The 72,089-nt window shown below is 40.1% G+C and overlaps 1 pseudogene; it reads right to left on the bottom strand.

The window, feature by feature from the left end:
- Positions 1-35,716: 35,716 nt before the first annotated feature.
- On the bottom strand, positions 35,717-60,656 carry LOC127527549 (uncharacterized; annotated as a pseudogene).
- Positions 60,657-72,089: the final 11,433 nt, after the last annotated feature.

Here is a 72,089-nt window from a genome sequence, read left to right as displayed (position 1 = left end):
ACTGGGGCAGAGCGTTGGTCCCCGCGAGGGACGTTCTCCTCCAAGAGGACGTGTCGTCCGGACCCTGGCGACGATGTCGAGACCCCCCCAGCGAACCTTGGAGGAACAGTGTAATGGTTAACCCACCGCTCCCCTGTCCTCCGGGGACAACTTCGCCATAGGTGGCCCGGTTGACGGCAGTTGTAACACTGCCGCCGTCCTCCTGGTCGCCTCTCTTCTTGGGACCTAAAACACTTTGGAAATTCCGTCAGGGTTAGCTCCGCCCTGTCCTCCGCCAAAGAGGGAATTATAGCCGCCTTGCTGCTCTCTGCCCTTTTCTTTATTTTGTTAGGAGACCCTCGTTTTAATTCGGGGATCTCCTGCTTTGTCTGGGGCTTGTGCACAGCGTGAGGCTCTCTATGGAAAAGAGAGAGCCTCTTTGCTGTTTGCACGCCCGTTGTCCTATGCAAACTCGGAGGCGGCGTCATTAGTACCGTATCGCTCCGGGTAACAGCATCTATTCAGCTGCCCCGGGACGATCGGTACTTCCCCCGCCCCTTCAGTAACCAACGGTAACCCCTTCATCAGACCGATCGGGGTCTGGAGTGGCGTCTCGTTCCGGGGACCTGCGTCAAACGCAAGCCCCGGATGGATCGCTTCCACCCCTGTCCAGTCAGTCATTACACCACATTCGACTGTCGGATTCACAGTGCTTTGGCAGCCGCTACTTTTTAAACACGGTGCCGGTTCACACTGCGTCCCCTTATGATATACGGCGCAGATTTCACTCACCTGCACCGCCGAATCAATCGAGACCGGGGCTTCACGGCCTAACCGCCGAAGGTATTCCTGCAGTCCCCTCAACGGCGTTTCGGCTGCAGCTCCCAGCTCCTCCACTCGCTTCCTTATCTCATTTAGTCCCTGGAAGACAATATTTAGGGGCTCGAGATATTCGTCGAGCTCCCCTAAGTTTATAAAGTTATTTGTCTCGGCCGGCAGTAAGGCTACTTCCTTATTATGATCACCTGCCGACCGGGAACCAATGAGCACGTCCGCTCCTGGCACGTGCTCTGCTGGGGTTCGCAAGGGCTCCTGGGATTTGGAGTCTTTAGAGGAACGGGTAGCCTCCCGCGGCTGGCTGCGGTCTGCCTTTTTAACTTTGCCTGCAGACACTACAGTCACTTCCCGCCCCTCTTTACCTTCGTTTAGTGTTGGTGCTGCTTCGCTCGCCGCCCCCTTCCCCTTCAGGGAGCGCAGACGCGTTTGGGAATTATTGACCTCACCGACGGCTCCCAACTGACCTTCTTCCTGGTCACCCTCGCGCGAGGTCACGTGGATACATCCCACGAATGGGTTGGCCGCTTCCAGCTGACTTCCAGCCCGACTTGCCTTCTGGGTATCGCGGCCATCTTGCCACGGTACGAGGCAGGTATCCGAGTCACCGGGAGTTTTCCGAAGGCAGGCCTCTGCAAAATAGGAATTAAATATCCCCTGCCCATCGGGCGTTGCCCCGGCACATACCTCCGGATTTTCCCGCTGTGTCCCCGATTCGTTCAGGGCTGTTGACGCAGCCGATTGCTGGCAGCCTACTTGCAATTGTGCCCTTCGGACTTGCTCAGCCTTTATCGGCTGCCGGTCCCCCTCACACCCAGTCAGGTAAGTCCAGGACAGCTCGGCGTCGGCCGCAGTCTTCACCCAGTTGGTGTTGGCCTTCTTCTTGCCAGACCTTTTCCCCATTGCAACTGTCTGTGTGTCACGGCTCACAATAGCAGCGTTCTTTTTCGCGGGTGGAGTTTTCACCTCCGCGGTTACTAGAGGGACCTTCTTAGGGTTCTCTGCCACAACGAATATAATTTTAAGTGCAGATCCTCTGCCTCCAGACGGCCAGAGTATCCTGCCGACTACGCCAGTGTAGCAGATGTGGCGTGGAGCCACCTCTCGAACCCTCAGGTACCACTCTTGACGAGAGGTAAAAGTTCAACTACTATTTATTTTATTATTGTACAGTGCACCAAGCACTACACACACCACACTCATATACTTAATAAACTCTTCTCTAACCAATACAATCCTCCACTCCCAGACACTTCGCCTCCTACCTCCCAGCTCAGCTCAATGTCTGGGCTTTCCTTAGTCCTTTTATAGCTCCTGACCTGGAAGTGGTTCCAAGCACAACCCACAAGTCCATTTCCTTCCGGGTCAGGGGCAAACAGTCCTCTTCTTCATCCCGGGAGCACGTCGCTTCCTCCAGTCACGTGACTGTGACGCACTCCCGGGTTATAGGGCATGTAAGAGTCCACTAGCCCCTTCACAGCGACTCCTGGCGGCCCCCAAGGTATCCAGCAGGGCTGTGTATAGAAACTACAAAGTCCATGAGGCCCTGCTGGAACTCGGGGCACCAATATGCTGTCCGGAGGGCTCCTCCTAGCGGCCTGGGGGTGAGAGCCGGACTGGAAAGCCGGCAATCCTCCACAGACCCCTATTTAGGTTTATGACAGGGAACACTTATGTACATACCCTTAGTCATTTATAGCAAGGTAACTTAGACAGGTCAATTAAGTTAACAAACATGTCTTTGAGATATGGTATGTTTGAAAATCAAAAAATCTGGGGGAAAATCCACACCAACAAAGACAGAACATTCAATCACTACACAAACAGCAATATGCAGAAAAGGAAAATGTTCAAGTTGAGATAACCTCCTTTAAGGTAAATTTAAAAGAGTACATTAATCAGGATTTGAGGTAGCTGATAGTTTCTCTGCTTTAAAACAGACTATTGTGAAAATTTGCCAGTGCTTTTAAAATTGGGAGTTTCTGAAATGTCAAAAATTTGTTCAGCACTTTCTGTTACAAAGTATGTCCGTGAATAAGGAACTTTTCCAAGAAACACTTACTTAAAGGGTAAGTGTGTCCAGCTGAGTTGTTTTGTGCAGGCAGATGGACAGAGATGACAGTAATAATGCCTGGAAAACATTCAGGATTAAATGACTTAGAGATCTGTACATAGACAATGTTTTTGCATTCTATGAACAATTATACTCCAAATTTAACTTACCAGCAACACATTTCTTTCACTACCTTCAAATTCAAAACTTTGTTAAATAGAACCTGCCCAATTTTCTTCACCTCCCACCTACCTCTATGCCGGAAAAAATATTGCTCAGTCTCAAGGACTCAGGCAGCATTTCTGTAATACATAAAACTATTTACAGTCCCTCCCTTTCAAAGATCCAAAAGAACAGTGGGAAAAGGATCTCTTACTCAATATTTCAGAAAAAGTGTGGAAAGTAGCAAAGCACAGAATTCACTCAAGCTCCATATGCGCAAAGCATAGAATTATTCAACTTAAAATTATATATCGAGTGCATTTCTCTCATTTAAAATTGTCCAAAATGTTTCCAGGGCAAGATCCAACCTGCGAACGCTGCAATCAAGCTCCGGCCTCACTGGGTCACATATTTTGGGCCTGCACCAAATTAACATCATTTTGGTCACAGTCAAATCTTTTAATTTGTGTACCCTTTTTAGATGCTTCCTAAAACCAGAAAATGTACCTGATACATGTAAATAGCTTAATTCACCACATCTGAGTCTAAGTGCTTTACCAGGATATGGGCCGAGAATTACTTTTAAATGTTTAACAAGCAATCTAGTATTTAAATGATATGACTTACAAATAAAACACTTCATCTTTGAATAGTTACATGTAGTTCTGCTTCTACTGTAAAATTCTTGCTCTTAACTCAGACACTCGTGGACTTTCTTTTACTTTACCTACAGTATATCTATGTTATACACAGTCATCTGAATAAACATGTACATGTTGTGCAAACACACACTGTATGCAGTTCCAAAAAGAAAATGTGCTTTAAATAATTCATCTATTTAAAGGCTCCAAGTTAACAAACTGCCTTTCAAGGAATAGCCAAATTGTCCATTATGATATAATATGTATGGATACTGATTATTCTGGCACCAACAGCTAGGAAATAGGGCTGGCGTCTTTGGGTTGTGGCATCCAGATGCTCTTGGAGGCTGGTTCCAGTCTAAAAGGAGCAAAAAAAATGTAATATTACTTCCAAATGCTTATAGGAATAAGAATTAACCTGCAGAACATTTGTAACAACAACCACAACTCAAAAGAGGTCTTTGTTCCATAGGGAGTAGGAAGCAGAGTGGTACATTTTCACAAATTAGCCCAACTTGTCATCTATAAAAGTTAAGGATATAGAAGACTCCTAAATGTCTGCCTTGTCACTTATTTGAAACACGCAGTGGCCAAGATGTATTAATCTTTTTGAATATAACAAGATGCTCTGTCGCATGTGTGGCTGACATTTTTCCTGTTTTTTTCCAGCCTTTTGCTGATGGAGGAAGCAAGTGAAGCAACAGCAAAATAGAAGAAAGGTCATTGTCCCAACCTGAAAAACACTATATTTCCAAAATGCAAACAAAGTTAAGGAAAATCTTGAAAAAATACCTTCACATCTGCTTCATATGAAAATGCCAAAAGGTAATGTGGCTGTAATGCAGCCTTTAAATGAGAAGCAAAATACCCTTACCAAATAAATCTGTTGTATTTTTTTCTGTTGTTGACTCTGCTACTTGGATCAGTTCTTGATGTTCTCTGGATTGTGACAGACATTTGCTTTGCTGAATAACTTTGTATTTCAATGAGATTGACCACTTCTCTAAAAGCTCTGCTGATGTACTCTCTCCAAAAAGCATGATAAAGTCTTGCTCAATCTGTAGAAAGTACAATTATTTGAAAATTAGACATAAGAAATGTTCAACACCGTGCGGAAATGTGTTTAGACCATATTTAAATGAAATGTACATACCAAGCCTTCAATATCTTTAAATCAAGATAAAACACATAGCACATTGCAGCACATATTTTCATCATGGACCATCTTCTGTTGATAGTTGAATGTAATCTTTATTTTCTGCTTGACTGTTTCCTCATCCAAACAATTTTTCATTAAGGAAATTTCCTCTTTGCATTGTTCCTCATTCAATATAGGTTGAGAAATGAGCAACGACTCATGTGTTGGTCCTCCTGTACGCAACTGGTAGGTTAATCTTTTTTCCTCAGTGGCCACGCTTGTTTGTATGGTCTTGAGACGCTAGGCTAAATAACCTGATCCACTTTCTGGGTCAATGTAGTTCTCCTTGAAAAAAGTCCAAGTTAGATAAGTGCTTTTTATGTAAATCCAGGGCTCCATTAAAAATGAAACCAAAGTATAACTCCCCAAACAAAATTAATAACTTGTGAGGAAGCATTTTTGATAATTACAAAATGGCCTAAAGGCTACCCCTAAAAAATTTTTTTTTAATAATCATAACTTACATAACCATTTTTTATGTGACAATTCATCATGCATACATCTCCTTTACATGACTTGGTGGTGTTGTCCTGTAACAGACCCATGTACATTAGTGTAAAGAAACAAATCTCCTGCATACCGTTTAGTAATAATCAGGATTATGAAGTGTTTGTTTGTTTTAAATTGATAACCCGTCAAAGGTAACTTACCCTTTAGTCTCTATGAATATTGACCATTTGTCGTCTTGTGCCATCCATTAGAGTTTTGGTTCACATGTATTCCTTGATTACATGATCTCCTCCTGGGCTTTTCTGCAATATGCTCTCAATTAGCTATGGGAAAAAAAAAAAAAAAAAACACTACATCAAGGACCACACATTTCACCATTCTTTTTAGCAAAGGTGTTGAATAATGGTTCACCTATTAAATTTGGAACATAATGTACCATATTTCTTTATCACTGGTCACACCTTAGAGTCACTTCATATAAATGAAGTGCTAGCTTAGTTTTAACACTAAAATTAATTTATCATCTCACATATTACATTTAACAAATACAATACCTGGGGTGGGCTGATGCCCTGCCCGGGGTTTGTTTCTTGCCTTGTGTCCTGTGTTGGCTGGAATTGGCTCCAGCAGACCCCCGTGACCCTGTAGTTAGGATATAGCGGGTTGGATGATGGATGGATGGACAAATACAATAGAGAAATATTCAACAAACATTTAGAATACTGTTAAGTTACTTACACATCCAGCTTCACTGTCATCAAACATTCTCTAACGTTTACATGTCGTTACATGTAACAAAAAAGGGGATGTGAATGTTTCCATATGTGGCGTAATTTCGCTATTCGTAGGGAAATTTTAAACTTGTAGCGGTGTATCGGCAGCAAAAAATATAGGAATAAATTTTATCAGGGTTTCAAAAAAACGTTAGGGAGGTGTGATTAAAACTGTTACGAAAACTCGGGTCGCAAATACTTAAAGGTTGAGAAACGCTGGTATAGAGTAAGAATATTTAAGTTAGAAACAAACAACTCAACCAATAAATTCACCATGTAACATAAAATCTGTAGTGCTGTACTGCAGTGATGTAGTTAACATGTAAAACATTTTTTACTCTTTTTCTCTTTGAAAATTACCACAACTTCAAATAAATTATCTATCATTAACACACCTTTTTTAAAAACTTAACAAAATCTGCCTCAGGCACCAGTTCTAAAATGCCATAATCTGGATTTTGAAGAACCTCTTCAAATACATCTTCATCAACCTCAGTTCCTGATTTATCATGAACTTTTAGTTTAGTTAGGTGTTCCTCTGGTATATTAAATTTTATGAATGCTGCATCAAGGAGGCAATAGGGCCAACACTGCCAATTGTATAAAAAAAAAGTTATGGTAAAATTATTTTATTAAAATAAGGTAATAGAAATACCTATGTTTAGAAACAGAATGTATTATTTTAAACAAAGCAGTAATTAACAAATACCTTGTTTCAGGAAGTCTTTCAATGTCAAATCAATACATACTTTTGTTTATTTTTGTACTTGACTTTCACCAACATTGTTCTGTAAACATTAAAGACATTCAGCACACACTGAACTGTACAGAAGTAATTTTTCACCAAATAATTCAATAAACAATTCTTGTAAAAAAGAATCTACTTATTTATATATTTCGGAATGAAATTTGGACAGGCAACCCGTTTAAAAATGCAAACTGACTATAAATGTATTATTTTCTGAGTGCCCTTTCAGTAGCACATTTAGTCCTTAATAAGTACAAACTGACCCTTGTTTTCTAATCGACATGCAACACATTTCCCCGGGTGTATGCTGCAGACTGCCCAAAAGATTTATCAACTTGACATATTTAAAGTAAAGTAAAAGTCAGAAAGAGCTGAAAAATAAAAAAAAAAAGAAAGAAAATATTGCAAAGCAAAATATAGAATAATAACAGTACAAAAAACACCCACAGGTGACAGCGCTACCCAAATGCCTGTCCGAACAGTTGCATCTGAAGTTGACACTTGAACAGATTCTGCTGATCTCAATATCAGTGGAGGACAGTTCCATAAACTTTATGCAGGCTCCAGAGACCACCAGGAAACAACACAGCGATGATCCTATCCACACTCGGCCAAAACATATCCATCACAGAAAAACAAAGCCAGATGAAATCCAATTCTCACTAGAAAAACTACTGCGTGCCATAGATGAGCAGGTATATCTGATAGAAATGATGGGACACTTTCTATTCACGCAGGTTATATCCAAACAGATCCTTGGTAGCAAGCTGATTTTCAAAGAGTGTTCAGGGAGAGATGGCATGCCACACACACAGGCATCATCTTTACGACCAAAAAAAATATGGTATTTTTTTGTAATTTGTAATTTACTGAAGGAGGTTTTTGTAGTTGCACACATTTGAAGTAATAACCACATCACTTGTATTCAGGATGCCTACATTTGAACAGACAGTCTACCTGCCACTCGAGCGGAAAGCAAATCGGAGCACCAAATGGACACGCAGAAACAAGAACAAGTAAATGAAATATATTTTATATTACCAGCAAAGCTGAAGACCGCTATGTAGGTGCCTTAAAATTAACGTAACATTGAAATTATAATTAAAATATCTGCATTTACTAAAAAATATTTTTTAATCTGTAAAATAACGACACCTATGCTTGATATTATTGATGCTCTGATTTAAATAAAATGGTGCCTAAAGCACTGTATGAAGAAAGGACATTTAAGGGATAGTTAAGCAGGAACACCGAGCATAGTTTGACACAGAAAAACTGTTCCACAATTGTAATATTTAACATGCTTTGTTAATTATTGACATAAGTCATTATTTTCCATTATATATAAGACTATCACATAAGTCCAAGCATTATGGTTTCATTCGAACAACCTCCGTCTGACGCAACAAAAGAAATTGAATTTAGAAATATAACAATATCACAATATCACAAAGTGTTATCTTTTTAGGTTACCATGTCAATATATGTATTGTAAAACAAATTATATTTCAACACTTGTCTACAAAAAAATTGCAAAAGTTTTACCTTTTCAAGTACAACACGGAACAACGGTAAACACGCTTGTGTCTTTGATTAGCCGGAAATTGAAAGGTGGGGTGAGGGTTTACACAATTCTGAGTTATTGTTACACTTCTCTGTTTAACTCTGAATAGTAACACCTACACTATAGATACTCTAACAAAAATGGGAAATGAAATAACACCAAAGGTGTCAAAAACAGTCTACACTGTTATTATAACACTGTGATTTTTAGTGTATCTTCACTCCTGCCTTCATTTCGATGGACATAATAACAAGTTACAGCTAAAGCATGAATGTATCCACTTTTGGAATCTGAGTGTTGAATCTGTGCTAACTACAGACAAATGTTGTGCTTTCCAAAGAAATTTGCCCTTGGGAGTGAAGCGGTCAGCACTTAGATCTCATGGTAAAAATGACGGTCTTCGCCAGTTAGGAGAGTTTTTATTATGTCAGGGTCTTTCTTATGAGCAAGAGTTGACTACTATAGTGGCAGCAGTACTCCAAAGGCTGTGATGATCAGTATTGGTGAAGCATGGAGTCCCTGCATGAAGCTTGAGATTTACCAGGCAGTCTATGTACTTTCCCTTACCTGTGGTTGTAAGTTAATTAGCACAAGTAATTTTAGTCTCCATAATAGTGTGAGAAGTTTGGTAATCTGGATTCATTCTGGAGTACAGCTATCACTGCAGCAAAATTAGATAGATGTAGTTGCACTGCATTAAGGGCTAGTGGGGGATAGCCCCACCAGATGCTGTGCAAAATAAATAACATGTTTCGTTTAGTAATTTAAGTTATTTTTAAAATGTTTATAACAACCTTCAGCTTTGTCATCTTAAATTTTAAATCTGTCATATGCGCAATATAGTTTCCAGAAGCACTTCTGGTTTATACTTTTTCCAGCTGTGGTGAATGCCACTGAAGAGGTGCAAAAAGTCCAGGACCATTTGTTCCTTTAGATATAGCCAAAGTAATTTGAAAAAAAGAAAGAAGATTAATATCACAAATGCATCATTCAACAAACAATACGCTGCCTCTTGATTTTCACCCATTGGTGAAGATATTGTTAAATTTGAAAAAGATACCAAAGAAGCCTACTTGTGCTTCTTTACCATTATGGAAAAGAAGCCAGCAATAAAATACCCCTGTTTCAAAGAGGCACAGAATCCTGGTGCGGAAAGATCAAGTATGTGTTGTCACACACGTGCGTTTAGGAGGCAGTCAAAAAGCCTAAAGGTGAGTGAAACATTGCGAGATGAGGGGTTGTCACGTGGTACTTACCTGAATCTCTTGATATCCCAACAGAAAAACCGAAGAAAAATAACTCCATGCATTTCCAGGTTCCAAAATGACGCCGGCACCCGCCTTTGACATCAGTCCAGCCATCATAGATGACTTCACTTCCGGCTCCTGAATTCAACGTCATTTCCTGCCAACCATTTCCTGTACTCATTTCCCATCTGTATTTGAACTCCATCTTGTTTAATGAACTTTGTCAAATATTACCGATTCCAGTACTTTTGATCATTTACACTGTTTTTTCATTGCTTTATTTTGTCCGTTGGACAATATACGGAGACGGTCCCCAAAACTTTATTTTTGTGGAGCTTCTTTTTTTCGTTTTTTTCCACAGTGTGTAGAAAAACATTTTTCAGTTGTTTGCTTGGTCTCATATTGACCAGCAAACACCTGGCCACAGAGTAGCTCTGCCACTGGACATGCAGTGTGCAGTTTGAATCATGTAATATGTGTAATCTGCATTTTCTTTCCATGTTATTTGGTTTGTACATGTACCTCTGTGAAAGAAAAATTAACTGCATGCAAGCTACTAAGGGTTAAAAGCTGGCAAAACTGCTCTTATACTTTTTGATAAGTATGGGGAAGGGGGAGGGAGGAAATAAATATAAAGACCGACCAAAAAGAGGAATCCATGTACTCCTCTGTGACTGAATAAAAGCAGATTGTTTGAACTATTCCTGTCTTCCTCAGATGTTTCTTCCACAACTACTATTGTGACTAGTGCTAACAGAGAAGACAGTTAGAATAAAGATGTAGACACAAACAGCAGACAATGCTCCTGTTCCAAAGGGAGCTACATTTAAATTATTCCATGTGTTGGCCAAAGCATCTAAAATGAATAAAAATAATGCTAAAAGTACTCTTAAAATAGTGATTTTAATGCTATTAAAATGACCAAAGAAAAATCTGAGATATGATAGTGAAAGGACACCACCTGCTGAAATATATTTTAGACATTTTAGCATGCAAGCACCATAATCAAGCACCTCATTTCTAAAGTGTCTCTCATTCACCATTTTTAGAAGACAATATAAGCTGACATTCATAACCACAAAAGTGACAAATGACTTAGAAAAATCAAACAACTGTAGAACAAGACGAGGTTCCTGGTAAAAGAATCATTGCATGTTTGCAGCACTTGGTTAATACAGCAGGCAGAAGTTGCAAATTCCATTGCAATGCAATATTGCCACGTTCTTCTGAGATATCATGCTATGTGAGCGAGAGAACAATGAACCTAAGAGCACCTAACAGTAGATAAAATCACACCATCACAGAGACATAGAGGGGTTCTATGAAGACCAATGTCTGAATGGAGAGCTATGTCAAAATTTACTTTTCATCTGCATCTATTCACGACATCAGTGATAATGATGAGTTTGTCTCTAAACTGCTTTTTTCAACACTGCCCAAGCCTATCATTTTGAAGATGTGTGACAACCTTTGGTGTTTACTCTTCAAATTCATGTATCTCATATATATAAAGGAGAATTTGTGAAAGAAGAGTTTGTGTCTGCAGATGGGGCATAACTTGTTGTGCTATGGGTTTTAGAAGGTGGGACAGAGTTAAGTTCTGTTTAGAAGCAGACAAGAACGGAAAGAACGTCTTAAAAATCAGTCCCACACAGGCCTAATAAAATTCCCTATGAGACACTCTTTGCCCTCCATGCATTGTGGGCTAGCTTGTACCTTGTCTTTTCTATATCTGCCTGCCAGATCTTTAGCTGAACACTTTATATTTCTGAGAGAAGAAGCGACTATTTTTTCTTCCACACTTTGGAAAAATTGTACTGTGATGTTGTTAATTGATATATTTCAAAATGAAAATAAAATAAAATTTATCAAAATTTTCCATTAGTAGAGTAATGTATGAGAAAAAACAGTTATTGCTCTTGGTTTATAATGTCTATTGCGGCCGATGGAGTGAGTTATGTTTATGTTGGAAGGATTTTGACATTGAGTGAGTTTTGCTAAAAACTCAAAACCCAAAATTACCCAAAATTGCCAAAGTTCAGTAGCTCCTGCTTGTAAATGGGATTCAGTAAAAGCCAGACGTGTGAAAATGATTCCATAGACAAAATATCTTCGTTTTTAAGAGTTTTAGTTAAAATTCAAAGTAAAACAGTTCACACAAAAAAGATAAAATTGAAATCACAGAAATTAGAAAAATTCTTGTTTACGAGAATTTCTGTTCAAAGCTTATAAATCTTGTTTCATTTCTAATCGTTGCAAAATCACTTCTAAACGTTTCGGAACCATTTAAAAACGGTCAGAAAACTGTATGCCGATCCTATTTCTATGTTAAAAATGGGTCATTTAAATCCCTGTGCACTGCGACCTATTCTAAACAACAACTGACTTAATTTCCACACTGTGTGTTAGTTATAGCAAGAAAGTTTTATACTAACATCATATTAACTTCCAGGGTGAAAAGACTATACCATTGTCTATGGCTATGACTAAGCAAACACTAATATAATACAACTCGGAGTCCTGCCACGTGCAAAAGTTCGCTGACAACACTGCTATCATGGGCTGCATCAGGAATGGGCAGGAAGAGGAGTATAGGAACCTAATCAAGGACTTTGTTAAATGGTGTAACTCAAACCACCTACAACTGAACACCAGCAAAACCAAGGAGCTGGTGGTGGATTTTAGGAGGACTAGGCCCCTCATGGACCCTGTGATCATCAGAGGTGACTGTGTGCAGAGGGTGCAAACCTATAAATACCTGGGAGTGCAGCTGGATGATAAATTGGACTGGACTGCCAATACTGATGCTCTGTGTAAGAAAGGACAGAGCCGACTATACTTCCTTAGAAGGCTGGCATCCTTCAACATCTGCAATAAGATGCTGCAGATGTTCTATCAGACGGTTGTGGCGAGCGCCCTCTTCTACGCGGTGGTGTGCTGGGGAGGCAGCATAAAGAAGAGGGATGCCTCACGCCTGGACAAACTGGTGAGGAAGGCTCTATTGTAGGCACGGAGCTGGACAGTTTGACATCCGTGGCAGAGAGACGGGCACTGAGCAGGCTCCTGTCAATAATGGAGAATCCACTGCATCCACTAAACAGTATCATCTCCAGACAGAGGAGCAGCTTCAGCAACAGACTGCTGTCACTGTCCTGCTCCACTGACAGACTGAGGAGATTGTTTCTTCCCCACACTATGCGACTCTTCAATTCCACCCAGGGGGGTAAACGTTAAAATTATACAAAGTTATTGTCTGTCTGTATACCTGCATTGTTATCACTCTTTAATTTAATATTGTTCTTTATCAGTATGCTGCTGCTGGAGTATGTGAATTTCCCCTTGGGATTAATAAAGTATCTATCTATATGAATTTAACTTAACTTATAGCATTACTTTCTAAGATTGGCTCTTTCATAGGGGAGCAACTTAAGTTTATCAAAGTAGAACTTTTTGTACAATCTACTAATATAAAAAAACAATTTAAGTTATCAACAGAGGTCTTATTAAGTTTTATAACCTGCCAGTGGGTCAAAAGTGATGATATTCTTTTTATGAAGAAAACATTACAATTGTTTTTGCTGCTGAAATACTTAAGCCACCAGAGGCATTAATAGGTTGCATAAAATTCCACAGACATTTGTCATTTCAAAATAGACGTTTATTATAAAGAACTATGGAATTATGCTAGAGTGTTAATTGATGTTATTATGGCAAAGACAGAAACAGGCTGGTCAAAAGACCTTAAAAATAATTAACAACATGATCAGGAAATGAAATAATGATATTTCATGGGGTATCAAAAATAAGAACTGACAATAAAGAAGATCCCAGAAAGGCAATAACTCCAAATACCAAATTGTGTACTAAAACAGCAGACAACATTTGTACTCAAGAAACAATGAATCAGAGATAGATGTGCTTATTTTAAATTATTCAAAATTTTGGATGACAAATACTGCATATTGGCATATTTTATAATGGCGGCATCATAAGCTACACTCATGTGACTGGAAATGGGCATTACTGTATTACCATAAACTATATGCCACAGCCATGGAAAAACAACTACAAAATGATGTTGAAGTAACTTCATAAATACACCTTTAAATAAACAATAATAAGAAAAAATTCAAAATTTAAAAAAAAGATCCAAATTGTTGGAAATAGTTCCAAAACAGGTTTACAACAGATTAAACTTTGAAGGGAGGCTTCCAGTTCTGAGAACAGATTTCTGTAACTTTATTTCTTTGTTCTCATAAGTGAAACCTTTAAGTATCTCTGCTATAAAAGTGTTTACTTTGAGCAGTTTCAGATTTTTCACTGTTCCTGGTCATTCTGTCAATTAACCAGCTTGTAGCAGTTGATTTATCACCTCCTTGAAAAAAACTCCTAAAGTATCTCCATAACTGTGGGTTCTAACAGTATTAATATGACACAGTTACATGAATAAAGCTTTGATAGCCTCTTAGAGTACTTTTTGGGACATATTGGCACAACTGATGGAAGGGGACCCCGTCAAAACCAGGGGCTTCATTTATAAAACTTTTTCTTGATTTCAACATGAAAACATGCACATAACAAAAACACAAGAAAATGTGCTCACCAAAAAAAAAAAATCACATCTATACAACCTGGAGTTGAACAATAGCCACAACGGAGTCCAAAGGGTAAAAGTAAGTGTAAGTATCTTATGCCTCACATCTACATAATCAAAAATACCTGTGACTTCAATTGTCCCAAACATTATGGTGTCCTGAAATGAGGGGAATTTTAAACTGTGGGGCAGAGGGGTAAATCAAGGAAAAATGTGTCTTTATCCCAAACATTATGGAGGTCACTTTATATCCATCCATCCATTTTCCAACCCGCTGAATCCGAACACAGGGTCACGGTGGTCTGCTGGAGCCAATCCCAGCCAACACAGGGCACAAGGCAGGAACCAATCCCGGGCAGGGTGCCAACCCACCGCAGGACACACACAAACACCAAGCACACACTAGGGCCAATTTAGAATCGCCAATCCACCTAACCTGCATGTCTTTGGACTGTGGGAGGAAACCGGAGCGCCCGGAGGAAACCCACGCAGACACGGGGAGAACATGCAAACTCCACGCAGGGAGGACCTGGGAAGCGAACCCAGGTCCCCAGGTCTCCTAACTGCGAGGCAGCAGCGCTACCCACTGCGCCACCGTGCCGCCCTGGTCACTTTATATGAACATGCTAATCAAGTCACAATGCTGAACTTCATTGGCTGGTAAAGCAGCTCCCTTCTAAAGCATCGAGAACCTGCCACCTGCATTCAAGATTATCTGGCTCTGCTCCGCAACTGAGATTACATATAGCACTGTAGCACCTCTTTTCTGTGTTCTGGAAGTCTGGGAAATATGTAGGGCACTATTGTCTGAGCAGTTAGTCACTATCACCTGGTACATATAATGAATCACTGAAGGTTCAGCCAGTTACCTTGCCATCAAGCCAGCTACCATGTACAGCACCATCATGTCTATCAAAGCTGCTTTGCCTCAAAATAAAGGAATCATGGGTTGATACAAGCCACAGAGAGATGAAGTTTTCCAGTCACATCTTGGATGACTTGTGCATTGATGAAACACAAATGCCTAACAAAGCAGCTTCATTCTTCCTAGATGCCTTTATCTCAATACGAGTGCAGTAAAGTGTTCCGCTTTTATTAGGAGAACTGGATACTCGTGCAAATTGCCTTATTATGTTGGCAAAAATCTGTGTTTTTTGTACAGTATGTACATCCACGCCATACAAAAACTGAATGTGGTACCTTTCTGGTTGATTAATGGGTTCCAGAACAGCAGGTAGTAAAGCTTGGCTGAGGTATTCCTGTCTTGTCAGCCAATTCCAAGGGAAGTGAGAACAGGTAGCTGATATACTGTAAACTGACAAAAAAAAAGTTCTTCAGTGAAAATACGTAGCATTAGGCAACTTAAAGTAAAATACAGTCTGTACATCATATTCATCATTTCTGAAATTCTTTTTATAAACCCCAATGTCACGTGCACGCATTTCTAGGTTCTTTTTTGTGCACACTCTAGACTTGCAAATAAAGGCCTCAGGCTTTTTGAGTGAATGCAATGCAAGAGCCTGGTAATGCCTGCTGGAGTGTACAGAAAACAATAGGGCTGCTGAAACCCTTCTTTAGAGATCAAGTAACACCGTGAATATCTCTCTTTTCTGTAATCACAGTATGATTTCATGTTTTTTACAAGACTGGTTGTAATCCCTGTGTTAAGTTTTACAATGTTGTGTTGAAATGACATGCTCCATGCTAGACAGATGTAAAATGATATTACTCATGAATTTCACAATAAATTTAGATTGACAGAATTAAAATAAGCAAAACTAATTTAGAGGACCCCTTTAATCTTGTGGTGAACTAGCAGTTCATGCGAGGGTGAGCCATGGATTTGGTTTCAGTTTTTAAGTAGTTACTGAAGAGCTGTATCATTTCTTGTTAAGCTGAAAATTCTTTTCTTGAGTTTCTTGGCACTTTAGTGCAAATTCTGTATCCAATCCAGCATCCAATACAGACAATTGCATTCTGCTTCTAAGGAGAAGAGCGAAGTGCTGTCACCAGAGGCTGACCACAGTATTGGACTGATTCCAGTCACTCGTGTCACTTGACCGTAGTTGCTATTGCATAATGTTACAATTTTCAGAAGAGTTTAATAACAAGCTGGTTTTGATTTCTTCATTTTACTTTTAATTCAGCCATTGACCCTCCAACCAAAAGCTGCTTTTTTACCCCCAAAACTACCACAGAATGGAAATTGTTTTTTTTTCAATTCAGTCAAAATGTAAAGTATTAGAATCCATCTTATTCACTAATGTGTGAAAATTTACATTTATATTTTCTTTTGCAGCATTTTTAGCTAAACTGTTGTAAACAGAAATATATAAAATAGAATTGATTTGGATCCTGTTCCATGAATACATTGAGCAAAGAAAAATTTCCTGTTACCATATTCAGGTTCCAGCTTGTTTGTCTTTATGACCACAATGAATTTTACCTTTCCAGCTTAAAACACAGTTATCATGAGAATATTTTTTATGTACCTTGTGACCACTAGGGGATGTTGCAGCACCCCAAACCCCAGCCACAACTGTACAGATACAAGTGCAAACACATGTTTTATTACACAAAAAACCTTACAACAGTGGCAGAACACAATTCTTTTTCTCTCTCTCTCTTTTTTCTCATCCACCTCCCACGTGAGCTTCATTCATCCTCTACCACCAACTCCAACTCGCCTGGATGAGGTTGAGTGGCTTCTTTTATTTCTGACTTTTTTACTTCCGATGCTGGGGCATAGCCCATTGTAAGTACTTCTGGGTCAAATGGAAACTCCACAAAGTAGGGATAATTAAACCCAGCAGCTCTCACTGGTGGCCCCCAAAGAACCCAACTGGGCTGCCCCATGGAACTACAGGTCCCAGCATGCTCTACGGGTGTCAGTGTGGGAATTCTGACTGAAGGATGCTTCTCTCTAGTGTAGTAGGGGAGAATGTAATACTGACAGGTTATCTCCCCCTGTCCTTCCATCACACTAGCCTCCTGGCCGGGTATTGTTCTTCTGCACTTGCATCTATTGCAATCTTTATGCAGATTTAGAGAAATTATAGATTTTTTTTAACACAACAACTGATATGTTTTGCTTCTCAATATTGAATTCCAGACTGAACATTTATTGCTGTCTATTATTAAATACACACTGTATATTAATGTTCATTCTATAAATTAAATAATATCTTGATGTAATTATTCCTTTGTTTCATTACAAGTCTTTACTCTTCTCTATTCACTAACCCTGTGATGAATATGTTTCAATAGCTATGTTCAGTGCTGTGTATTTAGTTATTTATTCATTCATTTTCTGAATGTGATTTCTCTGATATTGGGTTTCAGGGGCCTAGAGCCCCCCCTAGGGAATATTTACACACTCAGTGTGCCTACCTGATTCAGAAACTATTGAGTTACCAGTCAACCTAACATGAACGTCTTTAAGATGTGGGAGAAAAACCCAGGTAGATATGGGGAGCATTAGCAAACTCCTCATAGACTCTGGTCAGTCAAAGATTTAAACCCAGATTCTTGGAGCCATGATGCAGCAACCCAACCCTTTAGTATTTTTTATTACTTTGTAAAATGCATCAGGATAGAAACTATCATGAGAGCTCTAAAATAAAAAAAGTATTGATTCATTTTAATTAAGCTTACTATTTTATGTTAATGCTCTCTTTCCAGCAGATGCATCTGTTTGATTTTTATTTTGCTTTCTGCTATATGGTTTGAGTGTTACTTTTATCTGTTATTAACAACCATTGTACTTTTTTTTTTACATTTTCATACTTGTTTAATTCAGTTCAGGGTCACGGAGACTGAAATCTATCCAGTAGCACTGGACAAGATACAGTCCTAGATGCAGGGCTCTACTCCATGACACAGCTCACTCATGCACACACAACCACATTCATACCATGCAAATTTGCAATAAGCATTTAACATAACAAATGCATGTATGGGGATATGAAAAAAACACCAGGAAGTGAAGTTGAGGACTGTTCAGACACAACATTATTTAATCAATCTGTTCCGTGACAAAAAGGCTTTACTTACCAACAGTAAGTCTGCTTTATATACCAACAGGCATATGAAGGACAATTATTGATGTATGATTTTCCAAATGCAAATATAGTTTCAGTGGAACCCAGAACAGAAAGAAAGATTTTTGACCTTTAAACCACCAAACATTTTAGGGCATTCTTTGACACTTAATGTGGTTCCAATGTTGAGCTTTAACTCCAAGATAAAATGTAAATGGTAACTTCTCACCAGTAGCCATGGATGCCTTTTCCAGATATCTCATCCAGATGTCATTTAAACAATGGCTTCTTTCAAGAGATTTCCATTATCTTTTTAGTGGAAGTGTGCTTCCTGGTTTCTGTGTCACCACTATCAGGGCCTGATTTATATGAAAAGAGGTCCTAGGCTATTCCACTTATGAGGCCCTTTCACCTTCCATTTTTAAGTTTGTAAATTACATGAGAGATAATAAAATTTTGCTAACAATTTGAATGTAGGCCCCTCTTGATCTTGAGGCCCTAGGCTGAAGCCTAGTTAGCCTATAGGAAAATCCGGCCCTGACCACTATATGTTGTCACCATATTAATATGTGACTTCAGTACTGCTTGCCCAATACATTTGATAATAAGTTAAACAAAGAATTGCAATGTAAAACTTCAGACACATACAGCACAATACAAGGTCAACTGCATGCAACACAGGACACTTGCTCCTGGGAATTTAACATAATATTAGATAGCATTCTCCAAGTTTAAGGATACAGAGGGACTGAAGTCTATCCTGACAGCACTTCACACAAGGCAAAATGAAACCTGGATTCAGCCTCTTCTCAATTCTCCAGCATTCATCAGTATATCTCAGAACACCTACAGTACCAGCAGAATGAACCTTCCTTCATCCTAAGCTCACCTCCAGAATCCTCTGTGAAGTAAATTACAATTTCACACAAAATACAACACACACAAAGCATTTTGCCTTTTGGCTAATCACCATTCATAGTTATACTTGTATTCTTTCACTAAAACTTTAAAATGTAGTATTCACAATACAGCATGTACTTTTGTGAATTTTTATAGATTGTAATCATTGTCCTTGTCAATCTTACATTACTGTCCGAAGGAATCCCAAAGTAAGTTTCAATTTAATTAGGCTGGTCATTTAGGTACTGCTTAGTACCTTATGTCAGCGTAAATTAAGACAGTGACTCACCTAGCACTTTATTTCTAAAGTAATATGATATCATCCTCTATCCTTTGAAATCCAGAAATTCTAATAGGTTTGTGAAGTAATTAGAACAGACAAAGAACTCAAAACCCCTTAAATCAATACGCTGAAAACATCAGTTTGCCCAATATCAGATTCTGTCTGGTATAAAGTTCTGTCACCAGTATTAAACTTGCTAAAGCCCTGAAATTGTAGTGTATTAAAATGAAGAAATAACTCACAAAATATTATTTAAATAGGCTTGAAAAAATGTTTTTCTTCCCAAAAGACCAATAAAGAAAATCAACATTGTCCTATTGTAGTAACTTCACAGGATGAATGTTGCACTGGCCGAATTTCAAGCACTGGTTATCTGTATGTTTACTTATTAAGGATGCCATGTAAAGACAATGATAAAATTAGAATGATTTTTTTTAACGATGTCAACCTCACTGGGGCCTCGGTTCCCAGTTTGATAATCACTGGCTTAGAGAGCAAGATATGTTAAACAAAGCATGCATTAAATGCAATTAATGAAAAATAATGTGTTGCATCATTTAAAATTAATTGCATGCTTTACTGTGTTAACTTTATATATATAAGAACCTGGAGAAGAGTAGCCACCTCACTTCCAGATTGCTATGGATGTCCCACCTTTTCCTGACCCTAATCCTATAAAAGGCAGAAGCAGGCAGGAAGTTAGCATTTAAGTCAGCCTGCTAGAGCAATAACTTGGAGATTAATCCTGAACTGTTTTATTCAAACTCCTTTGTTAGTCTTAGTTACATTTTTAGCATTGTAGCTATTACACAGGGTTCTCGGGGGGCACCCCAACACTTTATGTTGACCTGTCTCATTCTATATTACTAAAATATATATATACTGTTTTTGTCACGCTTTAAATCGGGCTTATTTTTAAACCTGCATATATATGTTTAAATTATAAACTAAAAAATATCAAGAAGTCACATCCCGCAAAACGAGACTTTGTGCCAACAGATTTAACCAGGAAATAAAAGACAAAGAGCAGGACAGCTGCTGTACAGACTTTTAAATGTTCGAAGTGCAAGAAGCAGATCACGCGACATGGCAGCAGCAGCAGCAAGCCAGCAGCTGATTGAGCAAAGAGGAGGTAAAAAAAAAACTGTATTTGTTTCCCATTGTATCACTGTTTAAGAGGGGGTTTCAGAGGAGTGACTGCGTCTCCCTGAGGTGCGTTCAACCCCTCTCTTAACAACGGCGAGCGGCAGAGACTTGAAGTGGCTGGTGCATAGTGCAAGCAGGGGGCGAAACCCCAAGTATTACCATAAAAGCTTTTCATAGACCCTCTCATAATTTTATTTTGAGGCAATTAGGTCTCCCAGTATTTAACACCTTGCTTACAACCTCATTCATGAGGAGTGAGTATTTTAGCCCTGGGTGAAGTTCCTTCAACTTTTCTACAGTCCTTACTTACAATAGGCCCAGGAGATGAAAGCTGATGCATGTCATGAAAGCTGTAGGATTGCTATGCCTGCTCTCATGGTCTCTTCATTTAGTGTGATTTCTTTTCTTCTGTGTCTGTCTGCTTCTTTTTATCTCTCTCTTTGTCACTCTGCTGGCTGTCATCAAATGTACACTTCCAACTAACATGGACTTAAAACGATTGGATGTCCATCTTCAAGCATAGACTAATGACATACTTGCATTCATGAAGGTCAAGGTGATAAAATAGCACATGCACACATTTCAGGTTTTGCTAAACAATCTTGTCTTCTTCTCAGTTTTGGAACAAAAGAGTTAAATATGTCAGAAGCCACAAATATCTTAACAGTGAAAGGAAAAGTCTGACAAAATTATCAAGTAGAAAAGTCATCTGCCTAACACATTTAATCCAGTTTTTAGGGTCTCTGGATCTGGAACATCAACATCAAATGTCAGAAGGTTAGACTGTACCAATTTACAGTATCCAATTAATCTAACTTGCATGTCTTTGAGATGCTGGGGAATAATGCAAATATCTGATTAGGTAAATTGCTTTATGTCAAAAGTTATTGCAGAACTTGGCCCCTTGAGCTACACTACTGTTTAGTTTGATTCACTCACTCTGAGTCTGTGATGTGAATTATGACTATGTCCAGTAAGCCTCTGTAACACTGCATGTCTTTTCCAGCAATTGTCTGTTGCAGAGTTAATTGACATAACCTTAGAAAGTCAGGGGACAATCACAGTATGCTTATTGAGTAGTTTCACATCCCCAATGACATAGTCATACCTTTCTACAACTCAATGTATGTAATACAGATTCAAGGAAATGAGGAAAGATGAGCAATTAGGACTATGTAAAAAGAAAAGAGGCTTGTCAGTCCAATGTCTCATATTTTTCAAACCACAACAGAATGAACCAAGGCAAAAGATCAGCCAAGATGACAGTTGATCTCTCCATACCTGGAAAGAATTTGTACAAGTTCAAGTACTGTCCGGTAGCATGTTAATTAGTTGTAATTTGTAGTAAACTCGCAATACTTTTACTTAAAAGTTGTGATTGTGGTTGTCATGTAATTTGACATCCATAAGGCAATGGGATTCAGCAACTGCTGTCATTAAGTTTGAAATGCTTTCCATTGAAAAGTTGTGTAATGTAACACAGACTTTAGTAGGAGAACTGACTTCAGCAACCTGATTGGATTTTGGAAAAAGTAAAAATGCACAGGTCTGGCAAACAGAATATTAATTTGCTTTTCTTTATTCTTGTTTTAATACTGATTACAAAATTGATTGGCTGTTGGATTTATCTTGCTATCTTAAAATAATGTGAAAGTAAGAATGAGTACTGTATTTCCTTTAAACACCTTTGAAATGCACACATTATAAATATAAACTGAAGAATTGTTTTATGCATTTCCCACAAAATCTCAAAATATGTGCCAATGGTGTTAAATTACAATTGTAGAGATCCTGCCCCAAGTGGAGGAGTTCAAGTATCTCAGGGTCTTGTTCACGAGTGAGGGAAGAATGGAGCGTGAGATCGACAGGCGGATCGGTGCAGCATCCGCAGTAATGCGGGCGCTGCATCGGTCTGTCGTGGTGAAAAAGGAGCTGAGCCGCAAGGCGAAGCTCTCAATTTACCAGTCGATCTATGTTCCTACCCTCACCTATGGTCATGAGCTATGGGTAGTGACCGAAAGAACGAGATCGCGAATACAAGCGGCTGAAATGAGTTTCCTCCGCAGGGTGTCTGGGCTTTCCCTTAAAGATAGGGTGAGAAGCTCAGTCATCCGGGAGGGACTCAGAGTAGAGCCGCTGCTCCTCCGCATCGAGAGGAGTCAGATGAGGTGGCTCGGGCATTTGATCAGGATGCCTCCTGGACGCCTCCCTGGTGAGGTGTTCCGGGCACGTCTAACCGGGAGGAGGCCCCGGGGAAGACCCAAGACACGTTGGAGGGACTATGTCTCTCGAATGGCCTGGGAACGCCTTGGGATTCTAGCTAGAAGAAGTGGCCGGGGAGAGGGAAGTCTGGGCATCTCTGCTCAAGCTGCTGCCCCCGCGACCCGACCTCGGATAAGCAGGAGACAATGGATGGATGGATGGATGGATTTGTAAAGTGGATTAGACAGGTAAACGTCAATAAAATATTAAACACCTACATCAACTGTTAAGACTCAAAACTTACTAGTCCTTATATGATATTTTACTGCCTTATTGATCTTATCATGTTTTTAGAGATGGTGTTTTCAAGTATTCCAAAAACATATGGTACACTGTAAAAATGCATATTCAAAAACTAGACAAAAAACTTTAAATAGGAGTTGTTTTTTCTTTTATTCAGCAAAAAAAAAATCTGCCATTGAGATTTACTTGACAAGATTTCAAAATTTACTTGACAAGATTTCTTAAAGTAAGCAAAATAATCATAAATAAAAAAAAAATTGGTAAGTCAATAATTCTTACAATAAGAAAAACAAGATTTACTGTCATAATATAAATACTTTTCACTTACTTAGATTTCATTTTTTTGCAGTGTAGCACTCTAAAAAGTAAGACTAAGGCTGAAGAATGAAAACTGTTTAAGAGAGAACCAAGACATCTGCATACAGCCAACAAGAACATCTAGGCCTCCAGCAATTTCTGCCATTTACATTAAAATTTAATAGAAGTTATACTAATAATCCTCCACACCTGCTTTTGTTAAAATATGCTGCATTTTTAAAAGTGGCAAAGAATCAGTTACATTTAGCCAATAATGTTATAATTTTTAATGAAATCATGCACAGGTGTTTTGTACAGGGTTACATTCTTTTTAGAAAATGAAAATAGAATTTTGTGCCATAATTCCTTAGATCAAAGGTTGATACTTAATATTCTAGCCTAATTCCTTCACACATCTAATTCTCATTGATTAGCCAAAATCAGTTAATTGCTCCCCAACTAGCTTCCTTTTATTCCAAATGTAATTTTATATTCCACAATAAAAGTGTCTATTCTCTATCTGCCTGAAAGCAGATTCTAAAATCAAGCCCTAATTGAAAGTTATTAAAAGAGAAGGGTCATTGGCTAAAGCTTTCAAATAAAATGTACCACCAACAGCTCATTCATATAGGCTGAAGCTGTTGGTTGCTTTTTTTATTATTTAATTTATTGATTTTTCTTTGCCAGTGTCACTGTTCACTCCATCTATCTTTGGAAAACTAGTTTTGAGCTCAGGTAACTGGATTAAGAACTCTTGTTGTCTCTGACCATTTTCTGCTCATTTTGCAGGAATTGACATATAGGGTGTCAGGAAGGACACATTCCAGAGAAGTGACAGGATGTTATAGTGCTGTCCCTAGAAGGCTACAGAAAAGGAAAAAGGACTGTACCGTTTTGTGTTTTGGCTTCTGTTTGACATAGTTGTTCTCTTAGTGAGCCCTGTCCTATACACCTCCTGTGGGAGGCCAATAGGGAAAAAAATTGCTAAATGTTCAAAATACTGCAACTGGTTCCTCAAGATCCTGTGGTGGTTATACTATGAGGTCCTTTCATATTTCTGAACTTCTCACCATATCATGAAAAATTAGTCCAGCAACCCTTTGGAGAACCTCATTTTGGCCATTTCAACATACAGTTTCATTCTTTATGTCACTACCCATCTTAGTTTGGGTGCTTAGCTCCTATGTCACTATGTCTGTGACACTTCTGCTGTTGCACCAATTCATTAATCAATATTTAATCTTTCTTTACTTGTGAATAAGGTACTGGGGAACTAGAATTTGTGTAATGGTCATCAGGTTTTTCTGTATAAGTCCTCAAGTACCATTTTGTTTAATCATATGTCAGAGATTTTTAAGTCGTTTCCAAACAGAAATCAAACACAGCTGAAGTCAAACATGGTTAGACCAAGCATTGTGTTAAATTTAAAGGCAAACCAGAATCATAACTAGACTTTTCCTAAATAAAGAGTGATCAAAAACAAGGTCTTTTAACAAAGCCATTTATATTTCACAAACTTCAAGCACTGTTTAATGTATGCAGTCATCAGTAGTTATATGACTGCGGCTTCTGTCAAAATGTCAAAAAATGATTGATGAGTGAAGCCCCGCCCCTTTTGGACTGACGTCATGAACTCCCGCCCCCTTCCGGTTTTCCCGGCCGGAAGTCCGTCACTTCCGTGACCTTCGCCCTTCCTGTTTTTACCCCAGGAAACGGCCAAGATCCGTTTGGCGGATGTCCGGTCCTTCCTTGAACCCTCCCATCCTGTTTTTAAACCAGGAAACACCTGTCCCTTCCTTGAACCCTCCCATCCTGTTTTTACCCCAGGAAACATCTGTCCCTTCCTTGAACCTTCCCATCCTGTTTTTACCCCGGGAAATGGCCAAGACTTTATTTGATGAATGGGTGCCCCCTCCTTGAACCCGCCCCCACCTCTCCCGAGGACAAGTTCAGGCAAGTCTGTAGCAGACCCTGCCGTCCGCACCTCTTGGTGGTCGCAGGTCTTCTGACTTAGAGTTTCCTGCCCACAGTCGGTTAACCCTGAGGACGCCCCCTTCCGCTTCCCCGCCCCTAGAGGAAGAGACCGCCCACACACACACACACACACACACACACACACACGCACACAGCAGCATCCTGACCCTTCTTATATGACTGCGGCTTCTGTCAAAATGTCAAAAAATGATTGATGAGTGAAGCCCCGCCCCTTTTGGATTGACATCATAAACTCCCGCCCCCTTCCGGTTTTCCCGGCCGGAAGTCCGTCACTTCCGTGACCTTCGCCCTTCCTGTTTTTACCCCAGGAAACGGCCAAGATCCGTTTGGCGGATGTCCGGTCCTTCCTTGAACCCTTCCATCCTGTTTTTAAACCAGGAAACACCTGTCCCTTCCTTGAACCCTCCCATCCTGTTTTTACCCCAGGAAACATCTGTCCCTTCCTTGAACCCTCCCATCCTGTTTTTACCCCGGGAAATGGCCAAGACTTTATTTGATGGATGGGTGCCCCCTCCTTGAACCCGCCCCCACCTCTCCCGAGGACAAGTTCAGGCAAGTCTGTAGCAGACCCTGCCGTCCGCACCTCTTGGTGGTCGCAGGTCTTCTGACTTAAAGTTTCCTGCCCACAGTCGGTTAACCCTGAGGACACCCCCTTCCGCTTCCCCGCCCCTAGAGGAAGAGACCGCCCACACACACACACACACACACGCACACACACACCGGATGGCCATCATAGTCATTTTGACTCTGAGTCCAGCCCCAGGCCAGTCCTTGATCATTTCTCCCCGAGGAGAGACAAACACACACATGTTTCAGCCTGTCCATTCTGCCTTATAGCCATTCCTGACTCTAGTGCTTTGAGTAAGAAAATCTCTGTATCTATTATTTAAAATATCTAACCTTTTATTTAAGTCAAAATGATTTTCTTCACCTCACAGACGCTCTCTAAGCTGAAAAAGCCATTACTTCACCCCAGCCGGGTGCTGTCCGGCTCTCTGTCTCGGAGCAGGAGGCCTCTGCCTGTAGCCCAAGGAGAGATCGCCTCCACACACACACACGCACACGCACACACACACACGCACACGCACCCCAACATGTTAAGGAAGGGCCCCTACCATCCAAGCCTCTTGGTCCATTCCTGTCTCTAGTGCTTTGGGCAAGAAACTCTATGATTTAAAATATCTATTCCTTTATCTAAGTAAATGATTTCTTCACCTCACAGACCGTCTCTAAGCTGAAAAAGCCTTTACTTCACCCCGCCGGGTGCTGTCCGGCTCTCTGTCTCGGAGCAGGCTGCCTGTAGTTTCCAAATACAAGCTGCCCAGTTCTCTTCGTCTACACACAGAGTCTCTTGGAGCAGACCGCTGCGCGTGCACGCAGAGAGCAGGCCCTGGAAACTGACAGAACACACGGCTGTGAGGCATTGGGACATCGCCCCAGCGCACAAGCGTATCAGGAGCTATACCCCCACGAGATGAAAAAAAATTTTTAATGATAAAGCTCACGTTGGATAGCCTCGTATCAGATCGTTCGGGGCAGTGTGAAAAAAGGTCTCACCTTGTGATATTAAAAGATTTCGAATGCGTACAAAAAAGCTGACTTTTAATTGCTAACAAAAAAGCTGACTTTAAAATATTGGAATTTTTCGTTCAAAGGTACGGATACGCCCCACAGATGTTTCCGTAGAGCGGATAAGGTCTTCGGACAGATAGACAATAGTTGATTGTCACGACGAGTCTAAAAAAATCATTTCAGCCCCAGGAAACTGACAGAACACACGGCTGTGAGGCCCCGGGACACCATGCTGCGCACAAGCGTATCAGGAGCTAAACCCCCACGAGATGAAAAAGTTTTTAATGATATAAGATCTGTAAAATCACGCACACCGTTAAATAATAGGTAACAGGATCCTTTTAAAGAACGTTTGAGATGTATAAATTCAAACCCGGAGTTATATATTTAAAAAAAAATAAATAAAAAAATAAAAATAAATCCCAGCCAAGTGAAAGAGTCTTAAGCCTTTGGGAGCTCACAAGCTCCTTTTGGGTACCCTGATCTTTAAGCCTCGTATCAGATCGTTCGGGGCAGTGTGAAAATGGTCTCACTTTGTGATATTAAAAGATTTCGAATGCGTACAAAAAAAAAAAAAAAAAAAAAAAAAAAAGCTGACTTTTAAATGCTAACAAAAAACCTGACTTTAAAATATTGGAATTTTTCGTTCAAAGGTACGGATACGCCCCACAGATGTTTCCGTAGAGCGTATAAGGTCTTCGGACAGATAGACAATAGTTGATTGTCACGATGAGTCTAAAAAATCATTTCTAATAATTGAACATCCTGTTAAATTGATTGTCTAGCACAAATCATTTCTAAGTTGCCGCGCTTTACATCTATAAATTGAGACATAATCGAAACTTTATCCTTCATCTAACTGAGAGAGAGACGAGAAGATGTCTGCTAATTTCATCCGTGACGGTGCGTTTTCATGACCCTCCTTATTGATTTCTACTCTTTGTGTTTAGGCCTAAATGAATTATATTTATTCTCCATACAGAAATCTCTATTCCGAGCATTGTCCTCAGAAAACCTAATGATCACGGTAAGACATTTTTACGATTATTATAAGCGTTATTAACGAGCATGTTTTAAAACGATCGGCTGAATCCTTATATATTTTTTCTTAGAATTGTACATCAGAGCAGAAACGGAAAGCGGTAAGGGTATTTTTAAAGTTTTCGCTTATTTGTATGAAATTGTGAGCGAGTGTGTTAATCTTTTGTACGAGAGCGCATGCGCAAGGGCGCATGGGAAAGCTTGTAGTTCTTTGGGCATCTGTAGTTCTTTTGGCATAGTTCATGAAGAGGCCATGCGTGTATGAGGATAATTACGTTTGATTCCTTTATTTATTTTTTGTTGTTCATTAGAGTGCTACATTCCGGTCGAATCTCCGATTAAAAATGCTGAACAAGGTGAGAATATTTATTTTTAAAATATTCTGTTTATAATGTGTGCACGTGTGCGCGTGTGCACGAGCTCGGGGGTTTTTTTTTTTTCATTCATGATGTTAAATGTCAGGATGAATTATGGGCACAATGTCTGTGGCGTTTTCACTCCTTGCTCTAAAGTCCGGTTTGTTTAAAGAGAGTCGCAACAAGCAATTATTTATTTTAAAAATATTCTGTTTATAACGTGTGCACGAGCTCGGGGTTTTTTCATTCATGATGTTAAATGTCTGGGGGTTTTTCACTCCTGGCTTTAAAGTCCGGGTTGTTTAAAGAGAGCTCCTCTTGTATGAGTCGCAACAAGCAAATATTTATTTAATACATCCTAGTATACTCAAAGTCCTGAGTGACTTTTACTTGATTCATGTGTCAATGAACTTATATCTTAAGACTGTCCTTTTAGCCATCTTGGTGTTGGGTTTTGTTAAAATTTGCCCAAGTAGGTGCTCTAGCTATCATAAAATAAGCTTATTTTTTAAAAAAGTATGCATTTTAGGCAACAAGCTTTGGAATCTGGCTTGCTATTTTAAAGAGTGTGTGCATTTTAAAGTGTGTGTGCATTTTGTTTTAGAATCGGGCTTGCTATTTTAAAGAGTGTGTGCATTTTGTTTTAAGCAACAACAAGCTTTAGAATCGGGCTTGCTATTTTAAAGAGTGTGTGCATTTTGTTTTAGAATCAGGCTTGCTATTTTAAAGAGTGTGTGCATTTTGTTTTAAGCAACAACAAGCTTTAGAATCGGGCTTGCTATTTTAAAGAGTGTGTGCATTTTGTTTTAGAATCGGGCTTGCTATTTTAAAGAGTGTGTGCATTTTGTTTTAAGCAACAACAAGCTTTAGAATCGGGCTTGCTATTTTAAAGAGTGTGTGCATTTTGTTTTAGAATCGGGCTTGCTATTTTAAAGAGTGTGTGCATTTTGTTTTAAGCAACAACAAGCTTTGGAATCGGGCTTGCTATTTTAAAGAGTGTGTGCATTTTAAAGAGTGTGTGCATTTTGTTTTAGAATCGGGCTTGCTATTTTAAAGAGTGTGTGCATTTTGTTTTAAGCAACAACAAGCTTTAGAATCGGGCTTGCTATTTTAAAGAGTGTGTGCATTTTGTTTTAGAATTGGGCTTGCTATTTTAAAGAGTGTGTGCATTTTGTTTTAAGCAACAACAAGCTTTAGAATCGGGCTTGCTATTTTAAAGAGTGTGTGCATTTTGTTTTAAGCAACAACAAGCTTTAGAATCGGGATTGCTATTTTAAAGAAAGCATGCTTTTTTGTTTTTAGGCAATATCCCTGTAGAGAGTGAAGCAGTTCCTCAAAGGGTTTTCACCAGGGAGCCTGGCAGTAAGTGACATTTTAGAATTTAGTTTACCAAATAAATTTCAGAATATTGTGAAAAGAGGGGTTTAAATGTTAAGTTCATATTTTATTTTCAGGAAACAGCCCCCCGGGTATTTTAACGCAACTGTTGGAAGGCTCCGAAAATCTAGCCCAGTACAATAATTGGGAGAATCTACAAACCCCTCCTCTCTCTGAGAGTAGCGTTCAACCTTCGCCAGATCCCTCTGAGAGTAGCATTCCACCTTCTCCGGCACTCTCTGAGAGTAGCGTTCAGCCTTCGCCGGATCCCTCTGAGAGCGTCGTTCCGCCTTCGCCGGATCCCTCTGAGAGCGGCGTTCCGCCTTCTCCAAATCCCTCTGAGAGTAGCGTTCAGCCTTCGCCGGATCCCTCTGAGAGCGGCGTTCAGTCTTCGCCGGATCCCTCCGAGCTCAGCTTACAGACTTCGCCACTATCTCCGACACCTTCTTATTCTAGGAGATGGACACCTATGCCTGTTGTGTTTCACTCTGACAGCGGAACACGACGTAGAAGCCGCTATTCCCTTCGTCCTGACTACCGGCAGAGACATCGAGAAAGACTGGAACAGCTGACTGATCAACTTCACCATTTACTGTTTCAATTTGTAGAATTAGACGCTCCTGTGTACAATTCCATACCCGATATGTGTGCACATTTGATGAACATGTATGCTTTTTACTTTGCTCTAAATCGTAATTAAAGGAAAAGTTTTATACTTTTTCATGAAAATAATATTCTGTGTTCACATTTAATGCATGCTTTTTTACATTGCTCTAAATCGTAATTAAAGGAAAATAATATTCTGTGTTCACAATTGTTAACTTTGCTTAAATTTAGGTCATGCCTGACAACAGCTCTAGCGGCAGCAGCAGCGACAGTGGCAGTGATACAGGCGGTGAATATTCTGGAGGGCGTAAAGGTAGGAAAAGACCGTCCAGTGAAAATCTGAGACAATTAAAAGAGATGTCTGATAATTTAGAATATTCTATAAAGCCCCCTAAAATCCCCACCCCTCAACGATCTCCTCAAATTGATCAATCACCACAACCAGTGACACATCCGATCGACAATTTTGACATCATTAATAATTCGCTCCAGGTTCTAAATTCTGATGAAATAACCGTAGTTAACATTCTGTGGGATCTTTTGAAGAACACCTCTTCTGAGGCCAGAACGGCTTCAGATCCCTCACAATATCCTAACAACCTAGACACGAATGTAAAAATCCCGCAATCTTCTACTTCGGGGTTGTCTTGCTCATCTGGTGCAATTAGACACACACTTCAGCACACACCAGTCAATGACCCAGTAATACAACCTTCTACCTCAGAGGGCTTTGCCCCTCTTCAGCATTCGCCTGCTGATCATTTAGTAGGGTCTGGAGTTCACTCTCCACATCCATCTACCTCACATCAGCACTCGTCTGCTGATCATTTAGTAGGGTCCGGAGTTCACTCTCCACAGCCTTCTCCCTCACATCAGCACTCGTCTGCTGATCATTTAGTAGGGTCCAGAGTTCACTCTCCACAGCCTTCTACCTCACATCAGCACTCGCCTGCTGATCATTTAACAGGGTCCGGAGTTCACTCTCCACATTCGTCTACCTCACATCAGCACTCGTCTGCTGATCATTTAGTAGGGTCGACTCAATCATTTCCTCAGACAGGGTCCGGAGTGATTAATCCGTCCGGGGTAAAATCGAGTCTCGAACCCAAATCTCCAAAGCCATCTACCTCGCATACGGTCAATCCTTCCTCTCCAGACCCATCAGTAAGCTCCCCGCAGCCATCCACTTCTAGATTAATTAATTTATCTATAACGGAGCGTCCAAAATTTAACAATATCGAAATTAGACACGATTTCAATTTTTCTGAGGCCTACACACTTGATTCATTCGCCGAAGTTTTTAATCATATACACGATACCGTGCAGCAAATATTAGACAGTTTTACGAGCACTTTGGATCCTAGGGATCTAGTGCAGTTAGAATTACGGGCCGAATCTCTCAGCCCCAGTGTTTTTTCCCTAACCACAGTGGGTATGCTTTCTGCGGAGGATTTTTTAAACCAAATTGAATTACTTCTTCAGAGTCACGCTACTATTTTAGCCGATTCCAGTCTGACGTTAATCGTTCAGGTAGTGAGGGTTCCATCTGGTGGAACTCCTAGGCGTAAAGCCTGTACCCTTTTCAACGATATAATCGTTCAAAAGAAACGGAAACACCTATGGCTCTCTTTCAACCCGGATGATCAGTGCTGTTTTGCCAGGGGGGTGCTGGCTGTATTAAATACTAGGTTCAGAAACAATCAGAAATTGTGTGAACAAGAGGCTCGTCGAATACACGTTAGGGTCGGATTATCGACGGATCAGAAAGTAACGTTTTCAGATATTGAACAGTTTGAGAAGTTAATGGGAGTTAAAATCATCGTCTGGTACCGGGAACCGAACACTACAACTTTTTTAAAATTTGAAGCGTCCCGTGACAGAAAAACAAAGACGGCTTTTCTGTTTTTACACCAGGATCATTATTACGGCATTTTGAATCTAAAAGGCTTTCTGGGGTTTTCCTATATCTGTGATTTCTGCTACACGGGGTACTATAATCCGGCACAACATCGTTGTGAGCAGCACTGCGACGTCTGTTTATGTACAGACTGTCGTTGGGTTGACGGGGAGGCTTTTCGATGTTCAGATTGCCATCGTTTCTGTCGATCAAGGCTATGCTTCAAAATCCACAAAACGCTCAAATGGAATGAAAAGACGCGCAGGTCTGAAAGTATCTGCGACGTCCATAAAGTCTGTCCTCTTTGCAAACGGAGATACATAGTGAATGCCGAGTCAAAACCTCACAAGTGCCGTCCCAAACACTGTCGCATTTGTAGAATGGCCCTGAAAAAATCTGGTGATAATCATCAGTGCTTTATTCAAAGCTTACAGCAAAGACCGCTCTACGAAAAGTATGTGTTCTATGATTTTGAGTGCCGTCAAGATGACGGAATCCATATACCCAATTACATCCACTGCATGCATTGGAACGGTCAGTCGTGGAGTTGGGCCGGGGAGGACTGTGTCGCAAAGTTCTTCCACAGATACCGATGTCCGAAATACCAAGAGTACACGTTCATAGCTCACAATTCTAAGGGGTATGACAGATATTTCCTAATGAAGTATCTCGTCGAGAGCGGGCAAACTCCGGTTGTTACAGCTCAGGGTTGTAAACTAATCTGTTTTATAGAAGAAGATTATGACTTGAGATTTATCGACTCGTTGAGCTTCTTACCCATGAAATTGAGCGGTATGCCCAAGGCCCTGGGTTTCCAAGGTTCAAAAAGGGTACTTTCCCCATTTCTTTAACACCATTGAAAATCAAAATTACATAGGTCCGTACCCCGAACCTAAATATTATGGCATTCAAAACATGATGAGTCAGGAAAGAGAGGAATTTTTGTCTTGGTACGATTCGATTAAAAATGGTATTTTCAACTTTAGACAAGAAATTGCTTACTATTGTAGAAACGACGTGGTTATTTTGAGAACAGCGTGCATGAAATTTAGAGAGGAAGTGCTCAGGATCGGTAATATCGATCCTTTTCAATGTATGACCCTAGCTTCTCTCTGCCTGTCCATGTACAGACAAAATTCCATGCCTGATAATGCGATTGGAATAATTCCGAGTGATCATTACAAAAGCACTCACAAAGCTTATTCTAATGCCTCTATTCAATGGCTGATGTTTCTTTCCGAGAAGGAAAATATAAACATTCGACACGCGTTGAATCACGGTGAAGTAAAGATGGGGTCCTTTTATCTAGACGGTTATGCAGAAGTTCAGGGTGTCCCTACGGCCTTTGAGTTTGCCGGGTGCTTTTATCACGGCTGCCCCAAATGCTACGATGCGCAAGCTAAACATCCTCTCACGGGGGATCCTTTTGCCGAGTTGTTTAAAACATTTGATGACAAACTGAAGGACTTGCGTGAAAAATTTAATCTGACGGTTAGAGTGCTCTGGGAACATGAATGGGAAAGTATGAAAAAAGAGGACTCGGAGATTCAGGATTTCTTAAAACGCTTCGAGTTTCCTGAACCTATCAACCCCCGTGACGCCCTGTATGGAGGGCGCACCAACGCAATCAAATTATATCATAAGGTTCAAGGCGATGAACAAATGCATTATTACGATTTTACAAGTCTGTACCCTTACGTTAACAAAACAAAAACCTACCCGACAGGACATCCGACATTTGTTTTTGAGGATTTTACGGATCTTAAACATTACTTTGGGCTCATTAAAATCACCATGCTTCCCCCTCGTAATCTGTATTTTCCGGTCCTCCCTTTAAGAATTTGTGGTAAATTGATGTTCACTCTGTGCCGTACGTGTGCAGAAACCCAAGCAAACACAGGACTTTGCAGTCACAATGACAGGGAAAGGTGTTTAACAGGAACCTGGTGCAGCGTTGAAATCCTAAAAGCCTTGGATAAAGGGTATACAATTTTAAAAATACACGAGATATGGCACTATGAACAGAGCACATCCGATTTATTTTCCGATTATATCAAAATTCATTTGAAAGGCAAACAGGAAGCCTCTGGGTGGCCCTCGTGTGCCCAGGACGAGGCCTCCCGCCGGCGGTATGTTGAAGACTATTTCGTAAAAGAAGGAGTCTTATTGGAGAGTGAAAACATCGCCTCCAACCCCGCTAGGAGACAAATTTCCAAGTTATTTCTGAATTCTCTTTGGGGAAAATTCAGTCAGAAGCCTAACCAATCGACTACAACGTTTGTTAAACACATCCAAGAATTCTTTGATTACCTGTTCTCAGACGTGTATAGGGTATCCTATTTTGGTTTTGTCAGCGACCAAATCGCTCAAGTGCAGTGGAGGTATGCTGATGACAGATACGTTGTACCCGGGCCAGTCAACGTGGTGATTGCCGCTTTTACAACGGCGTATGCTCGCCTAGAATTGTACGAATTGCTGGAACTTTTAGGCCCGAGGATTCTGTATCATGATACAGATTCCGTTATATTCACAGCCTCCCCCGGGCAGTACACTCCGCCGCTCGGGGACTATTTAGGGGAACTCACCAGCGAATTAGATCCTGGCGATTTCATAGAAGAGTTTGTTTCTGGGGGTCCGAAAACGTACGCGTACAAAACATTCAAAGGCAAGGTCTGCATGAAGGTAAAGGGCATTACTCTCAATCACGAAACAGCTCAAGCGGTAAACTTATACTCTTTAATGGATCTAGTGCATAGTTTTGTGGAACACGATCTCGCGAAAGAAATAACGGTTCAGGGTACCCATATTCATAGGAACAAAAAGAACCTGACGTTACAAACTCAGCCACTCAGAAAAAGATTCAGAGTGGTGTACAACAAAAGGGTTCTATTGCCCGATTTCACCACTCTCCCTTATGGATACTAAAGAGGGTTTTGACGTTAGACTTCAGCATCCGTTCTCGAAAATAGTCTCGGGACCCTCTTGTTCGGGCAAATCGCATTATGTGAAAAAACTCTTGGAGCACGCGGACCATGTGCTTTCTCGTCGCCCCGACAATATAGTCTGGTTTTACAGCTGCTGGCAGCCTCTGTACGACGAGCTACTAGCTCGATTTCCCAAAATCAAATTTTTGGAGGGATTACCCGTCTCCTTAAGCGACGATGAACTACTGCCCCCTGATCGTGTCAACCTGGTGATCGTCGACGATTTGATGGAACAGGCGAGTCATAGCGAAGAGATAGAGCGGGCCTTCACAAAATATACTCACCACAGGAATTTGTCCATCATTTACTTGGTCCAAAATTTATTTTTTCAAGGCAAGAAAAGTAGAACTATAAATCTGAATGCCAATTACATTACCCTCTTTAAAAACCCCTGAGATAAACTGCAAATTACCAGTTTAGCGTGTCAAATGTATCCTGGGAGGGTAAAATTTTTCTTGGAGGCCTTTGAGGATGCTACAAGGCAACCTTACGGTTATCTTCTGGTGGACCTGAAAGCCCATACGCCTGACGAATTTCGATTATGTACCGGTTTGTTTCCTCCCGATTGGCCTGCTGTGTACGTCGTGAAAAGATAAAGACGGACAACTTTTCAAGTATTTGAGAAAGAGTCGGCATGAGGCCTAAACACAAAGAGTAGAAATCAATAAGGAGGGTCGTGAAAACGCACCGTCACGGATGAAATTAGCAGACATCTTCTCGTCTCTCTCTCAGTTTGATGAAGGATAAAGTTTCGATTATGTACTCGTCTCAATTTATAGATGTAAAGCGCGGCAACTTAGAAATGATTTGTGCTAGACAATCAATTTAACAGGATGTTCAATTATTAGAAATGATTTTTTAGACTCATCGTGACAATCAACTATTGTCTATTTGTCCGAAGACCTTATCCGCTCTACGGAAACATCTGTGGGGCGTATCCGTACCTTTGAACGAAAAATTCCAATATTTTAAAGTCAGCTTTTTTGTTAGCATTTAAAAGTCAGCTTTTTTTTTTTTTTTTTTTTTGTACGCATTCGAAATCTTTTAATATCACAAAGTGAGACCATTTTCACACTGCCCCGAACGATCTGATACGAGGCTTAAAGATCAGGGTACCCAAAAGGAGCTTGTGAGCTCCCAAAGGCTTAAGACTCTTTCACTTGGCTGGGATTTATTTTTATTTTTTTAATTTTTTTTTTTTAAATATATAACTCCGGGTTTGAATTTATACGTCTCAAACGTTCTTTAAAAGGATCCTGTTACCTATTATTTAACGGTGTGCGTGATTTTACAGATCTTATATCATTAAAAACTTTTTCATCTCGTGGGGGTTTAGCTCCTGATACGCTTGTGCGCAGCATGGTGTCCCGGGGCCTCACAGCCGTGTGTTCTGTCAGTTTCCTGGGGCTGAAATGATTTTTTTAGACTCGTCGTGACAATCAACTATTGTCTATCTGTCCGAAGACCTTATCCGCTCTACGGAAACATCTGTGGGGCGTATCCGTACCTTTGAACGAAAAATTCCAATATTTTAAAGTCAGCTTTTTTGTTAGCAATTAAAAGTCAGCTTTTTTGTACGCATTCGAAATCTTTTAATATCACAAGGTGAGACCTTTTTTCACACTGCCCCGAACGATCTGATACGAGGCTATCCAACGTGAGCTTTATCATTAAAAATTTTTTTTCATCTCGTGGGGGTATAGCTCCTGATACGCTTGTGCGCTGGGGCGATGTCCCAATGCCTCACAGCCGTGTGTTCTGTCAGTTTCCAGGGCCTGCTCTCTGCGTGCACGCGCAGCGGTCTGCTCCAAGAGGCTCTGTGTGTAGACAAAGAGAACTGGGCAGCTTGTATTTGGAAACTACAGGCAGCCTGCTCCGAGACAGAGAGCCGGACAGCACCCGGTGGGGTGAAGTAAAGGCTTTTTCAGCTTAGAGACGGTCTGTGAGGTGAAGAAATCATTTACTTAGATAAAGGAATAGATATTTTAAATCATAGAGTTTCTTGCCCAAAGCACTAGAGACAGGAATGGACCAAGAGGCTTGGATGGTAGGGGCCCTTCCTTAACATGTTGGGGTGCGTGTGCGTGTGTGTGTGTGTGCGTGTGCATGTGCGTGTGTTTGTGTGGAGGCGATCTCTCCTTGGGCTACAGGCAGAGGCCTCCTGCTCCGAGACAGAGAGCCGGACAGCACCCGGGTGGGGTGAAGTAATGGCTTTTTCAGCTTAGAGAGCGTCTGTGAGTTGAAGAAAATCATTTTCACTTAAATAAAAGGTTAGATATTTTAAATAATAGATACAGAGATTTTCTTACCCAAAGCACTAGAGTCAGGAATGGCTATAAGGCAGAATGGACAAGCTGAAACATGTGTGTGGTTGTCTCTCCTCGGGGTGAAATGATCAAGGACTGGCCTGGGGCTGGACTCAGAGTCAAAATGACTATGATGGCCATCCGGTGTGTGTGTGCGTGTGTGTGTGTGTGTGTGTGGGCGGTCTCTTCCTCTAGGGGCGGGGAAGTGGAAGGGGGCGTCCTCAGGGTTAACCGACTGTGGGCAGGAAACTCTAAGTCAGAAGACCTGCGACCACCAAGAGGTGCGGACGGCAGGGTCTGCTACAGACTTGCCTGAACTTGTCCTCGGGAGAGGTGGGGGCGGGTTCAAGGAGGGGGCACCCATCCATCAAATAAAGTCTTGGCCATTTCCCGGGGCAAAAACATGATGGGAGGGTTCAAGGAAGGGACAGATGTTTCCTGGGGTAAAAACAGGATGGGAGGGTTCAAGGAAGGACCGGACATCCGCTAAACGGATCTTGGCCGTTTCCTGGGGTAAAAACAGGAAGGGCGAAGGTCACGGAAGTGACGGACTTCCGGCCGGGAAAACCGGAAGGGGGCGGAAGTTTATGACGTCAATCCAAAAGGGGCGGGGCTTCACTCATCAATCATTTTTTGACATTTTGACAGAAGCCGCAGTCATATAACTACTGTCATCTTTTATAACATGTCCACCATGAGGTCATGGATCACATGACAAGCAAACATTGTAGCTAGCAACCACGTAACATAATAGCAACTAGACACTCAAAATTACATTAACTATAGAAAAATAACCTTCTAAATGGATGCCTGATGTTTTTAATGGCAAAAATAACAAATCAATTACTAAACACAACTAAAGTGTTATGAGTCTTTTCTAGGATAAGATCACAACCTGCGATTTGGAGGATTCTGCAGCAGCCTCATATTCAGCTCCAAACTGAAATACATTCCTTAGTTTCCCAATGTGGGTACTCTCCTTTCCTTGGCAGCACTATGCAAATTGCAGTATGAAAAGGACAGTAGATAAGATGTATCAGTAGCAGAATCAAATATCCACATGGAGTGGATAGAAACAGTTCTAATTATGTGAGCAAGACTTGCTTTTCAAATATAGGGAGTGAATGACAAAAAGTAACTGCCCAGGAGACCCATATTCTGGAAGCACCTTCTCCAAGATACTACACGGAACACAAGTATAAGCATTTTCTAAATTCACAATGCACACTTGCTCAGGAATATAGTTTCCATTCAAGCATCCCAGCGTAAGCTTTCATCATGGGGGCTTGGGAGTGGGACGTCTCAGTAATAGGCATACATACTGTACTTTTGGCACTCTTTGTAAAAATGGGGATCACTCCAGTCTGTCAATCCTGATGTGCTGTCCCCAAATTCTATGCAATGTTAAACAACCATGTTAACTAAATCAACAATATCCACTGATTTAAGTATTTGTGAATTGTGACCTTTTCACTATGAAACTTTTTAATCACCACTTTGTTCTTAGGCAGTGAGATAGACCCACCCCCAAATATTATTTTTGGCACTGCATCTCTGAGCAAAGGGTACTCACTTGTTTTGTAGGTGCACATAGCACTCATTTCACTTGTCCACAACATCCCCAGTGAAAGTCAACCTTTTCCAAGAATAGCTTGTGCAACATCCTACCTAGTGTTCCTGAGTCATTCTTGACAAAATCCTCTTCATGACCTTGTGAAAGCCATTGTCCATAGCATCAGCAAACTTCACATTAATGCAGAAATTTGCATCAACCACTGCTGCAGCTGCTGCCATTTTGGTGAGGAATTGTGTTGAAGAGAAGTTGTATTTGAAATGTAATTGTTTGTAGGATACAAAGACATTATCTACGTATAAGTCTGTAAATGTTTTAAGCCTGAAAATTTTCCAGACATTGAAAATAAATGTTTGAGAGGGTGGAAAAAGGTGGTTGTTATGAAGAGGTACAACAAATAAAGCTTCCTACCCTGGTTCCATATACTGAGAGAATGAAAGGTAATTGGATTTTTTATGTAATTATGGTAGTTTATATTAACTGGGGCACACAGCAAGGAATTTAAAGAAGTATTGCGAGATTTTATTTCTATTGCAGACCAGGCCTGTAGATATTTATCAGTTTGTGTCAATGTCCAGGGCTTCATGTATAATGCTGTGTGTAGAATTCACAATAAAACACGGTGTACAAGCAAAACTGGAAATGTGTGCTCACACAAAAAATTCAGGTGCACAAAACTGTGCGTAAGTCAGCTTCCACACACTTCCACTCCATAAATCCCAGTCAGCGTGAAATGTAACGCACAAGAACTTGCTTGCCGCCCCACTCCAACTCCTCCCATAATTTTACATATTTTAATATGTAAATCAATGTAAATATCATTTTCCGTTCAGTGTTTGATTAAAAGACAACGGCAAACTCACATGGAAAAAAGAAGGATTTCATGAATGTGAAGTGGAGGCAAGGAAAAACATTCTATTTGTTGGCTTAAGCAGTGATATTAGCAACAGAAGCATTGGGGAAGACAATCGAAAGTTCAAGTTTGGAAAGTCATACAGTGCCTGAAATGAAAAAGAAGTGGTTAAATATCACAGTTGACGTGTAAATGCGAGTTGCAGCCCACAGTTTGTTTATTCTGGTTCAGACAGTATTACAAAAGCTGAACCCCGTGCGAAGGTCAGGTGGTGATTGTGCTGCTGTGCCGAGTATATCTTCAGATGATGGCTGCACACACACCTCTGCCTCGTAATCCGCTGGGTAACCAACTGGCTGTGTGCTGACGGATGCTGTTCTGAGTCATAAAATGCAATAGTGGATGCTGTAAAAGATGTGTCCAATTAACTAAGGAATAAAAGGGCTGTACTATGTGATATTGACCACAAATTAAATGAATTGGTTAAGAAATAAATGATTACCTGTTTTAACATTCTGCTAATTACATTCAAACAAAGTTGTAACACTGTCCAATTTGACTGATCATTTGGTGGGCCAGGGTCAAGTTCATTATACAGCATCCTTTAAGTATGGGCAAGCCACGATTGTGTGCCACATTATATATGCAGCACGTTACATGCTTGCACAATGCGACATATATTCTGAGCACTATAGAGCAGCACATTAACAGAGTGGAAATGCTTTCTGTTTACATAAGCAAATTCATTCTCTGAAGGCGCCTTTATAGTGTAGCATCTGTGCCAAGTGCCACAACAGTGCATAAAGTGCCTCTGCTCTTTATCCTTAAAAGGACTGCTTGCCTTTTGCCACACTAGTTGGAAAAAGCACCTGCGACTATGCAGAGCTGCCATTTTTATAGGCACTATTGCTATATGTGATGTAATGCCAGCTCATTCTTTTTGTGATTCATCCCTGACTGATGTAACTTGTCCTACACTGTTGCAATTGCAATGCGTGTGCAGTTGACCACTCCGATTACATTTGGAAAACTGGACATTGCTGTGAATTACTCTTTGATGTTTCACAGTTCAACAACAATGTAAGGAAATAAATATCTGAATGACAAGCACATAATATTGTGAATTTCCCCCTGGGATTAATAAAGTATCTATCTATCTATCTATCTATCTATCTATCTATCTATCTATCTATCTATCTATCTATCTATCTATCTATCTATCTATCTATCTATCTATCTATCTATCTATCTATCTATCTATCTATCTATCTATCTATCTATCTATCTATCTATCTATCTATCTATCTATCTATCTATCTATCTATCTAGCTATCTATCTATCTATAATACCATGATATACAGCTGGTATGGTGCGACTTAGTAATGACTGAGAAATACCCCATCAGTCAGCAAATTCACATTGAAAAGCTCCTGTGGCTAAAAACCTGAGAGTGGGCAGAACCTGCAAAGGAGCAGGTACATCACAATTCCTTAAAGTATGCCTTTGTAAAGCGGGTGCCAGTTCAGCACACAGTTCCAAGAGGGTAGTTCTTGGAAATCAAAATTGACTTAGAAGCCAGTCATCATCATCTATAAATATGTGCTCTCTTCTAATTCTTCCATTTTCAATGTCTTCTAACAATGCTAAAGCAGCCATGTAGTTGGAATAGTTTGGCCATTCCGTGCACCATTACACTGTTACAGAATGATCACAATCAAATGAATTAAATTTGTAAATAATATTCAAATTATTTTGGTGTATTTGATAAAATCATAGATATGGTTTTAAAAAAAGAAAAGCAGACCACAGAAACAGCACTGTTTTGATGCTGAGTGCCACCAGTTTGCAAAACCAAACAGAAACTTGCAAACACATAGTGTGAGGCTATCATGGAAATGTGAGTGGTTTTACAGCAAGTTTAGTTTTTATACATCATACATTTTTGTACATACACACCATTTATACATGAGGCCCAAGGTTCTTTATAGCTTGCATATTTGCCGCCCAGTAATTGAATTGAAGGTTGGGTAGTGCCATGCCTACTTCTGCTTTAGGTTGTTGTAGAGTCTCCCTTTGGTTGCGTGGATGTTTCGAAATCCAAATAAATGAAGTTTGATTGAGTCTAATTTCTTAAAAAGTGATTTGATAATGTATATGGGGATGTTTTGAATCAGGAAGAGCAGCTTGGGAAGGATGGTCATCTTAAAAATGTTGATTCTTCCTGCTAACGTAAGGTGGAGGGTAGACCATCAAGTCACATCTTGTTTAAATTTTTACATGTAGATAGCAAAATTTTGTTGAAAAAGAGTTTTATATTTACTTGTAATATTTACCCCTAGATATTTAAACTGATCAGCTAAGATAAATGGGAAGGTGTCCAGTGCTATATTAGGTGCTAGAGAATTTCCTGGAAAAAGCACACTTTTATTCAAATTGATTTTAAGTCCAGTTATCTTTTGAAAATCTGCTAATGCTTTTAGGACTGCTGGCACAAAATTGTGTGGGTCTAATACATACAGTACCATATCATCTGTATATAGTGATATTTTTTGTTCAAGTCCTTCTCTGAAAATCCCCTTTATATCTGATGCCTTTCAAAAGTATACAGCCAATGGTTCAATGGCAATTGCAAAGAGCAAAGGTGATAAGGGCATCCTTGTCAAGTACCACATTCTAGTAGAAGTTATCTGAAATAATGTTGTTAATATGAGCTGAAGCCTCTGGATTAGTATAAAATAGTTTGATCCATGCACATATGTTTGGGCTGAACCCAAATTTCTGTAGTGTGGTGAATAGGTAGTGTGACAAATAGGGGGTACTGTTGTCCCCTTGAACCCTCAGATCAGATGCCAGACACCAGATAAAAGTCCAAATAATGGATTTATTATAATAATAAAGTGCACAAAGCACCCTTCACTCCACAATACTCAATAAATAATCAATAATCACAATAATCAATATTCAACAACAATCCTCCACTCCCAGCAGCTCAGTCACTCTTCCTCCCAACTCGGCTCGATCTGTTGGAGTTTCCCATAGTCCTTTATAGTCCTTGACCCGGAAGTGTTTTCTCTCTCTCTGTCCATGTGACTTTGTAACACTTCCGGGTCAGATGAAAACTCCTTTTCTTCAACCCGGAAGTACGTCATTGCCTCTGTCCCCTCGAGTGGGAAGTACTTCCAGGTTATAAGGCAAATAGAAGTCCCTGGGCCTCCCTGCAGCGACCCCTGGTGGCCCCCATGATATCCAGCAGGGCTGTGCATCAAAACTCCAATGTCCATGAGGCCCTGCTGGAATTCGGGGCACCTCCATGTTGGAGGGAGGGCTCTTTCTGGCAGCCTGAGGATATTGGCCAGGACAAACTGCCGGCCATATCTCACAGTAGTCCCATTCAACCATATCAAATGCTTCTTTTGCATCTAAATATAATAGGATCTCTGGGGTGTTAGATATAATGGGTAAATATATTATGTTAAACAAATGTTGAAAGTCAGAGGTTAAGTGTCTGCCTTTAATAAATCCTGTTTGCTCTTGTAATATTATAGAAGGAAGCACTTTCTCAGTCCTTCAAGCATTAAATATAATAAAACACAATAAACCGGATTAAAATACTAAATTCAATACTAAAAGAAAAGCCTAGCAAATAATATCAATTGGTGATATAACACACACAAAAATTATACTGAGCAGCTGGACAGAGAGGAAGACTGAAAGAGGAGGCAGAATGTCAGGTTAAGTTAAAAGCCTTCCTGAACAGATGACGTTTAAGTTGTTCATTAAAAGAATGAATGGAGTCAGCTGATCTTATTAATTTAGGGAGGGCCTTCCAAAGACTGGGCACTATACAGCTAAAGGCCATGTCACCAATAGAGTGCAGGTCAGTGCGGGGTATAACAAGACTGTCAGAATCAGAGGACCTTATTGGGTCAAACAGAAGTATAATGATGGAGAAGGTTACTGATCTAGTCCAGTGCAAGGTCATTTAAAGCTTTGTAGGTTAATAATAGAATTTTATGTTCAAACCTGTAAGACGAAGGGAGCCAGTGGAGGTGAAGCTGGATGGGTGTTATGTGCTTGCTGTTGCTGGTTCGTGTTAGGAATCTTGCAGCAGAGTTTTGAATCAACTGGAGATGTGATATACTGTAAGATTAGAAGTAGCACCTACCAGTAGGGAGTTACAATAATCAATATGGGATGTGATAAAAGCATGGACAAGTTTATCAGCATTAGAAAAGGAGAGGAATGAGCAAACATGGGATATGTTATGGAGGTGAAAGTAGGGAAGTTTCTTAATGTGATTTATGTGGGTGGAATAGAAAGGGAGGAATCAAACATCGTTGCATCAGAAGAAGGTTTGATGAGATCACCTTCAAGAGTGACCAAAAAGGAGCTTGTTTTCTTAAGTTGTGCTTTAGTGCCAATTTGCAGGAGTTCAGGTTTGTTACAATTTAATTTTAAAGGGTTCTGCTCCACCCAAGTTGTGAGCTGATTAAGCCCTGATGAAGTTTCACTTTTAACATTAAAATAGAGTTGAGTATCATTTGCATAAAAATGATAACCTAGTCCATAATTATGAATGATATGGCCAAGGGGAAGCATATTGACACAGAAGAGCAGAGGGCCAAGGACAGAGCCCTGAGGAACTCCTTGTGTGATTTGCATTAAGCTGGACCTACTGTTGCCAAGACTAACAAACTCTTGCCTATCAGTCAGATAGGACCGAAACTACTGCAGGGCAGTGCCAGAGATACCCAGCATGTTCTCTATTCTGGACAGTAGAATGTCATGTCTGACATTGTCAAATGTTGCACTAAGATCTAACAGAATTAATATATTGGTTTGTCCAAAGTTTGCTGCCAAAAGCAAATCATTGGTTACCCAAAGTGGAGTAGTTTCACAGCTGTGCTGTGCCCTGAAACCAGACTAAAAGGGTTCCATCAAATTATTAGAAGAAGTAATTGGTGAATTGGGAGGCTACACCACACTCAAGAACTCTTGACAGAAAAGGTATGTTAGAAATAGGCCAAATATTGTTAAGGTTGTCAGCATCAAGACCAGACTTTTTAACACTGAGGTTACAGAAGCGATTTTAAAAGTGGCTGGCATAAAGCCAGTGTCAAGGGATGTATTTACTATTGTTGTAACAGTCAGGATTTAAGAAGTGTGGTGGGGATGGGGTCCAGTACACTGGTGACAAAGCAGGTCATTAACAAATGCAGATGTGACTAATAAAACTTTAGGAAAAAAGCTGGATGTAGTGGTAAGACAGGGAAAGATATAAATGGATAATGGGTTTATGTTAGTTGAGTTATTTACAGTAGATCTTTAGTTTTATTGCAGAAAAACTGGAGGAATTTTTCACAGACTTCAGTAGAGGAGGTAATTGGGCCAGATGCAGGTTGAAGTAGTTTATTAACTACAGAGAACAAAACCCTGAGTTATCGTGGCCACTTTCTAATTTCTGCCATAATGTGTGTTCTTGCCTGCAATTAGTGAATCCCTGTAAGCCCTTTGATGGTCAGAGAAAGCCTGGATATGCATGGTGAGGACAGTCTTATGTGACATGTTCTCAAAGTATCAGCCAGCTGCTTTCATAGAACATAGCTCTGAATTGTACCATGGAGCTGAGTACTTAAAGAAAACCTTCTTATGCATTAAAGGAGCTGTTTTATTGAGTGCTGAAAGAAGGGCTAGGTTATAGTGGTGAACAGAGATCATGTAGTGTTGATGGAATAGGTGAAGACAGAAGACAGAAAAAGATTAGAAATGGAACTAGCAACGATAGAAGGACAGATATATTTAAGGTTTCTGAAAGAAATTTGTGCTTACAGGTAAGAGGAGGGAAAGGTAATGAGATAGTGAAAAGTACTGCTTTATGATCAGAGAGTCCCAAATCCCTGCTATAAGTGTTGCCATCAGATAAGCCAGTTGTGCAGATCAGGTGCAATACATGACCGCCAGAGTGAGTAGGAAAATCAACATGTTGCACCAAGTCAAAACAGTCCAGTAAGTATAGGAATTAATTTCTCAACTTACGTGTAGTAATGTCAATATGGATGTTGAAATCACCAAGAAGAATGACTCTCTGCGAAAGGGAACTTAGGTGGGTTAATAATTCAGTCGGATCAGATAAAAAAGACACATTGTATTTTTGGGGACGATAGTGAACATGAGTAAGACAGGACCTAATTTCATTATTAGCTTAAGAACCAGACACTCGAAAGACAATGGGCAGTCAATTGGGATTCTTTTGATGTTTATTACAATATGCACATGAAAATACCAGAATTCGAGGGTTCCAATATACTACCACATCCATATAACGCTGGGTATTAGAGGTGTGGTCACCGTAGAGCCGTGTGTGAAAACCATATTATTTCTCAATCATTAAGCACATAGAGAAGTAATCAAGAGCAATCAAGTATATCCATTATAATCAAGAAGACAGACCATCCCTGGTTCCTAGATCACCGCGGTGCAAAGAAATGTTCGTAAGACTCGTCCCATGAACCACAGAAAGACTCAGTTGTCCCTGAGTCTGTGAACCCAGTGAAGATGGTCTTTAAACAGATTGCTGTTGCCATTTCCCTTAGATACATTTTCCATTGATAATACCATCAGGAGCCTTTTTCATAAGACTCCATAGTTTTAAGGATCACTGTGGCATGCTAGCCTATTCACCATGCCAAGTTCTTGGATAGGTAGTTCGATCACAATTAGCAAATTTGACTTTACATTTACTATACTGGAAAAGCCTTGTGTATAATGAAGCACTATCCTCCTGTGACTATATCCATTATAATTGTGTTTAGTGAAAGGTTTTTGTAGAATATAACATACATACTGTATTATTTTGTAAATATATTAGAAAAAACAGTCTGTCCTGTTCACCAGGGCTATGCTGGTTAGAGAATTTCATAACCTTTATCAATTGTTTAACATCAGGCAAAGGTCTCAGCCAACCTGATGTGCTTATTATTATTATTATTATTGGATTTGATCAGCTTTGTTTTGACATGCAGATCTTTATATTGTAAACAAAAAAGGCTGTCTGTAGGTAGCCCAGTGGGATAGCATCTTTATATTTGGGATGACCTTCTAAAGTTCCAAAGCAATCCAGAGGTCAATGAAAACTAAAGATTTAACAGATGAAGAATAATATATAGATGTAACTGTTCTCTATGATGCTGTTTCTTTCCTCTGAGAGTTATGCTCCATGTTCATGGTGGTCTAGGATAAACCTTTTTAAAAAACAGTTTGATTGGTAAATAAATAAAATGACTAGAAAAAGTTAACTAGATGATACAGAAGAAGAACTGAATGAGCAGTAGTATGTTACATATATTTTAAGAAATGATAACACATTCCTTTAATTGTGGATTTTATTTAATGTAATGTCTCAGATTATGTAGCCTATTAGAAGATTCATTAATTTATTCATTAATTACTTTATTTTACTTATTTATTTTTTACAGAAGATCCCACTCTAAAGTAGTTATGGAATCCATCACAATGATGCACATACGGACTCACACTCCCTTAAATTGGACTAATTTAGAGTCACTGATCAATCTGATTTGCACATTTTTAGAAGAATACCTGTTTAACACCTAAAGGGTAATCCCATTTTACATTTCCAAGGATTTCAACCCAGGGTCTTTATCAAGTGGATCAAACCCAAGTAATATCTGATTACGGGGCAATTATGCTGGAGGAAGAGCCTGATAAATATACAGTGCATCCGGAAAGTATTCACAGTGCATCACTTTTTCCACATTTTGTTATGTTACAGCCTTATTCCAAAATGGATTAAATTCATTTTTTTCCTCAGAATTCTACACACAACACCCCATAATGACAACGTGAAAAAAGTTTACTTGAGATTTTTGCAAATTTATTAAAAATAAAAAAAATTGAGAAAGCACATGTACATAAGTATTCACAGCCTTTCCATGAAGCTCAAAATTGAGGTCAGGTGCATCCTGTTTCCCCTGATCATCCTTGAGATGTTTCTGCAGCTTAATTGGAGTCCACCTGTGGTAAATTCAGTTGATTGGACATGATTTGGAAAGGCACACACATGTCTATATAAGGTCCCACAGTTGACAGTTCATGTCAGAGCACAAACCAAGCATTAAGTCAATGGAATTGTCTGTAGACCTCCGAGACAGGATTGTCTCGAGGCACAAATCTGGGGAAGGTTACAGAAAATTTTCTGCTGCTTTGAAGGTCCCAATGAGCACAGTGGCCTCCATCATCCATAAGTGGAAGAAGTTCGAAACCACCAGGGGCCTCATGTATAACGCCGTACGTAGAAACTCACACTATAACATGGCATAAGCACAAAAGCGGGAATGTTCGTACACACAGAAAAATCCAGATGCAGGAATCTGTGTATGCAAACTTTCACGTTCTTCAACTACATAAATCCCGACCAGTGTGAAAAGCAACGCATGTGCACGCGCCTTCTGTCCCGCCCCAACTCCTCCCAGAATTATGCCTCTTTGAATACGCAAATCAATATAAATAGCCTTCTGTGAAAAGACAATGGGAAAAGCATGGGGGAAAATATAAGAATTTCAGCGAATACCAAGTGGAGGCAAAGGAAAAACGTACTATTTGTTGGTTTAAACAGTGGTATAATCAACAAAAGAAAGTTGATCGAGTGACATAGTGTCGGAGAAACTCGAAAGCTCAAGTTCACAAAGTCGCACAGTGCCTGAAATAAAAAAGAAATCACATATCAAAGTCGGCATGAAAAGGCGACTCGCAGCGGACCGTCTGAGTGTCATATGAAAGCTTATTAGGGTACAGAGAAAAAAAATAGGCACACAGTGGGAAAAAAGCACGAAATGTCAACTTTAATCTCGAAATTTCCACTTTAATCACGTAGTTTATTTTGTCATTAAAGTAGAACATCATAAACTTCATCTTAAAATCATTTATTTTACTAGTTTCTCAAGTAGCACGTTAAATGCTTTGTTCTGTGTTTGATCTTCTATGTGCTCTATGTTTGTGAATCACTACGTGCTTCCGTTCTTTCTCTTTCTCCGACAGGACACAGAATCCATTACATTCGTGATATTACAGCTCTCTGAATAATTAAAATACTGAGATGTATACGTGATATCTTTTTCATGATGACAGGAATGAAAGCATGTTATTAAACATGGGAACACGGTGGCGCAGTGATTGTTCATATCTCAAGCAAGAGGCTTGCTGAGCCATGTGCGACCTTCGATGAAATAATCCATATTACTAACCGAGAATGCTAAACCGGATGATGGACGCAGGCACATCCGGCAATGGGCCGTAGCTGCAAAAAGACGTACTGCGCAGGCGCAAAAAGAGTCCGCGAGAGTCGGCTGAGGAGCCGAGAAAGGCGGACAAAAGAGGGCGAGAGAGGCGGATGAGGGGCCGCGAGAGGCGGACAAGACCACAGAAAAAAGGAGTGAGCACAGGAAAAATGGAGAAATGAGGCGCAACGAGCACCGAAAAAAGGGAAAGGCACATAAAAAAGTAGTCAAACGCAGGCAAAGCACGAAACACATTGCACACGAAACTAGACCCAAAAAAAAAAAAAAAAAAAAAGAGGCTCGCGCACAACAGCAAGGCACCCCCCCCCCCCCTACAGGCACCGGACGGGACACACACCAAGAGGGGGATTCAACAAGCCCATGGAACACAAAAAAAAGAACACAAAACCACCCCACAGACCCTACAAGCAAGGGACGGGACACACACAAAGAGGGGGATTCAACAAGACACAGGAACACAAAAAGAAAGAAGACGCTCGCGCGACAACAATCCTCAACCCCCCCCCCCCCCCCCACACACACACACACATCCATAAGAAGTGACACCCAAAGCCACATATTCTAAAGTGAACATCAACACCTTCACACTAGACAGCATAGGTGTCAGCATAGGTGGATCTCCTTACAATAAAGCACTAATAACCGTTCAACTGCAGAAAAGGAAACATATTAACAGTGACTGCGATCCTCCTTATTACTTATCCATATTTCGCATGCTGAGAAAGAAACAAGTCATGAATACACGGTCACGGGTACAAAACGAAAAGGAAAGGATAACAGGAACAAACACACGAACACGAAAGAAACAACAAAATAGACGGCTATGCAGCATAGGTGGATCTCATTACAATAAGGCACTATTAACCGTTCAACCGCAGAAAAGGCTCCATATTAACAGTGAGTGCAATACTCCTTATTACTTATCCATATTTCTAAAAGAAAAAATGTCTCGACTCCAAAAACGCAAAGCTCAACTAAAGCTTCTAACTAACGATGTACCTAAAAGTAAAAACTTTATGAACTGCATTAGATCCTACAATAGTTCATTTGCTTTTGCATCTAACGGAGTAAATATCAGGCCACCAAAAGGCAATGGCCCATACTGCTTTCGCATATGTGCACAAATACTGCATCGCATTGGAACAGTGCACCCTGAAACAAATCAACAACGCAAATATGCACAAATCTACATCCTAGATCCAGATGACGCAAACTATCAATCAAAGTGCTGCATCGCAACAGGCACGGATTCAAAACGAAACACCTCCCGTCTCAGACATACGTTAATGGCAGCGAAGGCTACAACGGGCTTCTCACACAGCACAGGCAAATCGATTACAGCTCCAAAACAACACGTCCCAAATACTACACATGCAACAACGCGCCTCTCAAACGGCACAAGCAAAACATACACCAGGAAAATTCATTCGGATTAATGAATGTCATTTGCAATCATTGTCATTCAGTTCACTTCCCTGAAAAAACAACTGGCAATACAAGTAATACATTTACACGTTGTTGTCAAAAGGGTCAAATTAGACTGCCTTCTTTACATTCATATACTGAATATCTACAAAAGCTTCTAACTGACGATGTACCTGAAAGTGAAATCTTTATCAACTGCATTAGATCCTACAAATCGGTATCCACTATGAACATTAACGGTGGCACTGCACGTGACATCCGTCTTGAAAAAATGTTGTTTATTGATGAATGTTCAATGGCATGAAGTCACTTACTCAACACCATTCATAAACTTCTACAAACGTTTATGAATAATAATATTCGATTTGGAGGAAAGGTACTTTTATGAGGAGGAGATTTTAGACAGTGATTAGCTATTCTTCCAGATGCCATGCACTCAGCTATTGTTCAGTGCACCTTAAAATACGCAGACAATTGGCATTGCTTTCAAAAGATACAGTTAGTAAAAAAGATACGATGTCCAGAACCAGATCATAACAATTGATTATTACAACTGAGAGATGGTACACTCACCAATACAGATGGACTTCAGCCACATATTATTACAATTCCTCAAGCCTTTATCTGCGACGACTTAGTTACAGAGAGATTTGGAACAGCAATCTCATTAGACCAAATGCCCCTTTTAACACAACGCACTATATTATGTCCAAAAAATATTAATGTGGAAAACATAAATACCCAAGTCATTCCATTACTTCCTGGAGAGACACAACTCTTTCTAAGCTCTGACAAACTTGACTCTGATCACAACAATAACCATCTTCATTGACCTTACAAGTTCTGAGCTGGAATTACCTTTTACACTTAAACGGCGTGTACAAAGAAATTTTCAAATAAACCTTTACACTGTGCCACACACTTTATTGTTTACTTTCTATTCGCATCATCTACACCGTCACACTATTCTATATCTCATTCATACATCACGCTCTTTGTCATTCCCAACACCAGGGGTTGGCAAGCGAAGCGAGCAGGGGGCGGAGCCCCCTAGTTTATTACAGAAGTATTGTCTCTTTCAAACGTACTAACCTCCAGTTCCTGTCCTTACTTTTCTTTCTCCAAATACCCAATCGCCACACAATCAGCTCTGTAATAGACGTTAAGCCATCTGTAAGCTTAGAACGCCGATTTTTCAAAACTTTTAAGGAACATTGAAATATCTTCGTAGTACATGTTTAATTATTCTATCCGTCTATCCTTCCAGTGTTGCGTCAGCACCAGCAATAATACAGCGCAAGGCAGGAGCTATCCGTGAACTAGCTAGCACTGCGGCACCGTGTCCTCACATGTTTAATTATTAACAATACAGATTATTTAAATGAAGTTAAAGTTTTATCTGTATACTATATGCAACATATTTTGCATTTCATCTTAAAAATGATATCGTCATCATAGGCACTATATAAAGTGGCGCGGGTTGTGCAATATTATAACTGTAGTGCAAGTTTACAGTGGGGTAATTGTACTTATAAGTACAAACAGTTCTACAAGGAGCACTTGATGGACTGATTGAGTGCATTTATAGCTCTTGGGATGAAACGCGAGGTCCGAAAGGCTTTGACGCGTTGTGGCTGAGGTAGTGTGTGCTTGGAACTGTATACCGATAATTCTCTTTCCGATCAGCTGCTGCTGTGATTCCCCACTCAGATACAGTGATATAAATACTCCGAGTGTTGTAGTGAGAGTAATATGGAAAAAGATGATCCGCAGTGGCAACCCTTAACGGGAGCAGCTGAAAGAAGAAGAAGATGCAGTGAGTGTAACAATGCTAAAGCAGTTATGGTATTTGGAATACTATGGCTATTCCCTGGACCATTATATTGCTACAGGTTAATTACAATCAGATGCATTACACTAATAAACAATATGCAGTTAATTTCAGTGTATTTATAAAGCCGCGTCAGGAATGTGGGTCTAAGAAAGAAAGGGTGACCACACAGGAACAGTAGCACTGCTTTGACGCTGGGTGCCGCCAGTCTGCAAAACTGAGCAGAGAAATTGCGTACGCCAGGGTATGAGGTACCGTGGAAATGTGCATGGCTTTACGCCAAGTTTAGCTTTTATACATCGCGATTTGAGCGTGGAAACATTCGTACGCAACATTTCTGTGCATACGCACCGTTTATACATGAGGCCCAAGGACTCTTCCTAGAGCTGGCCGGCCATCTAAACTGAGTGATCGGGGGAGAAGGGCCTTAGTCAGGGAGGTGACCAAGAACCTGATGGTCACTCTGTCAGAGTTCCAGAGGTCCTCTGTGGAGAGAGGAGAACCTTCCAGAAGGACAACCATCTCTGCAGCAATCCACCAATCAGGCCTGTATGTTAGAGTGGCCAGACAGAAGCCACTCCTTAATAAAAGGCACATGGCAGCCCACCTGGAGTTTGCCAAAAGGCACCTGAAGGACTCTCAGACCATGAGAAGGAAAATTCTCTGGTCTGATGAGACAAAGATTGAACTCTTTGGTGTGAATGCCAGGCGTCACGTTTGGAGGAAACCTGGCACCATCCCTACAGTGAAGCATGGTGGTGGTAGCATCATGCTGTGGGGATGTTTTTAAGCGGCAGGGACTGGGAGACTAGTCAGGATAAAGGGAAAGATGACTGCAGCAATGTATAGAGACATCCTGGATGAAAACCTGCTCCAGAGCGCTCTTGACCTCAGACTGGGGCGACATTTCATCTTTCAGCAGGACAACGACCCTAAGCACACAGCCAAGATATCAAAGGAGTGGCTTCAGGACAACTCTGTGAATGTCCTTGAGTGGCCCAGCCAGAGTCCAGACTTGAATCCGATTGAACATCTCTGGAGAGATCTTAAAATGGCTGTGCACTGACGCTTCCCATCCAACCTGATGGAGCTTGAGAGGTGCTGCAAAGAGGAATGGGCGAAACTGGCCAAGGATAGGTGTGCCAAGCTTGTGGCATCATATTCAAAAAGACTTGAGGCTGTAATTGCTGCCAAAGGTGCATCAACAACACATTGAGCAAAGGCTGTGAATACTTATGTACATGTGATTTCTCATTTTTTTTATTTTTAATAAATTTGCAAAAACCTCAAGTAAACTTTTTTCAAGTTGTCATTATGGGGTGTTGTGTGTAGAATTCTGAGGAAAAAAATTAATTTAATCTTTTTTGGAATAAGGCTGCAACATAACAAAATGTGGAAAAAGTGATGTGCTGTGAATACTTTCACAGGAGAGGGGCTGTGCTTAGAGGGTTTCTGGGTCTTTTTGTGAGTTCTTAGGCTTTTGTGCTTTGTTTGAAAATTAAATTCATTTGGTCTTTTCTAACAAACTTCTAACAAACACTGTCTTATGATTCCAAGGATTAATAAAATAACAGTGGGAGGTCAAGCTTTTAGTTACAGGGCCCCTAAACTGTGGAATGGTCTGCCTGCTACTATAAGAGATGCCCTTCGGTCTCAGCTTTTAAATCCCAGCTGAAGACTCACTACCTCAGTTTAGTATATCCTGACTAGAGCTGCTGATTAACTGTACAGACTGCATCTCTGTTGTTAGTCATTAGCACTAAAATATAAGTAACATTATAGTTATAATTTGATACTAACCCTCACCTATTCTGTTTCTCTTCTCGGTACTCAAATGTGGCACTTGGTGCCACGGCCCACCTGCCAAGTTGTTTTGCCTGCCTAAGGTAAAGTCATCCCTGACAGGAATCATGGGGTAGAGGGATCCTTTCATCGGATTGACTGGCCCAGCGCTGTTTCAGCTGTGGAATGGCCAAATGGGGGAGGCAGCTTGATGGCTGAGGTCTCAAGGACTCTATACAAATCCAAATCATATTATGTGATATCATCTACTGTTAAATTCTGGTTCGTACTTGTAACATTTTTATTTTTATACTGTATTGAGGATTTGTTCTGTTCTGTGTATTGTATTGTATTGACCCCCTTCTATTTAACACCCACTGCACTCCCAACCTACCTGGAATGGGGTCTCTTTTTGAACTGCCTTTCCCAAGGTTTCTTCCATTTTTTCCCTAAAAGGGTTTTTTTTGTTAGTTTTTCCTTGTCTTCTTAGAGAATCAAGGCTGAGGGGCTGTCAAGAGTCAGGGCCGTTTAAAGCCCATTGTGGCACTTATTGTGTGATTTTGGGCTATACAAAAATAAATTGTATTGTATTGTATTGTCAAGGACAGGCAGAACTCAGAAACTAATATACAATAATTTGAAGCAAAGTCAAAAACCATAGTAGCAAAATCATTTTGCATAACTAATAGCTAAGACTGTTGTGCTTTTTGTTTCTTTTCTTTGAGATGTTTCAGTCAAAAGTACAAAGCTTACCATGCTGTTATGTTAAATACTGAGATGACAGATGCAGCTGACACCAAACACTCATTCCTGACAATTTTCAAAATGGGAACATAGTAATGTTATTGACAAAACAATTAAAAATAACAAGGAGCAAGGCACAATGAAAAAAAATGAATTATGTCAAAACACTGATACTCATGACAGTTCATTGCCCTTTTCTTTCTTGCTTTCTAGTATCTCTTTGCTTGTCTATTTATTGTTCTAGGCTTTGGTAATTTTTTTGTGAAATTAACTTTATTGATAAATGTTTTGATGTCTATTTTTTACTTATTTTGTCTTATTATCCTTTTTTTCCCATTCCAATGTATACACTAGATTTAAAAAATTTTAAGATCATAAAGCGAACTGTTTAAATTTTCTATTTTGTCTTTCCAGGTTTATGAGGATTACAGGTGAATTCCAGATTATCATAGTCACAAGGTATGGGAAGAACTGTAAGTAATAACAATTTAAAAAAAACTCCATCTAGTGTAAAGTCTTATTAAATACTACACTATGTTAAAAATGTATTAGTTATTTAATTTCTTTCAACACCAACTATAAACTATATTCTGTTCATTCACAGTTTGGGTTTCCCACAGTTATGTAATAGGTCTTTATTTCTTATCCCTGGTCATCAACTAATTTTCAAATTCTTTATTTATCCAGGGTATTAGTTGTGCAGTGGTTTTTATTATTCCCTCAATATATTAGGTTTAGGTAGACTTTATTATCTCAGAGGAAAATTTGTTTGCAACAGGTACAGTTGTACAGTAAAGTACAAAAATAGAAGACATTGTTACAGAGATACAATAGATAAACAAAGACACAACATTTGAAAACCAATTTTATTCCATAAAAACACACTCAAGATCAATACAAAGAATAATCCTTTTCAATAGAACACAAAATAATAATGCAGAATTTAACATTTAGCAGCATCCATACAAGTAACAAAATTTATAATGCTTATAGCTCTAGGAATAAAAGAGTTCATAAATCTGTTGCTGTTTACCTTTGGAAACCTAAATCTTCATCCTGATGGCAACAGCTAGAATTTAGAGCAAAGAGGATGGCTACTGTCTGACAGAATTGAGTTGGCTTTCTTTTTAACCTGTTTGCAATACATTTCAGTGATAGAGGTCTGATGTGAACCAATAGTTTTATGGCAGACTTTTATAATGTTCTTATTCCTGAGGTTGCCAAACCAACAGATAAAAGCAAATATAACTAATAGATTCTGTAAGAGCCATTTTCCTAGTTATATAAGATTCATAAATATTTTACTAGATGACAATGCATAATCTATGGGAGGTTCCTATAACCCCCATAAGTAGAATTGAATTGGTATATTCTTGCCATTTCTAACAGCTTTGAGTAAACATTATTCTTTAGTTAGTGACCAGCCTTGCCATGTGTAAGGTGTAAAGGCATAAGGTTTTAAACCGTGCCTGGGCCCTATGGGCCGTTTGAGTGTGTAAAGTAACTCATACTTATTTAAACGCAAAGTTGTATGTCTAAAGCATACGGAAGAAGAAACCAAGAATCTTTAAGTAAAGAAGAAGAAGTAAAGAACTTTTAAGTACAGTGTGAGGGACGGCCAGCGGTTCAGTCCAACTGGAACGTCCCTATAAAAGAAGAATGAAGGAAGGCAGCCTTTTCAGGGTACTGCATCCCCCGGGACGCTAGGTGGCAGCTTCCCTGGACAGCAACAGTTCCGCGGATTCACTCAGGGCATCCTGGGACATGAAGTCCGTTTCCTCAGCCCTGTTGGGTGCCATGGGTGCCCCCAGGGGGAGCTCACAAAGAACCTGGGGACTCCTATTGTTACGACAACCCGGAAGTACTTCGGAGTCACAAGGATGGAAGCCCGCAGTATTTCCGGGCTACTTGAGAATGGATGATGTGGCATTTGACCCGGAGAAGGAACACTACCAGGTCATGGACTATTTAAAGGACTTTGGGAAACCCAGCAAGGGAACCGGAGTTAAGTGGTAGAGTGACGGAGCTGCTGGGAGGAGTGGAGGATTATTGATTTATTGTATTATTGATTATTATTGTTATTGGAGAATTGTGGAGTGTGCGGTGCTTTGTGCACTTTATTTGAAGAAATTATTAAAGAATTCTTCTTGGTGCTTTTAAATGTGTGTCCTGGATGTCTGTCTGGTGGGTTTTATGGGGCAACAGCGCCTCTAGCATCCACAATAGAAATAACTAAAGTTTCTCAAGAAAAGCTAAGTTTAGAGAAGATACATTTTACCTTTTTTTGCCTTTTATTCTACGTGTGTAACTATTTTTTCTTTTATTCTTGTGTGGATTATTTGCTTTTAACTTTCACTAAATAATTTTAAAACAAACTTTTGGACTGAGAGATTTCTTTCGACACACGTTTTACCCATGCTTGATCTCGCCTTATGCTTCGGTGGCTACAGATTCAATTAAGGACACATAAAAAAGTGTCATTATGGTTTTGTCCACTTTAAAGCAGTTGTTACTACCCTTTTCACAGATTTGCACTGTGTTAGGATCAAAGTTTAATTTGTTATGAATGACTTTTCACAGATATTTGAAATGCTCTACCATCTCCACTGTCTCCCCTTTAATTAAAGTTGAGACAGTGGATAGTGGAGAGCACCTAAAATCTACAACCATATCTTTCGTCTTAGAAATATTAAGTCGTGAATTAGAGTGATTAACACCATTGTACAAACTCATTAACAATAATTCCATGGCTGTCTCGGTGCATGCTCAATAATCCAGATAAGGAAATTCTAGAAAGTTGATTCTGTTCATCTGGACATAGTTTTTTTCCATGGGAGATTCGTTTCATCACTCATCCAAGTGACTTCCTCAGTCTCAGTTGACTGCAGGTTTCTCCAACCTTATAAACAGTACCTTTGCATAATGACTGAAACTAGCACCATAGTGATCAATGATATGCAAATTATCCGTTGATCAATGGCCATGAGTACCATTCACAGAGAGTTGGGGAATGACTGCAATCACAGCATTGTAAGATGGTGAAAGATGTACCCTTAGGCCCCCTCCTTGGTTCAGAGATGTTCATTCCTTTTTCACGTAAATGGCCTCCTTGACTCCTCGCTCAAACCAGCGTTCCTCCCTGTCCAGGATGTGCACATCTTCATCACTGAAAGAGTGACCACTGTCCTATAGATGTAAATAGACTGCGGAGTCCTGGCCTGATGAGGTAGATCTTCTGTGTTGTGCCATCCGCTTCACCAGTGGTTGTTTGGTTTCCCCGATGTATAATTCATGGCAATCCTCTTGGCACTTAACTGCATAAACTATATTACTCTGTCTGTGCCAGGGCACCTGATCCTTGGGGGTGGACCAATTTTTGTTGTAGCGTGTTTTGGGGTTTGAAAGCCACCGAGACCTGGTGTTTTGAAAAAAATGTGTCTCAGCTGTTCCGATACTCCTGATACATAAGGGATCACCAAAGGTTTTTGCTTAGGCAGTGGTTGTCCTTCCTCTCTCCTGGATTACTTAGAGCATTCTTTAGGTGTCTTCCCTGCTTTGGCAAAAGTCCAGCTGGGATAACCACATTTACTCAGGGCCTTTTTGATATGAGGTTCTTCTGCTTCCCTGGCCACTGTGTCTGTGGGTATGGTGTTTGCTCTGTGTTGTAGAGTCCTGATGACACCTATTTTGTGCTCTAGTGGATGGTAAGAGTCAATCCTTTGTCACACACGAGTGCTTATGAGACTGTCAACAAGCCCAGAGGTGAGTGAAGTTATAACAGATGAAGGGTTGTTTGATGATATTGATGCCTCTCTCTCTAAATTTCCAGAACCAAAGAAGACAAATAAACACTCACCAACAACAGTTCACATTCCAGAAAATGGCTGTCCATCCACTACTTCATCTTCCCCGTCACTTCTGGCTTTTCTTAATGGCATCACTTCCAGTTCCCCATTGATGATGTCACTTCTGGCTCCCGATGATGACGTCACTTCCGGCTTCCGATGATGATGCCACTTCCAGTCCTCCATTGATGACGTCACTTCCCTTTTGATCATTAACAGCAGCCATGTTCTTGTATAAAAGCAACCCTCAATCCTCTGTATTTTGTCAACTGTCTGAATTTTTTCTACATTTTGACCAATTTGCTAGCCAACACAGCAATATACGGGGCCAATCCCCAACTCTTTATATTTGTTTTGTGACTTTTTATCACACCTTAAATACTGATCTGTTTGCGTTGGTTTACGGTACACATCAACTTTCAAATGTCCCCCACTGCTGATGGAAATTTCACAATCTAAGAAAACTAGCCTGTCACATTTCATGTCCTCCCTGGTGAACTGGATGTGTTTGTCCACTGAGTTGATGTGGTCAGTGAATTGTGGTACCACCTGAGATTTGATCTCTCACCTTCACCACAAAATCCAAAGTGTTCTGAATATGGTGTTTTGAGCTGCCTACCAATGGGTTGAGGACAGGAACTTTGAGATGTTATATGTAACTGAATTGATCATGCAGACAATGGGTCTTAACGGTGCATCCTGTTTATGCATCTTTGGTAAACCATACAGACTTGGTGTAGCTTCCCCTGGGTATAATCTGTGGTATGAGGTCCGGTCAATAGCGTTGTCATGCACTAACTGCTTGAGACAATCTATCACCTTTTTCCTGTAACCACTACCTGGATCTAGTTTTAGGGGTTCATAAGTGTTTGTGTCACTAAGCAGAGACAAAATTTTCTCATGATAATCCGTTTGATTTAGCAACACTGTGCACCTCCCCTTGTATGCCTTAAGGATGATGATGTTGTCGTCCTTACTGAGTGCCATGGGAGCCTTCCTCTCCTCAATACTGATATGGGGTGCAGGGGGTTTAGCATTTCTGAGAAGTGCTGAAACTTTTTTCCGCAGTTGCTCTGCTTTCACATCTGCAATGTTGTTGTTTCTGATTGCTGACTCTGTGGCTGTGATCAGTTCCACTAGTGGGATTTGTTTTGGTGTGACAGCAATGTTTAACCCTTTAGCAAGGACGTTTTTCTCGGCTTGGGTGAGTTGTCTGTCAGATAGATTCTTCACCCACTTGTCCACATCCTCGGTTTGTGTCTGGCATCCTTCTCTCTGTTGGCTGTATAGGACACTCCCTATCATATGCTGATGTTTCTGGCACACTACAAGTAGATCAGACTTCCTCTGCTGCCTGGTCTTAGACTTTTTGTGCTGTACTAGACAAGCCTTATCAATGAATTCAATCACCTGTTGAAGCGTTTTCTCATCTAAAAGCGATGAAAGCCTTTGTCAGATCTGCTCCTCTTTAGATTTCAAAACATCAATAGTAAAGTTAGTTTGTCTCACCCATTCATTTAGCAGCTGGCTCTGTGCCTTCTGTAGGATTTTTGTATTTCGGAGACCCTTCACTGACGATTTCATCTGTAGACTTTTAGGTGTAATTCCACTCTGTCTGCATCTGAGGCTGAATCTCAGATGGTTCTTGTAGTCTGCCATTTTACATGCTGTTTGCTCATATTCACGTACAAGCTTTAGGCAGTTCTTGCCAAAGTGAGTCTAAATGTCTTGATGCATGCTCAATAATCCAGGTAAGGAAATTCTAGAAAGTTGATTCTGTTCATCTGGACATAGTTTTTTTCCGAGGGAGATACGTTTCATCACTCATCCAAGTGACTCCTGTTTATAAGGTTGGAGAAACCTGCAGTCAATGGAGACTGAGGAAGTCACTTGGATGAGTGAGAAACGTGCAGTCAACGAAGACTGAGGAAGTCACTTGGATGAGTGATGAAACGTATCTCCCTCAGAAAAAAACTATGTCCAGATGAACAGAATCAACTTTCTAGAAATTCAATGGCTGTTTTCCTTATCTTGTAAAAGACTTAATAATAAGACTTAAAGATAATAACAGAGTTGTCTGCAAATTTCAGGATATGTCTATTCTTGTGTAAAATCCTGCAGTCATTTATATACAGAATAAATAAAAGAGGAGATGAACAACAACCTTCCTAAGTGCCTGCACTTTCTAGAAATTCCATGGCTGTTTTCCTTATCTTGTAAAAGACTTACAATGACAGAGTCATCTGCAAATTTCAGGATATGTCTATTCTTGTGTAAAATCCTGCAGTCATTTGTATACAGGATAAACAAAAGAGGAGATGAACAACAATCTGCACATATACTTAGGCTATCAGAGAAACAGCCATTGTCACTCATTCTTTATGTTCTGTTTATTAAAAAGTGCAGAATCCACTCCAAGTCTCCCAAACTAATATTCAGAGAGTCGGCAGACAGCGATTCAAGCCTGAATATCACTCTGGAGATAGTGTTAATGGCCTTGCTCGCCCCTGCCCTCGGGTGAATATACATGATCGTCATGAAAATCTGTAGAAATCTCTGGGTAGATAAACAGGGCACAGTGAAACAGACAGAACTTACACATCTTTTATGCACAGTTTTTCTCTAACCACCACCATTTTAGACCATTGTTTATTTATATAAAAGCAGACACCTCCTCCATGTGACTTACCCGTAATGGCTAAGTCTCTGTCCAATTGAATTGGTGCACCAAATCCATTAGCTATCAAGTAGGCATACGAATCGTTTCCATTCAGCCATGTCTCCGTAAATACCATAATGCATGCATCTCTGTAATCATCTGAAAGCATGCACACGCTTGACGTTCATCCACACTATTATGGAACAATCGAACATTTCCCATTGTAACAGTTGGTAAGGGGGGATCGAACTCTATGCAGTTTTTTCAGTCTTTCTTGAATAACACCTCTTTTTCCCCTTTTTTGTTTTTCCAAGGCTAAGGAACTATTATAACAAGATATGCTGTTAATAACAGTGTTGCGTTTTCCACAAAATTGGGTGGTAGATATGTCTGTTCAGGTAAGTTCCATTGAAACAGGTACTCTCTGCTGTAGGAAATCCGTGTAGACTGATAGTGTGAAGACCCCAGGTTAGATGAAACTAAATCCAAACAATAAAGATAATAAATATTCTGAATTTGTTTACTTAGCTACAACACTGTTAAACATTAAAAAAAGAAGCAAGGATTAGGTAGACAAATATATATACAGTGATCCCTCGCTATATCGCGCTTCGCCTTTCGCGGCTTCACTCTATCGTGGATTTTATATGTAAGCATATTTAAATATATATCGCGGATTTTTTGCTGGTTCGTGGATTTCTGAGGACAATGGGTCTTTTAATTTCTGGTACATGCTTCCTCAGTTGGTTTGCCCAGTTGATTTCATACAAGGGACGCTATTGGCAGATGGCTGAGAAGCTACCCAACTTACTTTTCTCTCTCTCTCTCTTGCGCTGACTTTCTCTGATCCTGACGTAGGGGGTGTGAGCAGGGGGGCTGTTCGCACACCTAGACGATACGGACGCTCATCTAAAAATGCTGAAAGATTATCTTCACGTTGTTACCTTCTGTGCAGCTGCTTAGTGAAGCGACATGCTGCACGGTGCTTCGCATACTTAAAAGCTCGAAGGGCACGTATTGATTTTTGCATGTTTGTTTTTCTCTGTCTCTCTCTCTCTCTCTGCTCCTGACAGAGGGGGTGTGAGCTGCCGCCTTCAACAGCTTTGTGCCGCGGTGCTTCGCATACTTAAGAGCCAAACAGCCCTATTGATTTGTTTGCTTTCTCTGTCTTTATACAACAAAAATAAAACAAAGCAGTCCAAACTAAAAACACAATAGCTTTGTAACTCCTTTGTAAGTATGTGAGCCATGCACAGCCTAATAAGTAAAAGAAATATTGCAGTCAATCAAAATGATTAATATAGATGATACAAATACAACCACATAGAATGAGTGAGGAATACTGCATCTTCTTGTGCTATACTGCCTGTACTGCACTGCAACCAAATGTACCTTTTCAGAAATTTTCAGTATTGTGACTGCAGTTAAAGGCTTAAATGGAAGTCTTACCAATGAAAATCCAGCAGGTGGAGCAGTGAAAGGTCTAAATCCAGGTCTAGGCTCAGTGATTCAGAATCTTTTCGTAAATTACAGAATTTAAGACGAATACCATTTAGACTCTTTGGTTTTAAATTGTTATTATGCTGTAGTCTGTATGAATGTAATGCATGCTTTTCAGGCATACATCCTCATAGAGAAAATTCAAAGCAAATTTCTTATATTGAAAATGCAAATAATCATGATAGAACATTTTATGTGTGCCTTTCAAGCAATTCAAGAGCAAATTACAAGATAAAGCAATTATATTATACCAACACTGTAGATAAATATTCTATGAAAAGATACGCAACCAAATTCCATCCTTTTCTTTAACATTTTATGTATAAAAATGTTACTCTCAAATGCTTTATACTTTTTAATACATGCAATAGTAAGAACTGAGGCTAAGAGGCTGACTTGACCTTTACAAACACGAGAGGCTGTCGAGAATTTTTGGTGTTATCTGTGGTGTGAGTTAATTAAAAAATACAATTTGCCTTTAAAAACTTCGGTTTTGGTTGCCGCTAAGGAACCGTGCAGGGATTTTTAAAGCTTTTTTCCCTTTGGAAGGTTTTTTTTCGCCCGCACAAGGGCAAAAGTAGCTGAGTGTTTCGAGGTGTGCTTGGAAAAGTTACTTGTACTTGTATGTGTACAGTAATCCCTGGCTATATTGCGCTTCGACTTACGCAGCTTCACTCTATGTAAGCATATTTCAATATATATCATGGATTTTTTGCTGGTTCGTGGGTTTCAGTGGACAATGGGTCTTTTAATTTCTGGTACATGCTTCCTCAGTTGGTTTGCCCAGTTGATTTCATACAAGGGACGCTATTGGCAGATGGCTGAGAAGCTACCCAACTTACTTTCTCTCTCTTGCGCTGACGTAGGGGGGTGTGAGCAGGGGGGGCTGTTCGCACACCTAGACGATAGGGACGCTCGTCTAAAAATGCTGAAAGATTATCTTCACGTTGCAATCTTTTGTGCTGCTGCTTCCTGAAACGACATGCTGCACAGTGCTTCGCATACTTAAAAGCTCGAAAGGCACGTATTGATTTTTGCTTGAAAAACAAACTCTGTCTCTCTCTCTTTGTCTGCTCCTGACGGAGGGGGTGTGAGCTGCCGCCTTCAACAGCTTTGTGCCGCGGTGCTTCGCATACTTAAAAGCCAAACAGACCTATTGATTTGTTTGCTAGAGATTGTTTTCTCTATCTATGTGACATTCTGTGCTCCTGACGCGCACTCCTTTAAAGAGGTAGATATGTTTGCATTCTTTTAATTGTGAGACAGAACTGTCATCTCTGTCTTGTCATGGAGCACAGTTTAAACTTTTGAAAAAGAGACAAATGTTTGTTTGCAGTGTTTGAATAACGTTCCTGTCTCTCTACAACCTCCTGTGTTTCTGCGCAAATCTATGACCCAAGCATGACAATATAAAAATAACCATATAAACATATGGTTTCTACTTCGCGGATTTTCTTATTTCGCGGGTGGCTCTGGAACGCAACCCCCGCGATGGAGGAGGGATTACTGTATAGGACATTGATTTACAACCCATTTCCTGTCTACATGGGCATCTGCAGGAAATTTTATGGACAAGGAAAAATTTTCCTTGAACTACAAAATAATTTACATAGAACTACATAATAGATATAACAGGAAAATTAAGCAAACCTATACAGTATATTTGGTTGACATAAAGCAGCAATAAAGAAATTAAAACCCAAATATCATCTAATTTCTTGTTTATAAAATAAAATTTCAATTACACTAAGCAATATACACAGAGCAACAGGAACAATTTATGTTTTGTATAGCGCAACATCACACAAGGAGTGCCACAATGGGCTTTAACAAGCCATGTTTTTGACAGCCCCCCAGTTTTAACTCCCTAAGAAGACAAGAGAAAACCCCTGGAGTGAAAAAATGCATGAAATGGGTGTCAAAAAATTGAGTAAATTCAATACAATACACAAAACAGAACACAAGTAATCCTCTTCAAAGATCTATCATTGCCACTTCAGGAATAAAATACAATAGTTCAATAGTAATACTGCCGAATACTGGGGATCTTCTTGCCAAACACTATCTCAAACAAGGACCTTAAGAGCAGAACTGGAATGGGAACCATCTCATCATACAGTTGTGTCAATGGAAATGGTTGGTTCATGTCTGCCGAATGCCTTCCAACTTAATCTTAAGGACAGCCCTCCACTGGACACTGCCAGGGAAAAGAAACCATGGCAGATCTAAAGAAATCTAGTGCAGAACAGTGGAAAAAGACCTCAGCAGCCAAGGCCTGACTGTCCAGATCGCCCTCACTGCAGTACCTGATAGTGATAAGTGGATCTCCCTTCCCTTCCAACTAGTCAGCATGAGGAGAACTTAATAAATGGATGGATAAATGAATTCATTGATAGCTGAGTGCTTTGGTTTGGACCTTAATTTTAAAAATGCCAAGCTTATCCTTTTAGAGTGGTTTTACCAAATTATAGGAGGACACTTATTCCACTCACACCATCCACCTGCCAACAATGTTTCTTACACATTGTCATGCACGTGGAATTAGGAGTTAGCTAAAAGGACCAACTGAAGGTAATTCCACGCCAGGCCGGGGGGTGGTGGGGCACACTAATCGTTTCTTTGTTATCTCTGCAGATCAAAAATGGGAAATTCTGCTTCTGGCCCTAAAGATGTCACTTCTGGTTCTGGCTATGTCATTTCCAGTTCTGACCCTGAAGACGCCACTTCCTGCCCCAGCTATGTTACTTCCGGTTCTGGCACTGAAGACATCACCTCCAGTTCCGGCTATGTCACTTCCGGTTCCGGCCCTGAAGACATCACTTCCAGGAAGACACCTTAAAACCCACACCATTTCCTGTTTCCACTCAGTCAAATGTTGGACTCAAACCTGTACATATCTCTGCAACTTAATTTATCTTTTGCAGCCAGGGCTGAAGTATTCGGGTGGCTGCCCCAAACCTTTATCTGTGTGTCGAGGCTATTTATTTCACAATATTTAGTCTATGCTGTTTTACCTTTCTTCTTGCATGGTATAACATGGAGTTACAGGTCAATGAAATATGAGGTGCTTCTCATTTATCATTAAAGAAATATTATATATATTATATATATATATATAAGAAGAGCAGAACTGCCTTTCTTTTCAATTTGTGCAGAACCACTGATCCACACACAAGTAGCACAGCATCAGACAGCAGTCTCCTTTTGGAATAAGTTGTGTCATGTCTAAGTACTGCAAATTTTCAAGTGAGGAAAATGCAATGAAAATGTACATTCAAGAAGGTGAAGACTTTAACTAGCCTTTCAGAGTCTGCCTAGATTATTTATATTAGTAAATCTATAATTGGTCTAAGAATTAAACAACTAATCTTCTTTCCATTGAAAATAATTCCATATTTATGATTCCGTAATAAAGATTTGTTCTAGCCACAACGCTCTGCAGTCACAATGTATGGCGAAATGCCATAACAAAGTGTAGACAGTTTTGTCAGATGTGATCTTATTTCTGTTTCATCAGTGTGAGCAGATATTCCTCAGTCATCTGATTAACCAGATGGCTATTTTTCTCTAAGGTCTGCTCAAAGCGAGGAATCAAATTAATGCCTGGCTTTTGGCCAGGTACAGCGCTATGCTGAATATGGCCATTTGAATTAAAGTTCATGTCAAAATATGAAACATTCTTGCAAAGCAAACAATGGAAATCTTTACCCAACATACAGTAGATACTTTTTTTAGGTGCTATCAAAGGAAAGTCTAAGAATACAGCAAGGCCATCCATAAGAATTTCTTAAGGACTATGCATGATTATAAAACACCCTTCTTAAGCTGGCATAATATATACTGTATTAACATGGTCAGCTCCTTTACTATCAAGATGGCAAGGATCATCCAGTTGCAGAGTGTAGACAACAATAGACAACGTTGTTCCTTCCCACTTCTATTCTACTCTCTTACCATTCTGGCAACACTAGGTTCTTTTTATTTTATTAATACTTCAGCTTCCTCCTTGACTCAAACTCCACCCTGAGTTTCATTTGAAACCATTACAAGACTCGCTGCTGAGGTAAGGAATCATTTCTAAAAGTCATGGGGTGACCTAATGGAGTTCTATTTTTAAGAAACAGATAGAGAACACACAGGGTATTTACATCTAGGGTATCTTTAAACATATAAGAACATATAACACCTTTGTGAATTTCCCATTGGGATTAATAAAGTATCTATCTATCTATCTATCTATCTATCTATCTATCTATCTATCTATCTATCTATCTATCTATCTAAGTGCCTTGAGCATGGGAAAGGCGCTATATAAATAAAATGTATTATTATTATTATCTATCTATCTATCTATCTATCTATCTATCTATCTATCTATCTATCTATCTATCTATCTAAGTGCCTTGAGCATGGGAAAGGCACTATATAAATAAAATGTATTATTATTGTTATTATCTATCTATCTATCTATCTATCTATCTATCTATCTATCTATCTATCTATCTATCTATCTATCTATAAGATATACCCCTTACAGTGGTGCCCACACTGGCTCTTTGACACTTTGAAGAATTTTTCAGTTTTCAGTCTTTGTACTATTAAGGTAAGAAGCCTAATGTGAACTGTCCTCTGCTGCGTCTTTGCTCTATACCCCATCTACACTCAGCAAATTTCTATTGTGATGCCCAAGGGCGCATACAGCAGCCCTAACCCCAACACAGACAAGCAGGACACAAATTGCCACACAGCGCACAATTTATTTACAATTTGCACTCCAACACACAAGATAAAGCACAGTCCGTTCTTTTAGCCAGTCCTTCCGCCTCCACTTCTCCACACTCAGGCTATTGAGTGGTGATGACTGGCTCCTTTTATAGGGCACCCGGAAGGAGTCCAGGTGCCCAACGAGCTTCTTCCAGCAGCACTTCCGGGTGTGGCAGAAGTGCTTCCAAATAGGGCCCTGCAAACGTCCAGGCACCCCTGGCGGCGGCCACAGGCCCCAGCAGGGTTGAGCTTCCACGCTCATGACCCGTGGCCTCATTGGAAGCCGAAGGGGCTGCCCTCTGACGGTCCAGGAGAGAAACGGTTTTGAAAATATTCTCTCCCCCAGTCCTTTCATGGTTAGGGATTCCCAGGTAGGTAAGGGCTTGGCAGTGCACCACAGTATCTATCTGTATACAGTATACTGTATATACACTGACCGGCTGCTTTATTAGGTAATGTGGCATATATTCAACAAGGCGCTGGAACAATTCCACAGGTATTTTGGTCCATATTGACATGATAGCATCACGCAGTTGCTGCAGACTTGTCGGCTACACATCCATGATGCGAATCTTCCATTTCACCACATTCCAAAGGTGCTCTATTGAAGTGAGATCTGGTGATTGTGGAGGCCATTTGAGTACAGTGAACTTATTATCATGTTCAAGAAACCAGTTTGAGATGATTTGAGCTGGGTGACATGGCATGTTATCCTGCTGGAAGTAGCCATCAGAAGATGGGTACACTGCAGTCATAAAGGGATGGAGATGATCAAAAACAATACTCAGGTAGAAGTTGGAATTTAAATGATGCTCAGTTGGTACTAAGGGTCCCAAAGTGTGCCAAGAAAATATCCCCCACATCATTACACACTACCACCAGCCTGAACCATTGATACAAGGCAGGATGGATTCATGCTTTCATGTTGTTGACACCAAATTCTGACCCTACCATCCAAATGTTGCAGCAGAAATTGAGACTTATCACACCAGGCAAGATTTTTCCAATCTTCTGTTGTTCAATTTTGGTGAACCCATGCAAATTGTAGCCTCAGTTGCCTGTTCTTCGCTGGCAGGAGTGGCACCCAGTGTGGTGTCCTGCTGCTGTAGCCCATCTGCTTCAAGGTTCAACGTGTTGTGCATTCAGAGAGGCTTGTCTGCATACCTCAGTTGTAATGAGTGGTTATTTGAGTTACTGTTGCCTTTCTATCAGCTCGAACCAGTCTTGCCATTCTCCTCTGACCTGTGGCATCAACAAGGCATTTTCAGCCAGAGAACTGCCACTTACTGGATATTTCTAAACATTCTCTGTAAACCCTAGAGACGGTTGTGCGTGAAAATCCAAGTAGATCAGCAGATTCTGAAATACTCAGAACAGCCAGTCTGGCACCAACAACCATGCCACATTCAAGGTCACTTAAATCAGCTTTCTTTCCCATTCTGCTGCTCGGTTTAAACTTCAGCAGGTTGTCTTGACAATGTCTGCAAGCCATGTGATCGGCGGATTACTTATTTACATTAACAAGCAGTTGAACAGGTGTACCTAATAAAGTGGATAATAAATATTTCAAATTATCCCTGTTAGAAAAATATTTTGTCTACCTGTAGCAAAGTCTAATTGTTAACAGATTTGTTGCAACCTAACTAAATCATTTTATTTATTAATACAAAAGACCTAATAAATATTATCTGTTTTATTGTAAAGTAATTAATCAGATTTTGTTTTTAGCCTGACTATAATAATATTAGAATAATATTGAAAAAGTAGCAGTAGTAGTTTCTTTTGCACTTATTTATTATAAATCTACTTGAAGTTCTAGTTTGTTCAAATAAAATGTAATACAGTACATGAGCGATAAGCTTTTTTTGGTGCAATTTGAATGTGTATCCTGTCATATTTGCTAAATCACAACTGTGTCTGTGTGTTTTTCAACAATCTTAATTGGAGATAATCAAGTTAAATAATCATGTTGAACTAAACTTATAATGTAACAGTTGGTATTATGTGGCATTTTGTCCAGGTTTGTATTATTTGAGACCTGGAACTCGAAGGTCATTTAAGATGTTAAGATTATTTGATTTGCTTTTTTAATATTTGGTATTATCTTTTACTCAATATTATCTTTCATACAGTACATACTTTACAATCCAAGATAGATCACCTTAATATTAACTTAATGTTCACAAAAACAGTAATGCTTAATAGAATGACTGTTTTCCATGTTTCCTGATATTTTTTTTATCTGCTCTAATCTGATTTTCTTTGAAGCATGAATTAATTTAAGTTCAGTCCAAAACATACAAGTACACATTTTTTTTTTGCCTTGACATTTATATAATTCAGTTTTAAGTCATTGATTCTAAGTTTACCTAAATAAATGATGTTCTTCAAACACTTGCCAGGTTTCCAGGACCAAAGTATCTTAAGTCTTCTTTTTAAGTATTTGATTCTGAAAGTACTGGTATTTTTAAAATTAAAAAATAAATTTTAAAAGAAACCAAAAATATTTGTATGCTTTGATAAATTTAACATAATTACAGTAGTTCCTTCTTTTTCTTCTTCTTTCGGCGGCTCCCGTTAGGGGTTGCCACAGTGGATCATCTTCTTCCATATCTTTCTGTCCTCTGCATCTTGTTCTGTTACACCCATCACCTGCATGTCCTCTCTCACTACATCCATAAACCTTCACTTAGGCCTTCCTCTTTTCCTCTTCCCTGACAGCTCTATCCTTAGCATCCTTCTCCCAATATACCCAGCATCTCTCCTCTGCACATGTCCAAACCAACACAGTCTCGCCTCTCTGACTTTGTCTCCCAAACATTCAACTTGAGCTGACCATCTAATATACTCATTTCTAATCCTGTCCATCCTCGTCACACCCAGTGCAAATCTTAGCATCTTTAACTCTGCCACCTCCAACTCTGTCTCCTGCTTTCTGGTCAGTGCCACCGTCTCCAACCCATATAACATAACTGGTCTCAATACCGTCCTGTATACATTCCCTTTCACTCTTGCTGATACCCATCTGTCACAAATTACTCCTGACACTCTTCTCCACCCATTTGACCCTGCCTGCACTCTCTTTTTCAGCTCTCTTCCACAATCCCCATTACACTGTACTGTTGATCCCAAGTATTTAAACTCATCCACCTTCGCCAACTCTACTCCCTGCATCCTCACCATTCCACTGACCTCCCTCTCATTTACATACATGTATTCTGTCTTGTTCCTACTAACCTTCATTCCTCTCATCTCTAGAGCAGATCTCCACCTCTCCAGGGTCTCCTCAACCTGCTCCCTACTATCGCTACAGATCACAACGTCATCAGCAAACATCATAGTCCACGGGGACTCCTGTCTAATCTGTCAACCTGTCCATCACCATTGCAAATAAGAAAGGGCTCAGAGCCGATCCCTGATGTAATCCCACCTCCAACTTGAATACATCCGTCACTCCTACCGCAGACCTCACCACTGTCATCATTTCCCTTGTACATACCCTGTACAACTCTTACGTACTTCTCTGCCACTCCCGACTTCCTCATACAATACCACAGCTCCTCTCGAGGCACCCTGTCATATGCTTTCTCCAGGTCCACAAAGACGCAATGCAGCTCATTCTGGCCTTCTCTAAACTTCTCCATCAACATCCTCAGAGCAAACATTGCATCTGTGGTGCTCTTTCTTGGCATGAAACCATACTGCTACTCACTAATCATCACCTCACTTCTTAACCTAGCTTCCACTACTCTTTCCCATAACTTCATGCTGTGGCTCATCAATTTTATTCTCCTGCAGTTACTGCAGTCCTGCACACCTTATTCTTAAATATCGGCACCAGTACACTTCTTCTCCACTCCTCAGGCATCCTCCCACTTTCCAAGATTCCATTAAAAAATCTGGTTAAAAACTTCACTGTCATCTCTCCTAAACACCTCCATGCTTCCATAGGTAATTCATCTGGTCCAACTGCCTTTCCATTTTTCATCCTCTTCATAGCTGTCCTTACTTCCTCCTTGCTAATCCGTTGCACTTCCTGATTCACTATCTCCACATCATTCAACCTCTTCTCTCTATCTCGTTCTCTTCATTCATCAGCCTCTCAAAGTACTCTTTCCATCTGCTCAACACACTCTCCTCACTTGTCAGTACGTTTCCATCTTTATCCTTTATCACCCTAACCTGCTGCACATCTTTCCCAGCTCGGTCCCTCTGTCTAGCCAATCGGTACAGGTCCTTTTCTCCCT

This window comes from Erpetoichthys calabaricus, chromosome 4, assembly GCF_900747795.2.
Source record: "Erpetoichthys calabaricus chromosome 4, fErpCal1.3, whole genome shotgun sequence".
In the NCBI taxonomy this organism is placed as follows: Eukaryota; Metazoa; Chordata; class Cladistia; order Polypteriformes; family Polypteridae; genus Erpetoichthys; species Erpetoichthys calabaricus.
Note: the sequence above shows the minus strand (reverse complement) of the source record. Positions and strands in the feature narration are given on the sequence as shown.